Raw genomic sequence first — 59,712 nt, 5'->3', positions numbered from 1 at the left:
AGGCTGCCGTGGCCGGGAGCGGCCACTGTACTCCAGTCTGGGTGACAGAGTGAGACTCCAACTCAAAAAATAAAAATAAATAAAAAATAAATAATAATTAGAAAAAAAGAAAGAATAAGTGTTACTACCATTTGGTAGGAGGCCCACAGATTTGTTTTTATTAAGTATCTGTGTTATATATTAGTGCCCAGCATAAACCTGCAAGAGAAAGCCCAGAGGAAAAATTAAGACAAATAAATCACAGCTGAAAAAGGCAAAAGGATTTTTTTTACATAGTAAGAATCATCCCAGGTGAGTACTGGTCAGTATCACTGTTCCAGGTCACTCAACAAACCCACTGCCTGACTAAGGTGAGATACAAAAGTAATTGAAATTCTTCAGAATTCCACTGCAGAGGTCACACATGTTCACACAATTTTAGTAGTTGAGACCTGTAATTCACATATGGGATCTGATAAGGTGTACAGTAACATTCCTGAGGGGTGGGGGTAGTTCCAAGTTCTCACCTATGGGATCTAATAAGAATTTACATTCTTGAAGGCAGGGCAGAGTACACCGGAGAGTGTCCAGTTTCCATGACCAGGTTTTTCAGTTCTTTTGATAGTATCCCACATTCAGGAATTAGAAATGGAACCTACTGAAACGTAAAATATATACAAGGTCTTATTTTCATGCAGATTAACACCCATGTTTTTAGGGACAAATAACATCAAGAAAGCTATTAATTATTCCTCCATAGGTTGCAAGGAAACTTAAAACTTTTTTTTTGAGTTGGAGTCTCACTCCATTGCCCAGGCTGGAGTGCAGCGGCACACTCACGGTGAAGTAGGGTCCGAGCGATTAAATAACGGCACACCGACTCAATTTTAACAAAGGAGAAGTTTATTAGTCAAGGCTCTGCCAGCTGGCAACCGCTTGCAGGAAGAAAATTTCAAGCAAATCGGCCCCGAGCCGCCACTTAGAGCTTCCTTAAGTAGTCCTAGCTTACATCTTAGTTAGCTAAAGTTAGAGTTGGATATTTTCCAGAGCTCTTATCGCAATATTCTGCTGACATCAGCAAGCTAGCGAGTTTACAGAAGCAGATGTGCTAATTAGGCAAGTGTGGCAGGTAAGGATACAATTAATCTTGCAATGTTTACAAAGGAAAAAAATTCAAAAAGTCTTCAGGAAGGGAGTAAAGTTTGTTTCAAGGCTGAAGTCATTTCTTTGATCCCCCCTTGTAATTCCAGGGGCAGAGGCTGCTTCTTTTCCCTTTCACAACGGTCACTCCAGTGTCAACTTGCTGGGCTCCAGTGATCCTTCTGCTTCATCCTTCCAAGTAGCTACCACAGGTGCGTGCTACCAAGCCAGCTACTTTTTTATTTATTGTAGAGATGAGATCTCACCAAGTTGCCCAGGCTGGTCTCGAACCTGTGGGCTCAGGCAATTCACTTGCCTTAGCCTCCCAAAGTGCTGGGATTACAGGCTAAGCCACCTCACCTGGTCAAACATTTAAAACTTTTAAGTTAATTTACCAATATAAGAAAGATAATAATTTGTTGATTCAAGTTTTTCATCTCTGCATTCAAACTTACAGTGTAGGAAAGAGAATGAGCAAAACAGTTTCAACAGAAAGGGCCTGCTTGTATTTTGGTACTGTCCCTTTCACTACTCTAATTAATTTTTTTTTTTTTTTTGAGTTGGAGTCTTACTCTGTCGCCCAGACTGGAGTGCAGTGGCCGCTCCCGCAGCCTCGACCTGCTGGGCTCCGGCGATCCTTCCACCTCAGTCTTCCGAGTAGCCAGAATTACAGGCATGCGCTACCGTGCCCGGTTGATTTTTTGATTTATTGTAGAGATGAGGTCTAGTTGCTCAGGCGGGTCTCGAACCTGCGGGCTCAGGCAATCCACTCACCTCAGCCTCCCAAAGGCGCAGGATTACAGGCTGAGCCACCGAGCCCGGCTACTCTAATTAATTTGAATGAAATACTGTATAATGAAATATTCTTAGATTGGTAATCCAGGTGACACCTAAGAATCAAAGATACTGTCCATGAGGGCATAGGCAATTTAGGGACATCCATTTTTAAAATTAAAAATAGAAGCACAAGTGTGCCTGAGTGTTTTCACTGAGTACTATGCAAGCTGTAAACTTGCCATATATGGCCTTTATTATGCTGTGGTATGTTCCTTCTATACATAATTTGTTGAGAGTTTTTATCATGAAAAAATATTAAATTTTGTCAAATTCCTTTCCTCCATCTATTGAGATGAGCATATGATTTTTTCCTCATTCTGTTAATATGCAGTATCATACTTTTTTCTGTATATTGAACCACCCTTGCACACCCTGAGTAAATTCCATTTGATTATGGAGTATGACTTTTTAAATATACTGCTAAAATTGGATTGTTATTATTTTCTTTAAGACTTCTGCAACTGATTTGGAAACTCACTATCGTCTGTTTATATTGCTACAACCCTTAAAGAATAGTATAATGAGCACAGAAATTTATCCTCATTTAAAAATAAATTCTGAGGCCAGGTGTGGTGGCTCAAGCCTTTAATCCCAGCACTTCAGGAGGCTGAGGCGAGAGGAATGCTTGAGTCCAGGGGTTCGAGACCATCCTGGGCAACTTGGTGAGACTTCGTCTCCACAATAAATAAAAAAATTAGCTGGGCATGGTGGTGTGCACCTGTAGTTCCAACTACTTGGAAGTCTGAGGCAGAAGGATCGCCTGAGCCCAGCAGGTCGAGGCTGCGGTGGCCATAAGCGTGCCACTGCACTCCAGCCTGGGTGACAGAGTGAGATTCTGACTCAAAACAAACAAACAAACAAATCCACTATCATCTGTTTATATTGCCACAACACATATAGAAAAGCATAGCAAGCATTTGAGCTGGCCAGCATACACCTACATTCCTGAGAATAAGCAAAGAAAAGCATTTTCCCTTATCTCCTATATATTCCCTGTAAGTAACTTCAAGGAATCCTCAACTCCCCTGAAGACTGTGCTTATTCAACTGAGAGAAATGAATCCTTATTCCTTTTGTCAGTAGTCATAGATCTGAAAAGTATATGGGGGGGCACATAACATCAATAAGGGTAACTGATCTTAAACCAGGCAAAGTAGGGAACAAAGGGAGGCCCAAATTTTGCCTGTATGATGTCCTAATCCTGAATTGTACCCCACATCATTAAAATAAAATATATAAAAACTTTAAGAAAAAATAAATAAATTGCATCTCACTGAAAAAAAGAAAAAGATATTGTACCTATGTAACCATAAGTCTTGTAATTTATATAACTTTTTGCATGTTATAACTACTAATTAACAATATGTAGTAGTGAATAATGTTTTGCTTTGTGATAGGCTCTGTTGATTCCCTTGCTCTATGGTAGGCTTGATCAACTCCTCTGTTTGGACTGATAAGAGAAACTGTGGGCTAGCCTTGGTAACTAGCACCAGAAAATGTGGACCATAAATGTCACTACTGACAAAATGCAGCTGTAACTTAAGTTCTATACAATGCTCTGCCAGTCGTGTAGTCAATTTATAAATACCAACAACCCTAAACTAATAAAAACGTACAGTGAAACATAAGAGGAGAGCAGACTAATTCCAGAAATGCCAGGAGTCAGGTTCTGTCTACCTAAATTCTGATTCAGAAATAAATTTTTTTCTGCCAGTTCTCTGTCTCTCAATTTATTGGTGTCGAGAGATAACAGCCAAGCATTTACTCGGACTGGAGCTTTGGTAAGCACAAAGGTATCTGGGTCGATGGGATCTTTTGACAGAGATGCCCTTAGCAGCTATTGAAGCTGCTTTGTACTCTGGGGACTCTCCAGGGAGGAGTTCTGCCAACCAGAAGAGGTCTCACTGGGTGCCCAGACTTGTAAAGTGGATGCATTTTTTGGTAAGCCATCTGGAACGTATGCTGGGCATGGGGGAAGGTTTCTCACTTGGGCTCCCTGAAACCACATTGTAGATGCCAGAGAAACACTGAACAGACCTGTGAGTGCTTTTGGTGGGATATCCTTTTGTTTGCATTTTAATCTGCTAAGAAAACAGGCTGGTTTGTTATATTTTGCTTAATGGGACATGTCAAAATGTTAAAACTTGATGGGCACCATTCCTTTTATGTCATTGTATGTTTTCCTGAATGTTGCTATCTTCCTTTGTGTAGCATTTATGTAGGCAGCAAAAATCCCCAGAATAGGATGCTCCACCCTCACAAACCCAGACTCCAATCTGAGTCAAAGATAAGAGGTGCCCCTCCTTTCTGTCTGTGTTAACAGACTTCCTTATGTGACTTATCACGACATGTAAGGGCCTCATAAGGAACACTCTGTTCTAGTTATAAAGGACTCTGAGGGTCCTGGAAGACCCTGGGCTTGATCAGATGCTCAGCGGACCCAAATCCATGCCAGATTCTGAAAATAGTGATTGCAGAGCTGGAAAGGGTCCAAGAGGCAGATTGTCCAGAGGCGAAATAGAGATCTTACTGCTCCTGAAGGATGTCCTGTGGGGGAGGCAGGGCACACATGAGGGCTGATCACCTGGAGCCCCTTGGATGTTCTCAGTGACCCAAGGGAAAACCGAGCTATGTAAGAGGCAGCGAGATGACTGGCAGTGACACGGCTGAGAGCAGCTCTCTCCACAAGCAGCACATTTTTTATCTAGAACACCTAGTGCTGTCCAAAGGTAGGGAGTGCTTGCCAATTCCATCTCATGTCTATACCATTCTCAAACATAAGCTGCTTTGTCTGGTTTCCTATGTCTTGTTTTTCCTGAGCTGTCTACATTGTTAAAAACCCCCATCTTAGGCCGGGCACGGTGGCTCAAGTCTGTAATCCTAGCACTTTGGGAGGCCAAGGCAAGAGGATTACCTGAGTCCAGGGGCTCAAGACCAGCCTAAGCAACTTGGTGAGACCTCGTCTCTACAATAAATAAAAAAATTAGCCAGGCATGGTGGTGCGTGCTTGTAGTTCCAGGTACTTGGAAGGCTGAGGCAGAAGGATCATCTAAGCCCAGCAGGTTGAGCCTGCAGGGGCCATGAACATGCCACTGCACTGCAGCCTGGGTGACAGAGTGAAACTCCAACACAAAAACAAAACAAAACAAAAACCTCCATCTTTCTATTGTCAGAAACATGCAAAATACACCTGCTGTGTATGTGAAATGCTATCAGTTATCCCGAATTCTTTCCCTAATCCCCTCCTCTCCCTTCTATAGCCTGTGTTCTCCTCCATGAATTTCAAGGGAGAGTCCATTCTAATCAACCTGTAGAGGAATATATAGACATCTCACTTATGTTACTTTGCTTTTTGTTAACCTGGTGCAATGTGAAGCTAACTTTGGAAAATAAAATTTTACCGTCATATGTAAGAAAGGTAATTGTCCTATGGCAGCTAGGGGACTTAATAGACTCGAAATTATACGAGGGAATATCTCATTTAACCTGTAGGGTGGCTCTTCTAAGTAGCAAGAAGTGAATGGGAATGGGGCATCAGCTACATCCTCCCACATGGCCCTGTTATTTCATTTCTTCTGCTATAGAGCTTATCAGGTTCCAGAGCATACTCTTATTTCTATGCAAGACATAATTACAGTTATTTACACAGTAACGCTTGTTTAACCTGGTCTAAAACGTATCCTTAGTGGTCTACAATTAAACATAGGAATGCCATCTCTGCAGACCCTAGCCTTAAAAATACTTATAGAATTCTTCATTCATCTTGTGTTCACCTCTACCCCTTGCCATTCGCAGGGTGAGACGTGTGTTGTTCCTTTCCAGGATTGGACTCTGGAAAACCTTGGTCTCTATACTTGTGGAAAACAGTTAAAGGACTTCCCGCTGACAGTCTGAGGCCATCATTGCTTGTAACCTCTGTTAATGTTACTATGGGAAACACTAGTTCCATCCCAGCAGGCAGTCCACTGGGTTGTATCCTGGCTAATTGAAAACAATATGAGCCAGGCTCAGTGGTTCAGCCTGTAATCCCAGCGCTTTGGGAGGCTGAGGTGAATGGATTGCCTGAGCCTGCGGTTCGAGACCTGCCTGGGCAACCTGGTGAGTCCTCATCTCTACAATAAATCAAAAATTAGCCAGGTGTGGTAGCGCACACCTATAGTTCCAGCTACTTGGAAGACTGAGGTGGAAGGATTGCTGGAGCCCAGCAGGTCGAGGCTGCAGTGGCCAGGAGCATGCCACTGTACTCCAGTCTGGGTGACAGAGTGAGACTCCAACTCAAAAAGAAAACAATATGGTTATTCCCCCCAATCAAGTAGTGTATGCATTTCTGTGCAACACCGTTTGGCCTCTGTATCCACTGGCATAGGGCGAGACATGAGTGGTTAATGGAAGCCTCCACTACCATACTCATACTACAATTAAAACAGTATTGCCAGAGGTTGGAGAAATGTGAGGAAATACCTTACATACAAGCCTTTATATTATTGTATGAAAAGGGTTCAAGGAAAGAGGGAATAAGCTCATAATGCAGAGGTCCTTGAAGGTATTCTCTGACTCACAGAATGCAGACAAGAGTAAGGCAGAAACTACATACTTGTTAACCTTTCTAAATCCACCCTTTTCAAAACAAATGGGGGCCACAGGTAGCCCCAATCTGCAAGGAGACGAGACCTCTATATGGGACCCCCATATGGAAACACCTCCTGTAGCCACCAAACTCCCAACTAGTCAATCTAACCTTGTTCCTGCATCACCATCTAAATATAGTGAGGAAAAAGGACTGCTGTCATCCCCATCTTGAACGAGACAGGGGACTTCTTTTGATGAAGACTGTGGGACAACCCAGGGCAGGACAATACCTTCTAAGGCCAATCCCCTAGAAGTTAAACCAAGCAGGGGCTCCAGTAGGGTATTACTGGGCCTACAATCCCTTAACTTGCCTGCTACTCAAAGAGGCTGAGAAACTCACCCTCAAACAAAATATTATTATGTATGTACAATACAAGGTGCTGATCTCCTGGAGCAAAAGGAGACTACTGGCTCACTACAGGATGTCTGGGAAGGTACCAAGCTATGCTGCTGGATAACCCAGCAGTAGTACTAAAGACCACTTCAGCCCTAAACCCAGCTATTGTAGGTTTAATCTTTGTGGATACCTTTTCCAGATGGTTTGAAGCTTCCTGCCTATTGTGGAAAAGGTCCCTCTGGAGCACAACTGTCTAGAAGTCATTGATCAAGTTTATGCCAGCCAACAAGATCTGCAAGATACAGCTCTGGAAAACCCAGACTGAGACCTATTCATGGATGTTAGCAGTCTAATAGCTCAAATACAATGAGAAGCATGTGCAGTGGTAACCCAAATGGACATTATAGAGGTCCACTCCCTTTCTTCTGGGACCTCAGCACAAAAACAAAATTGGTGGCTTTAACCAGGGCCCTAATACTTTCTGAAGGTAAGAAAATAAACACATATACTGAGTTTAAGAATGCCTTTATGATCACTCACGTGCATAGGATAATATGAAAAGAAAGGGGCTTGTTTAAGGCAGACAATAGAAACATAAAATATTCGGAGCAAATTTTGGAAGTGCTAGAATATATATATAAACCTTCTGCAGTGGCAGTAATCCACTGTCCTGGGCATCAGCCTGTAGGCTGAGAAATTGCAAGGGGAAACACCTTCGCTGACAGAATAGCAAGGCAAACTGCCTTAGGCCCAGTGAACATGATAGTCCCTTTACTGCCACAGGTACACCTAATCCACTTTACCCCTCAACATAGTCCAAAAAAATAAATATGAAAAAAGAAAGGGAGAATTAACTAAAATACAAGAAGACTGGAGAACAAACAAAGACTAGTTTGGATTCCAGAAAAGCTAGTCTGTCCCATCCTACAGTATCTCTACACGAGACTCACTTTAGACAAGAGGCCTCCTCAGCCTTCATTAAGCAGTATCTATGAAACCTAATGCTCATGGATACCTTTTCCGGATGGATTGGAGCTTTCCCGTGTCACACAGAAAAGGCATCCAAAGTAACTCGTTGTTTACTTTTAAAAATGATTCCCAGATTTGGCCTACCAGAGGACATCAAAAGTAACAATGGGCCAGCCTTCATCTCAGACATCACAAGCAAATTATTAAGGCCTTAGGAAATGACTGGAAGCTACATGCTGTGCAACATACCAAATCTTCTGGTAAAACAAAAAGAATGAATAAAACTCTAAAGATAATAATTGTCAAACTCTGTCGGAAGGCACAATTAAACTGAACACAGGTATTGGGTATTGCATTGCTCATGGTTTGAATCAGTCCCTGAAGCAGGATTAATTTAAATTTCTTTGAAATTGTTCATGGCAGGCCTTTTTCCTACACCTATGAAGGAAATAGAGCCACAGACACAGACCATGTTGTACTCACAGTGTTATCCTTCTAGGACAGATTTTTAACCACAGTTCATAAGCTTGCTTCCCTGAGAAACATCCTAAACGAAGGAGAATCTAGCCATCCCTTCCACCTAGGGAAGCAAGTGCTGTTAAAAGACTGGAGAGAGGGAGGACCCAACCAATAGCTGCAAGAAAAATGGAAGGCACTCTGCAACGTCCTACACATCACTCTACTGCATTAAAGCTCACCTGGCATCAAGCTTTGAGTACACCACTCCCAAGTTTAAAAAAAAGTATATACGTAAACACACACAAAAACACCTCTTCCTGGAACAGCACCCACCACCTCAGTGAACTGTAGAGCTGGTGCAAGACTTAAAGCTGTTATTTAAGCTAACAAGATGATTCTTACTATTAAAAGTCCCTAATTAATTTTCTAACATGTTTTCTTGGTTCCCAACAGGGCTAAAAAAAAAACTTCCTTTCAGGCATAAAAAAGTTCTCTTTAATCATGCTTTTAATAGCAATATTAATATATTTAGCCTCCACACTTTGTACCCAATATACTATTGGAATTCCTGTGTTCATAACTAAGCATATAAAGCATAAAAGCCAGCAAAGGAAAAGAACAATACACATATTGATGATAAAACAGCATAACATAACTAATCCCATCATGGATCTCATGGCTTCAACTGACAGTGGGGAAAGGATAAACCCACAACCCTTAAAGAAAGGCATAAAGAACATTCAAGTGGGCCTGCACATACCTACATTCCTGAGAATTAGTAAAGAAAAGCATTTTCCCTTATCTCCTATACATTCCACATAAGTCACTTCAAGAAATCTTTAACTCCCCTGCAATCTGTGCTCATTCAACTGAGAGGAATGAATCCTTATTCCTTTTATCGGTAATCATAGATCTGAGAAATATAGTACCTATGTAACCATAAATCTTGTAACTTGTATAACTTTTTGCATGTTATAACTGCAATTAGCAATATGTTGTAGTGAATAATGTTTTGCTTTGTGATGTGCTCTGTTGACTCTCTTGCTCTATGGCAGGCTTGATCAACTCCTCTGTTTGGTGTTACTGATAAGGGAAACTGTGGGTTAGACTGGCGCCAGGAATTACAGACCATAAATGTCACTATTGACAAAATGTGTCTGTGACTAAAGTTCTATATAATGCGCTGTTAATCACGTAAGCAATCTATAAATAACAACAACCCTAAACTTATAAAAATGGACTGTGAGCAGACCAGTTCCAGAAATGCCAAGAGACAGATTCTGCCTCCTAAATTCTGAATTCAGAAATAAACTTCTTTCCATCGGTTCTCTGCCTCTCAATTTATTGGCATCGAGAGCAGCAGAGCATTTACTAAGACCATAGCACAACTAGGTAATTTTCCTTTTACCATTGTTTCATGGCTTTAGTATCAGGCTAATTTTGGCCTTGAAAAATAAGTTTGGGGCAAGTGAGGTAGCTCACTTCTGTAATCCCAGCACTTTGGGAGGCCAGGGTGGGATAGCTGCTTGAGTCTAGGATTCAAGACCGGTCTGGGCAACATAGCGAGACCTTGTCTCTAAAATAAAAATAAAAATTAACTGGGCGTGGTGGTGTGCACTTGTAGTCCCAGCTATTTGGGAGGCTGAGGTGGGAGGATAGAGTTGGGGTTAGAGCCCAGGAGGTTGAAGCTGTGATGAGCCATGATTGTGCCACTGCACTCCAGCCTGGGTAACAGAGTGAGACCCCAACTGAAAGAGAAAAAAAACAGTGTGAAAGAGTTGCTTCCTCATCCATTTTTTTGAAGAGGTTGAGAAATATTGTTGTTAACTCTTCTTTTTTTTTAACCTTTCAAAATTTTTTTATTTTAAAATTGTGGGGTACATTTCAGGGTTAGGTATACAAATATTCTCTGTGCAGGTACCCTTGTTGATGAGGTGTGCCCCCTCTTTCTCAGGCAGATTTCCACTATTGTCAATCCTAATCCTAACCCTGACCCTAACCCTATCCCTAACTCTTCTTTAAATGATTGGTAGAATTCACCAGTGAAGACATTTTGTCTTGAATTTTTCTTTGTTGGGAGATTTCTCGTTAGTTCTGAGTTATTTTATGTTCAGATTTTTTTTATTTCTTCATGATTCATTCTTGGTAATTTGAGTGTTTCTGGGAATTCATCCCATATCTTCTAGGTTCTCCCATTTGTTGACATATATTTATTCATAATATTCTCTTAAAATCCTTTTTAGCCAGGCTTGGTGGCTCAGCCTGTAATCCCGTGCCTTTGGGAGGCTGAGGTGAGTGGATTGCCTGAGCCCGCGGGTCCGAGACCCGCCTGGGCAGCAAGACCTCATCTCTACAATAAATCAAAAAATTAGCTGGGGGTGGTAGCGCGTGCCTGTAATTCTGGCTACTCGGAAGGCTGAGGCGGAAGGATCACTGGAGCCCAGCAGGTCGAGGCTGCGGTGGCCGGGAGCGGCCACTGCACTCCAGTCTGGGTGACCGAGTGAGACTCCAACTCAAAAAAAAAAAAAAAAAGGATTTTTTTTTTTTCTCACTCAGTCACCCAGGATGGAGTGCAGTGGCATGTTTCTAGTCTCTCTTTATTTCTACTCTGATAATTCCCTATACTTTAAGCTTGTTCTGCTTTTTTCTTTTGTTCCTAGTTTCTTGATGTGTAAAGAGAGGTTATTTGAGAGATTTTTTCTTAATGTAGATGTTCATTGCTATAAACATTCCTTCTGAAGCTACTTTTTCCTGTATCTCAGAAGTTTTGGTATGTTGTGTTTCCACCTTTGGTTCACCTAAGATATTTTTTTATTTCCTCTCTGATTTTTTTGACCTATTAATACTTCAGGAGTGTTTTGTTTAGTTTCTTTATATTTGTGTATTCTCCAGTTTTTGACCTGTTGATTTGTAGTTTCTTACACTGTAGTCAGAAAAGATACTTGAGATAATTTTTCTTACACTTATTGTACAGTAGAATGTGGGCCTCAGTTGCTGTTAATCTCTGTGGGAATGCTGTAGGTTGCACACAGCTGCTCTAGTCCCTTTTTGATGGTCTTCTGGGTTTTTCGAATTATAATGAATTGAAGGTTAACTAAACATAATCAAAGATTATGGGCACTGATCTAGATGTGCATGATCTGGTCTGAACTAGTGGAAGGGGCTGGCTGACTCAAGGAAGGGTATGCAAGAAAACTCACTATGCATAGCTGCCAGATGTGGTCAGCAGAACATTTCGCCCATGGCCTCAGCATAACCTCCATACCCAGGATGGAGCCAGAGGGGAAGGGAATATCCTCCCCAGGCTCCAGCCCCCCACTTGCAGACATATCCAGGGTGTGTTCATGTTGACACAGAGTGCACCCTACACTCCACCCCTGCATATTCTTAGATGGCCCTTGCATTTTTTTCTTTTTTAAATTTGAGTTGAAGTCTCACTCCGTCACCCAGGCTGGAGTGCAGTGGCACACTCATGGCCACCACAGCCTCGGCCTACTGTGCTCAGGTGATCCTCCTGTCTCAGTCTTCCAAGTAGCTGGAACTACAGGCATGTGCCACCACTCCCAGCTAATTTTTTTATTTATTGTAGAGATGAGGCCTCGCCAAGTTGCCCAGGCTGGTCTCGAACCCATGGACTCAGGCAATCCTCTCACCTCAGCCTCTCAAAGTGCCAGGATTATAGGTGTGAGTCACCGCACCCAGCCTAATTTTGTTTATTGTAGAGACAAGGTCTTACGAAGTTGCCCATACTGGTCTCGAACCCCTTGGCTCAGGCAATCCTCTTGCCTTGGCCTCCCAAAGTGCTGGGATTACAGGCGTGAGCCACCATGCCCAGTCAAGTCCTCACATTTTTGATGCTCCATTCTTCTATAAATTCTCTGGAGCCAGATATGGAAGGTGCATTGCAACCAAATGCCACAATAAAAATATAGCCCACAGCAACAAAACAGGAGGATAAGCCGAATAGCTATCATACTACATATGAAGGTTTTCCATGTACTGGGGAGCACATCTTATCATTCATGAAGGAGTTCTGAGAAAGAGTGTCTCTGTAGCTGAAATGTGGAATATTTAATGCTTGAATAGCCTGAGTTATATTATGGGCATAATCCGGGGTATACACACAGCATTCTGTCTTAATTAATGCACAAGTGCCACCCTGAGCAGCAGTCAAAATATCTAGGGCTATGTGTTTTTGCAAGACCACTTGCCTAATCTGTGAGGTTTCTTGAGTGAGAAGGGTGATAGCATGGCCAGTATCATTAAAGGAAGCAGCTGTGTGCTTAGCCAGGGTTTTGACATGTAACGCTACATCTCTGGTAGCCACTTAAGGGGTGAAAATGGCTAAGGGGTAAAATGCCAGTCCAGTTATGGGGCAAGCAAGGCCAGTTGTTGGGTCGCAGGCCCACAGCCACCCCAAGGGAGAGGGGTAGGCTCCAACACAGAATTGTTTTGCCATCCTGGCTACATAGCATTAGTCAGCTGGATGAACTGGTTACACACGTGGAGTGGCCACTCCATGTTTCAGTTCATAGCATGGGGCATGCTACTATTGTGCATCTCAATGCACAAGGGTGCAAGAACTGCCATCTGTATTTATACTCTGTTAGCCACCCCAAACCATCATGTACAGCATATCCCACCATGGGGGTTGTGTTCACCTGGTCCTGTACTAAGTGGAAGATGTGCTTTCTTGTCTCAGGATGCAGGAGATTGTGTCATTAGGGCAAAGACCCACCCATGGTAGCGGTTTAATACCAAATGGATTGTTCCCCCTCAACGACACCTAGTAAGACAGTGGGGTTACTGTAATGTTCCACAAGGACAATATGATCACCTCCTTGGATATAGGGGGACGGATGTCTTAGATGTATGAGAGGGAACAGGATGAAAAACAGGTGTAGTCTGTATATCCTATTCTAAGCCCTTCTCCCATGGAGCAGAAATCCAAACCTACGGGGCTGATTGGCCATTTCCAGGACCACATAGTGATATGATCCCTGGCAGGTCCTGCGGCAAGGGAAATAGCAAGATACCTGAGTCTTAGGTTGGGGAAAAGATCTATTGTCCCATACACTGTCTACCTGGACTGTGAGGGTGGAATCATGTGCTCACTCAGGGGGCAAATGGCTGCTGGTAGGTGGTGTGACCATAAAGCTAGAGAGTGTGTCTCCTGCTGGAGGTGTTGCTTTCACAGTCCATTCATCTGCTCAGTCAACCTTGCCGCCGTAGGGATTGACAGCAGATAGAAATGGATATCCAGGGCCCCTGTCCATTCTTACACTTGGTGTCCAGTAAAGTGTAAACCGTGATCGCTGTGTCAGTAGGGAAGCAGTAAGCTGCACACAGCTGCCCTATTCCCTTTATGGTGCTTTTCTGGGTGGCACATTTGCTAGGATATGCCTGCATTAGTACTGTGCAGGTGTCTGCACACATCAAGGTGTGGCAGCAGCCATTTGATTGGGGCAGAGGTCCTATGTAGTCTACCTGCCACCTGCACTGGGCTCCAGCCTAGTGGGACACTGGGTTGTCTGATGTCATGTGGCGTCTGGGCCATTCTTGTGCACAGGAAGCACACTGCTGAGAGACAGGCACTATGTCCCTATATCAGAGTGGCAAGCTCTAATTCTTTGCAATGGCTCAGAGAGTATAGTGTCCCTAATGTCCAGTCTTCTTGGGTAGCCAGTGGGCGACATCCTCCATGAGACCTTCTTTGAGGAGGCAAATACAGGCTAGCTCATCTGCCTATTGGTTTTCAGATGGTGTAGAGACAGTGTGGGTGTCCACATGTAGGCTGTTATGTGCATTCCCAGGACACGATGGAGAATGCCTTCCCACATGTCCACACCCCCAAAAGGGTTACCTGATACAGTCTACTCTTGTGCTTCCTACTGTAGTAACTATATTGTAAGTTCCTTGAAGACAGCCCAGGTGTCAGTGCACAGGGATGTTGGATCTGGCTCATAGAGGACCATCCAGGCTGCTCATAATTCAGTCCACTGACTGGCTGCTACACCCCTCCTCGGTATCCATCCAGATGCTATCAGTAGAAGTCTGGGTGGCCATGGCTATCCAGGTGCAAGGATTGCCTCGTGTTGAGACATCAGTGTACCAAGACTCAGAAGTGGGCCCTGTCCCTCCTGTATGAAGGAGGGGATTTGTAGAGGCTCAGGTCTCAGTCAAGGTCTGTCCCTCAGAAGCCACATAGGTGACAGTGCCTGGCACCAAATGGAGCTCTGTACTCTAGGGGGCTGAATGTGCTCCTTTGTTGCGCGAATGCATGCCATTACGCCAGTCTGGGTCTAGGCATTTCCAGACTTGGGCTTCTGAAACTGTCCTTTAGCCACTCTGCTAATGGGGTACTGGGGATGTACTAGTATCAGGACCCCCTCAATAATAGCCTCCACTTGTTGTTAAGGCATGATATATAGCACAGAGCAGTTGTTCTATGACACTATATCATGCTCCAGTTCCCTTCCATGGTAGGGACCAGAATCCTAAAAGCACAGGTCCATGTCCTTGCCTGTGCCATAGGGACCTCCTGAGTCTCCCTCAGGGTAACTAGATACATCCAATTCACAGGGCTGTCCCTGCACTAAAATTCCCGAAGACCTTATCTGTTTCACAGCGACCTTACTGTTCAAAAGCCTCATTCTTTTTCATGGACTAGTCCCAGTGAGCCCTCTTCTTGACTAAACAGTATAGGGGCCTAAGTGGGGGAATGAAAAGATGCCAATAACCTAGAAGTTCTAAAAGTTTTGTTAACTGTCTTGGTGTAGTAGTATGTGGGTAAGTCAGTACTTTATCTATGACAGTGGATAGAACGATTTTAGTCTTACCCGACCAGACGACACCTAAGTATTTGCCTTTGTCTGGTTTGTGTACCAGGGTAATGCTGGCATCATAAAATGAACTTTAAAAATTCTTTTGTAATTTTGGGGGAAGATTTTGAGGCAGATTGGCATAAACTCTTCTTTAAACGTTTGGTAGGCTGGGTGCGGTGGCTCAAGCCTATAATCCCAACACTTTGGGAGGCCGAGGCGAGAGGATTGCCTGAGCCTGCGGGTTTGAGACCAGCTTGGGCAACATGGTGAGACCTTGTCTCTACAATAAATCAATAAATTAGGTGGGCATGGTACTGCACACCTGTAGTTCTGGCTACTTGGAAGGTTGAGGCGGAAGGATAGCCAGCAGGTTGAGGCTATGGTGGCTGGGGCCACTGCACTCCAGCCTGGACGACAGAGTGAGACTCCAACTCAAATTAATTAATTAATTAATTAAATGTTTGGTAAAGTTCACCTGTGAAGTTACCTGTTCTGGGTTTGTCTTTGTTGGAAGGTTTTTGATTATTCAATCTCCTACCTAGTTGTAGAGGCTGTTCAAATGTTCTATTCATTCATAATTTAGTCTTACAAGGTTTTGTGTTATACATTTGGTCCATCTTATCTATATTTTCCAGTTTGTTGATATATTCTGAAGCTGAAATTATGGTTGTTGAAGCAAAAACAACTTGATGAAGGTTTACTGGAAGCCCAACGTGAATACAATGAAGTTGGGAGTATTCTGGAGTCTGATACAAATTGGAAGGCTTTCTGGGAAAGCTTATATGAAGGGAGGAGGACTGCGCATACCAGAGTTGATGCTTTCATTTGAGGATTACAATACATTAGTTATACTGGCTATAGATTACATAATACAGGCTAAAATATCCACATGCAAGACAATCAGAAAAACCTAAGGATTCAGAAATAATCAGTGTCTTTTTTAGTATCAGTGAGTTATACATTAATCAGTACATAGACAATTTGAGGAACTCATGATATAATTTATTCAGGGACATTCATGTTGCCATGAATTACAGGATGCCCCCGAGTGGGTTAATCTGGGAGCTGGTTTACTTTTAAACTGCCAATTGTGAGCTGCAGTTTACCACCCTAAAGACTTCTTTAAGGTTTAAGGCATACAAACCTTTTTTGTTTTTTTGGTTTTTTTGAGTTGGAGTCTCATTCCGTAACCCAGGCTGGGGTGCAGTGGCATGCTCACGGCCACCCCAGCATCATGCCACTGAGCTCAGGCAATCCTTCTGCCTCAGCCTTCCAAGTAGCTGGAACTACAGGCCTGTGCTACCATGCCCAGCTAACTTTTTGATTTATTGTAGAAATGAGGTCTTGCCAACTTGCCCAGGCTGATCTCGAACCTATGGACTCAGGCAATCACCTCACCTCTGCTTCCCAAAGTGCTGGGATTACAGGCATGCAATTTTTTAAAAGGTAGTCTCCTATTATTATAGAGAAGCCCCACAAATGTGTTTGTTAAGAGTTGAGGGAGAAACAGAACTCTGCAGCCCTAGGATTTGGCCTCATTTTTTGAGTCTTAACTAAGAATTGAGCCCCCCAATTCTTAGATAAGACAGGAGTAGAGAAGGTTGGAGTTTCCTTTGCCCCAGGTCAACTAGGCTTTATTTGGTGGGATAGTTTCTTTGGAGGACAGATCGTGTTGAGAAGTACAGAATGCTTTGGAAATGCTTTAAAACAGCTACTTTCTTTTTTTTTTTTTTTTGAGTTGGAGTCTCACTCTGTCACCCAGACTGGAGTGCAGTGGCCGCTCCCGGCCACCACAGCCTTGACCTGCTGGGCTCCGGTGATCCTTACACCTCAGCCTTCCAAGTAGCCGGAATTACAGGCATGCGCTACCACGCCCGGCTGATTTTTTGATTTATTGTAGAGATGAGGTCTTCGCTGCCCAGGCGGGTCTCGAACTGGTGGGCTCAGGCAATCCACTCACCTCAGCCTCTCAAGGCGTGGGATTACAGGCTGAGCTACGGAGCCCGGCTTAAAACGGCTACTTTTCAACAAGTGTATTTGTCCTCCCCATGACAGAAGCACAAAGGAGACTTTTTCCCTGTTTTTTTTCCCTTGTTCAGATGTTGCAGCACAAATGTAGTAAAAGTATGTTATTTTCAAATTTAGTATTTTCAATATATTGAAAGTGAAAATACATCTTTTCAAAATTTCTGCAACGTAGTGAAAGCACTGTTTTAAAAAATTTATAGCATTGAATACAAATATTAGAAACAAAGATGCCAGGTGTGGTGACTCATACCTGTAATCCCAGCACTGATTACAGGGAGGCTGAGGGTGAAGCACTGCTTGAGACCAGGAGTTCAATATAGCCTAGGCAACACAGAAAGACCCTCTCTCTACAAAATATAATAATAATAATAAAATAAAGAAATAATTAGCTGGTGTGGTGGCACTCATCTGTAGTCCCAGCTACTCATGAGACTGAGGTTAAAGAATCTCATAAGCCCAGGAGGTCAAGGCTGGGGTGAGCCATGATTGTGACACTGCACTCCAGCCTGGGGTAGAGCAAGACTCTAAAAAAAAAAAAAGAAAAAGAAAAATATAAAACAAATGATATCATCTTTCAATTTGAGACACTAAAAAAGAGCAATAATAGCCTAAATCAGTAAAAATAAAAATAAAAACAATTAGACCACAAATCGATAAAATTAAAATAGGAAATCAATAGGAAAAAAAATCAATGAAACAAAACGCATTGAAAGGATAAAAGTACTTTGAACAACCCCATGCACACAAATTTGATAACCTAGATCAACTGGACCAACTCCTTGAAAGACAGACTATTAGAACCAATGAAAGAATTTGAATAGACAGGTAGTTTGAGTACTGAATCTATTAATCAAATGGAATCAATACCTACCTAATAAATTTCCAAAAAAACTTATGTTCAACCATGTTAACTTATTTTAACTAGTGGAGTCCAGGAGTTCTCATTTTACCAAGAATATTTGGAAGTGGCAAACACTTTTTTATTACTCATTGGGTCAGGGAATTCATGCCCACTATGGGATATTTTAGCACAATGGGTGCCACAATTATGGAGAATCTAATCAAAACAACACTTGTTTCAATGATTAAAGAATATCATGCCTGTTTTATATATAGTAACTCCCCCTAAGATTTTAGGGGGCACCATGGTTAAATTTTGTGGTATCTCCTAATTCTTATTTATCATCTGTATTGATTAAAGACATGGATTTCACAACTGATGCAATTCTACAGATGTTGAAGTAGAAGCATAAAACCCAATCAGCATCTATTTAACCATTTTATGCTATTTTAGTAAACTTCATATTTCCAGTTGGATCAAACTGTATAACTTTTTTAAGGGTGGGGACCCCTTTTAGGGCAGCAAGGGAACACATGTGTACCCTAATCGTATTTATAAATTTCTTCCTCCAGAGTCTCAGTTCAATATCATCATTGTTACAGGCCTCCCACATGGCAATTGTTGGCTGCAGGGTTTAATGACTATAAGCTTTGCTGTGGGACATGGCACAGGTATTTCTCCCCATTGTGAGGCAGGTTCACTAAGTATGATAGAACAGTCACACATATAATACATAACTGGATTTACTACTCACAGACAGGTGTTAAATGACAACATAAACCTGGGATTCCATGTGATCTGGTCCTTCAAGGCTCAGAAAAGCTGCCTAAGGAGGATGGAATCTTTATCACACGAGCTCCCCTCACAACACAGCCAAGAGAGTTCAGGAAGCAGCACAGCCTGGGTTCTACTTTACCGTCCAAAAGTGTTGGACATCCTGTTTCTAATGGAGATGAAGAGATCCTGAGCTGTGTGGATCATTCCCTCCTGGTCTCAGGATGCTGCATTATCGGCACACTTGAAGGTTACTATTGAGAACTACAAGTGAGAAAGAGAAAAGAACTGGGCCAGTTCAAGACTACCAGGAGGACTGTCCTGCACGCTTAACACTGAGGAATCAGGATATTTGTAGTGACAGAAACAGAGGTAGTGGTGGTAGTGGATGAATTTAAGTGTCCTTGTGAGTCATCTGCTATTAGGGCTCTGGACCAGAGCATGACACATGACTGATTTTCTCTTATTTCCTATAAAAACTGTCTGGATATTTTGGATATCTACTGATGTAAAGTTGCAGCATCTGACCATCAGTAGTGCAGACCACCTGCATGCTCAAGGGGAAGAGTCCAGGAGTCCATCAGCCCACAATGGAGACTACCTAAGTCTCCATTGAGTGCTACTCAATCTTGCTAAGATTTATGATAACATGAATATGCAGTTAGATCATTTTGACTAAAGCCACTTAGCCTTGTGAGTGCAAGGTTAGGCCTTTGGCATGGTAATAAGCAGCAGTGCTAAGGAAAGTCTACACGCTACCTACAGATTCTGCAATTCAAAAATGTGTAACCTCTTGGCATGCCATGAAAGGGGCTAATACCAACTGTTCCTTCACCTTTCCTTTACTCCTCAGTGCCTAGTCCCTGAGACCCTATGGATATGCAACTCACCAGGAGAGTTCATATGAAAGCAGCAACATAAGAAACAGACAAGGCCACTACTCTTGGACAATAACTCCTGTTAGACAATTAACACGCCTAATTCTCCTCAGGTGAGGGTATCTACCCCAGGTCTGTCCCAGGAGTATACAATAACAAACATTCACATGGCTACTCCAATCATACAGTGAGAGTAACCAGACCAGATGCACCGTTCACAGAGCTATAGTCTGACTCTTGGTAATCAGGACAAAGGACCCCCTGGTTGACATGCTGGTTTTTTTGCTGCCTTGATACGAGGGTACTTTAAAAACTGCGTGCCAAATACAGACGAAATGGAAACACACATCATGCTGGGGCTTGTCAAGTAAACATTCATGTCTAGAGGATGAGAGTGTTTTAGTGTGGGAAGTGATGGCAACATCTGACAAAGGACACAAACCGTGGTGTAGACCATGGGCTCTCAACCCCTGGGCCATGAACTGGTATCGGTCCGTGGCCTGTTAGGAACCAGACCAACAGCAGGTGGTGAGTGGAGCTCTGCCACCTGTCAGATCAGTAGCATTAGACTCTCACAGGAATGTGAACCCTACTGTGAATTACACGTGCAAGGGATCTAGGATGCATGCTCCTTATGAGAATTAAATGCCTGATGACTCGCACACACACCCTCCCAGTCTATGGAAAAATTGTCTCCCATGAAACCAGTCCTAGGAACGTTGAGTACGACTGGTGTAGACCAAAGCAAAAGCCCATCATCAGTGGTTCTAACTAAGGTGACTTTTGATATATCAAGGAACTAGTTAGCCAAAAGCAATTAAGGTTGAGCAGATATCCTCAGGCAAGGCTGGTCCATTCTGTTTGTGTTGCCAACAGTTTCAATAGCCTCCTATTAACCCCGTGGTGAGGGAGAGATTAGCACCCTAGAGACAAACACATGACACATCCACCACTGGACAGATGATTGATGGTAGTTATTAAACATACTCACAGACAAGAGGCAGGGTACTATAAGTTACGCAGGTCCACACAGGAATTGTACTTCAAAATAGACTGAACAGAGGGTGGTGGGGGAAAGCATTGCAGTGTCAAGAAGGTGATGAGAATATGTGACTGATTTGTTTGAATGAATCTGTGCAACAGTGGGAAACTGACATGTGTTATACTACAAACTAATCAGACAAAAATATTAAGTTATAATACTAATAATATACAATCTACTATAATACTTATGTTTAATTACATATTAGCTAGTTATGCATAATACATACTTGTGTACAAACTATACTATATACTACATACTGTGTATGTGCTTACACACAAAAACACATGTAGACATGTTACATGTACTAGATAATGTCATACTATAGAGTATATTAGAATACATAAATTTCTTTGAAAACAAATGCTAAAAGCACCAACAATATACTGGAAAATTGAATCTACCAATAAAAGTTAAGTATCCCTTATTTAAAATACTTAGGACCAGAAGTTTTTCAGATTTCAGATGTTTTTAGATTTGGAATATTTGTAGAAAACTTAGTGGTTGATCACCCCTAATCCAAAAAATATAAATTAGAAAATGCCCAACGAGCATTTCCTTTTATCATAATGCCAACACTCAAAAAGTTTTGGTCTTTTGGAGCATTTTGAACTAGAAAGTAGAGACGTTTAACCAGTATATAAAAAGATGTACACCTGTGATGAAGAGAAATTTCAACCCCAAACCAATTATATATTTATATCTGAAAGTCAATGAATGTAATATACTGTATTAATAAAATGTCAAAAACTACGGGATTATCCCCCAAAATGCAGGAAAAAAATATTTGAAAAAGCTCAACACCCCTTGACCAACACAATAAATAACAAAATAAAACTTCCTCAATCTGCTTCCAAACATTTATGAGAAACTGGCAACTAACATCATACATGATGAGACTGAATGCTTTTGCCTTCCAATTAGACAAGAGTATACTGTCCTGTATCAGTTTAACTCAAAGTGACCTATGGGTCAAGTGTGGGGGGGGTCACACCTATAATCTCAATGCTTTGGGAGCCTGAGGTGGGAGGACCACTAAAGGCCAGGAATTTTAGATCATACTAGACAACATAATGAGATCCCATCCTTAAAAATAAAATTAGCTAGGCATGGTGGTGTCTACCTGTAGTCCTAGCTACTCAGAAGGCCAGACAAGGAATATGGCTTGAACCTTGAGTTTAAGACTGCAGTGAGCTAGGTTTGCACCACTGCACTCCAACCTAGACCAAGACTCCAAGCTAGACCAAGACCATGTCCTTAAAAGTTAAATAAAGCTGGCATAGTAGCTCATGCCTGTAACCCCAGCACCTTGGAAGGTCAAGGTGAGAAGAGTGCTGGAGCCCAGGAGTTTGAGGCCAGCCTAGGCAACATAGCAAGACCTCACCTCTACAGAAAAAAAAAAAAATCCGGGCAAGGTAGTGCATGCCTGTAGTCCCAGCTACTCAGGAGGCTGAGCAGGAAGATCACCTGAGCCCAGGAGGTCAAGGCTGCAGTGAGCCATATCGTGCCACTGCACTCCAGCTTGGGTGACAGAGAACCCAACTCAAACAAATATGTAAATAAAGAAATATAATAAATAATTAAATTAAAACAAATTTAATGTCAAAAAACAACAGATGCACAGGTATGGAGAAAAGGGTATGCTTCTACATTGTTGGTGGGAATGCAAACTACTTCAACTTCTATGGAAAACAGTGTACAGATTTCTAAAAGAACTAAAAATTGATTTTTCCCATACAAACCAGCAATCCCTCTCCCTGGGAATATACCATAGCTTACAGTTTGGTGACATAAGTCACTCTACAAAAAAGACGCCTGCACGTACATGTTTACTGCCTCACTATTCACAATAGCAAAAACATGGAACCAACCCTGCCATCCACTAAAAGTGGACTGGATAAAGAAAATGTAAATATACATGATGGAGTATTACCCAGTCATAAAGAACAAGAAAATCAAGGACTCTGCAGCAAATTGGATGGAGTTGAAGACCATCACACTAAGAAAACTATCACAGAAACAAATACTGAATACTGAATACTGCATGTTCTCACTCGTGAGTGGGCCCTGCAACCTAGTCACATTAGCATAGGGGAGGGACTGGCAGTTGCTGGGTACTGCTAAGAAAGGAAGGGAGGGAGGAGGATGGGGGGGGCATACGACAACACAAAGGGTACCTGGTCCACTAGCAGAGGGAGTGGAAAAAAAAGAAATCCGGGCAAGGTAGTGTGAGCCTCAAACTTCACTCAAATGCAGTTTACCGATGTAGTTAATCCAAACATGTACCTCACATCTCTATAATAAATAAACAAACAAATGAGTAAATAAAAATGAAATAACAGCCAGGAATAATGAAAAAGAAGAAAAAAATAATAATTCACTGAGACCATATGACAAAATTTACACACTTTCAAATTGATAACTTTTTATTAGCAAAAAAAAAATAAAGATCTTTATACCAAAAAAGAGTCGTTTTTCCCATAAAAAAGTTAGAATATATATATAAAATGGGTGAAGTGTAACCAATACTTGCCATGTGAGGCCAGTTAAAAAAGCCCAACAATTAGTAAAAACTTATTTTTCAGTGGCCCATTGATCACAGAACAATTAGACAACTTAAAAAATTAAAATTACCTACATTCTAGAAACACATTTCAGTCAGTTCATCTAGAGAGTCAACACTTTTTTTTTTTCTTCTCCCTTAAAACATTTTTTTTTTTTTTGAGTCAGAGTCTTACTCTGTCAACCAGGCTGGAGCGCAGTGGCATGCTCATGGACATCCCAGTGTTGATCCGTTGGGCTCAGGCAATCCTTCTGCCTCAGCCTTCCAAGTAGCCAGAACTACAGGCATGTGCTACCATGCCCGGCTAATTTTTTGACATAGTGTAGAGACAAGGTCTCACCAAGTTGCCCAGGCTGGTCTCAAACCCTGGGCTCAGGCAATCCTCTGGCCTTGGCCTCCCAAAGTGCTGGGATTATAGGCTTAAGTCACCGTGGCTGGCCTCCTTTAACACATTCAAGTGAATAGAGAAAAATTTCTATTAAAGTGACTTAAAAAAACAAAACAAAACACTACCTATTAGACTCATATACTATGGCTTAAAGAATGTCTAAGAATTCTTGCCTCAATGATTCCTTGCAAAACAAGTGAAAATCAAAAGTACAGAGACTCTCTTTAATGATGAACCACTGATAAAAATTATATTTGTAATAACATTTCAATTAAGTGCATTTACTGAGAATGCAAGCTCTAATAAATTTTTATCAGGCTTTCCAATTTACCTGTATTTATAGAATTCAATTCCATTGGCAGTTTTCACATGATTTTTGAAGTAGCTATTGAAATAAAAAACTTTCTTGTATTTTCCAAACTACTGAGGTTTTACATCACTGTGCTTTCTTATATAAAGTCCTTCAGTGTGTGTCATATTTCTTTGAAGAAACAGAGAAATGAAGGCATTCCCACACGCATAATACATTCATAGGGTTTTTCTGAGCAATGAAGGGTTGTCTTCAAATGGAACAGAACAACTAAAGGTCTACCAATTGTTTACACTCACATGTCTTTTCTATACTGAATCCTCCCATGATTTTAAAGAAACACACAAACAGAAAGCTTTACTACATTTCTTACAATTACAGAGTTTTTTTCCCCATTGTGAATCCATTCATGTATTTCAAAGCAACTGGAAAATAGAATCCTACATGTTGTTTTTCACATTCATGAGGTTTTTTGGTTTTTTCTTTTTTTTGCCACAATGAGTTCTTCTAAGTGTACAAAGTAAACTGGAAAAATTGCATGTATTCCTATATTTGTTATATTTGTAAGGTTTCTCTCTAAAGGAAGTTTTTTTTTTTTAAGAATTTTTTTTTTTTGAGTTGGAGTCTCACTCTGTCACTCTGTCACCCAGACTGGAGTGCAGTGGCCGCTCCTGGCCACCGCAGCCTCGCCTTGTTGGGCTCCGGCGATCCTTCCGCCTCAGCCTTCCAAGTAGCCGGAATTACAGGCATGCGCTACCACGCCCGGCTGATTTTTTTTTTATTGTAGAGATGAGGTCTCACTGCCCAGGTGGGTCTCGAACCCGCGGGCTCAGGCAATCCACTCATCTCAGCCTCCCAAAGGCGTGGGATTACAGGCTGAGCCACCGAGCCCAGCGGTGAAAGTTTTTTTTTTTTTTAATGTGATCTAATGGAACTAGAACATCTAAGGGTTTTACCACATTTCTTTTTTTTTGAGTCGGAGTCTCACTCTGTTGCCCAGACTGGAGTGCAGTGGCTGCTCCCGGCCACCGCAGCCTCAACCTGCTAGGCTCTGGCGATCCTTTCGCCTCAGCCTCCCAAGTAGCCGGAACTACAGGCGCGCGATACCACGCCCGGCTAATTTTTTGATTTATTGTAGAGATGAGGTCTCGCCAAGTTGCCCAGGCGGGTCTCGAACCCGCGGGCTCAGGCAATTCACTCACCTTGGCCTCCCAAGGTGCGGGATTACAGGCTGAGCCACCAAGCCCAGCCACCACATTTCTTACATTCATGACGTTTTTCACCACATGTAAGATTTCTCATGTTTTCTAAGGGAACTGGAAAAACTGAAGGCTTTACCACATTTCTTACATTCATAGGGTTTCTCTCCAGTATGTGTTCTTTCATGACTTCGAAGAGCACTAGAAGTAGTAAATGATTTATTACATTCCTTACATCCATAGGGTTTCTCTCCAGTATGAGTTCTTTCATGTTCACAAAGGTTACTGGAATATTTGAAGGCTTTCCCACATTGCTTACACTCATAGGGCTTTTCTCCACTGTGAGTCCTTTCATGTACTCGAAGAACTTTGGAATATCTGAAGACTTTGCTACATTTTGTACATTCATAGGGTTTTTCTGCAGTATGAGTTCTTTCGTGGCTTCTAAGGGCACTAGAAGAAGTAAATAATTTCCCACATTCCTTACATTCACAGGGTTTCTCTCCAGTATGAGTTCTTTCATGTTGTCGAAGGGAACTGGGAAAAGTGAATGATTTTCCACATTCCTTACATGCATAGGGTTTCTCTCCAGTATGAGTTCTTTCATGTTCACGAAGGTAACTGGAATAATTGAAGGTTTTCCCACAGTGTTTACATTTATATGGTTTCTCTTCAATGTGAGCGCTCCGAAACATTTGAAATAAATGGGGAAAATTAAAGGCTTTCCCATATACTGCAGATAGATAAGGTTCATTGGCAGTGTGTGTTACCATGTGTCTTTCAACACTTGTGAAAGAGATGAAAGCTTTCCCACATCGCTTACATTCATACAGCTTCTCTGGACATTCTTCACACTCAAATAGTTTATGTTCAGGGTGAGACAGGATGTGTCTATGAAGGGCTGAATGACATATGAAGACTTTTCCACACACATTGCATTCACACGGTTTTACTTGAGTAGAGATATTCTTATCCAGATTAAGATTTGGATTCTGGTTGAAGGTTTCTCCATACTGACTACCTTCTTTACTTTCACACAATCTCTCTACCACATGACTTCTGTAAAAAATGACAAACACATTATGAATGGTTGGTTTGTTAGTAATTTTCAATTTATTAATATATCTTAGACTTAACATTGCTACCAGTAACAGAAAAGAAAAAGTACAAGTCTTCTGCCATATCTAAATTGTTTGAGATAAACAAAATGATTACTCTAAGACACAGGTCCCCCATTGCTATTATCATAACAATGATATTCAAATATGTAGTTCCGGTAGAAGTATTTCCAAGTAAAATATTTTGGCAACACCAAATATCTGTTACATTAAAGTATAGCTTTTTGGTGAAAAATTTCTAAACATAAATTTCCAGTGGTGCTTGCTTTATTTGCTTATTTTCAAAAAGTTATGACATGTTAAGATTACTTCAAGGGACTCTGTTTACTCTTTTTAGTGCAAATTACCTTAGGTTTCTCCCAGCATGTTTGAAATGATCTTCAATAATCTGGTCTTCCTGTTTGTTTCCTAAAATATACACCCATGAAATTATTATGAATTATTGGATATTGTAGAAAAATTACAAGAATCAAGGTTCATTGTATACTACAACCATGCCTGATTTATTCACCAAGGTATTCTTTCTCCACAGCCCAAATCATGGAACAGCATTGTTGACCATGAATCATTTGTTTTCTAATTCACTGAGTGAAAAAAAATGTTATTTTTACCTATAGAAGCCAGGTTTCTGAAAGTCTCCTGCATCACATCTCTGTAGAGATTCTTTTGAAAAGGATCCAGCAAAGTCCACTCCTCCTCAGTGAAGGTCACAGCCACATCCTCAAAAGTCACAGAGTCCTAGAATATCCCACGTATGTGGAGAAGAGGATGGGTGAGACTGACAGTACTGGGAATTTGTACTCAATTCATAAGATTGTAGCATTGCTCTGTGGACTTCAAACATTTCTTTCAGGATTTGGTTGTCAGAACTTTTACTCTTTGCACTTATTTCCTCTCCCACTCACCAATTCTCATGCTAAAACTCAAACAATATGGAAAGTCAACAGCAGAGTAGGAATACCTTTCTCACTGGTGAGTACAGGGAGTAACACATGCTGTAAGAAATTAAGTCACTCCTAATTTCTCTGTGTAGATTATATCTCTAGAGCCTCTTATAACGAAATCCTACTATTTTTTGTACATAAGAGTTAGTATTAACAGATCTAAGACTATTAATCCTTAGAAATGTCTGCTCACAAAGTTTGATCTTTGCTGATATCAGGGAACTTAGATTTTTCAAGGAATTCCATTACCCTAAAGTGATAAAAGCAGCTCACAATACTTAAACAACTTTATGCAAACAATATATTACATGCTAAAATGCCAGTTTTCCTTCCAAAAATCTTATTTCATTCCATTGTTACAGCAGTGGTAGATAATATTCTACACATGTCATCACAATTATCTGAGGAATTGAAGCTATCCATGTGATTACACCAGGAGAGAATATTTGGAAACGCAAAAGTGATTTACTCCAGACAAAATTAAATCAAGTTTTAAATAAGACCAAGAGTTCAATATTGGATGATCCAAACAAAGCAAATTTAAAACTTCTACTGGGTAATATCAAAGTAGAAGGAAAATAATGAAAAGATGACCCATGTTCTTAGAAAAAATGTAATGTCATCAAGATGTCACCTCTTCCAAATAATATCCTTAGATAATTCCATAAATTATTTTAGTACTCAACAAAAAGTACTTTTCTAAACCTAATACAAATAACAATGTCAGCCAGGCTCGGTGGCTCAGCTTGTAATCCCAGCACTTTGGGAGGCTGAGGCGAGTGGATTGCCTGAGCCTGTGGGTTTGAGACCCACCCTGGCAACTTGGTGAGACCTCGTTTCTTCAATAAATCAAAAACTAGCCAGGAGTGGTAGCACGTGCCTATAGTTCCGGCTACTTGGAAGGCTGAGGCACAAGGATTGCCAGAGCCCAGCAGGTTGAGGCTACGGTGGCTGGGAGCGGCCACTGCACTCCAGTCTGGGCAACAGAGTGAGACTCCAACTCAAAAAACAAAACAAAACAAATGTCTAACAACTGTAAAAGTCTACTGAACAACAGAGTGATGGCTTGCTGAAGATATATCCAGAATTTTCAAACTATAATATTCAGGACAGCACAGTATGAATAAAGAGGCAAATATATTAGAGAGAGAATATATTTATATTTTGCGCTGAAATTTATATGTAAAGTTAGTTAATGAAGCAGGCATTCTAAAATACTGGAAAACATTTTTTTTTTAAAGCACTTAAAAATGGGGTGGAGCAAATTGGTACCTAATTTTCAAAAATGTGTTGCATTCCTAGCTATTCCGTAAACAATAATCAATTTATTTACTTTCAAGTGTGAAAGATAAAAGGATACTTTCAGATAAATATATTTTTTGACAGAAAAACACACACATTGTTTGTACAATAAAAAGTTTAGCAATAAAGGAATTGACACATTCAAATATACTAAAATTAAGAATATTAAAAGACAAAAAACAGCAAACAAAAATCTGTAATACATTCAACATAAAAGTATTAGTGTGAAAGGTACACGTGAAATGAACATGATTTAAAAACAGGGAAATAAGCAACACATATTTTTAAAAGATGAAAGACCACATATGAAAAAAAAAGTCCATGTCTGGTTATGAGAAAATAGTCAAATAAAATGTCAGGGAGATGCCATTTGACATTGATTAAAAGAAAAAAAGTTAGTCAATTAGAGAATTCCATGTGCTGATAGCCACAGAAAACAAAGTTATGCATGAATGAAGGAGTTAATTGATACAACCCATTCTACTTCTTGTAATTTGAACTTTACCACAATTTACAGCACAGTAATTTTTCATAAATGTCCAGAAAAATCAGCATATCTGCACTTTGAGGCTTGACAAAAAATAACAGTGTTATTTTTCCAAGAGCAAAAAATAAACTTAAGAAAGCCCAAATGCCATAACCACTAGAATGGATGACTGAATTGGATGCTCCAAGCACTAGTATGTGTGAAATATACTGAGGCAAGGAAATCAACAAACTTTTTCATTTAGTTCCATAAATACTCATTTACAGATTAAAAAGAGGCAAAATTAAAAGAGCATTGGGAACTGAGTAACAGATGGTAAACATACAAAAGATAGCTAAAGAATCAGAACCAAGAGGCAAGACTGAGGAGACCATCAGCAAACTCAATGACTGCCCTAGGTTCAGTTGCAAATCTTGGTAGTTCCAAAGCTGTTTCAACTATTGTTACTAAAACTTACAGTAAATATTTTATTCATTTCATTTTTTTGGTGACTATACTTCATCATTAAAATTCTTTAAAAAGTAATTAAAGTTGAAAATAACATAATTCATAGCTTTCTCTCTCCTGTAATGTGGTGAGTTTTAATTTACATATTTGGCCGAAAGAGAGGAAAGAGAGCAGCATGGCTCAAAGGACTAGCTCCTCAGCAGCAGCAGGTCAAAGTGCATGTCAGATAACAGGAAGCAGAGCATGCTAGCACATCAGAGCAAGGGAAGACAGATCACAGGGTAATGGGAACTGTCCACAACAACTGCTCAAAGGGCTGCTATGGTCACCTTCAGAAATATGTTTTGAAAAGGTTGGAAATTATTCTGTCAATGGCATTTGTAAGTATTGTAGGGAGGCCTCTCTAGGTGGTCTGACATGGCCTGAGTGAGCAAGAAAAGGAGCCTGGTCTGGGTTTTCTACCGAGGGTAGGTAGAAAACTAGGGTGAGAATTCACTTCCATGAGCAAGGGTCTGCTGCCAGTATCAAAAGAGGGAGTACCCAGGTTTTTTCTCACCATACTCATTTGAAGCCACAAATGATAGAAAGGGAATTTATGATGAAAAATGACAGCAATCAACCACCAAAAATGGGGGAGACATACTTCTGATTTCTATTTGGCAATTAAGAACATGGAAGGCACCATTTACATCCACAAAAGTAAAAAGCAAACACACTGAAATCAACATTTCTCAGATACATCTGAGAGTTAAGTTCACAGGACAAACCACCACTCCACATTGAAGAAACAGAAAGGTATATCCAGGGAATCATCACTTAGAAAGTTATAAGAAATTTCTGTGAGAAGCAGTACAGGTATAAGAAAACCTTAACTTCCCACAGGCAAGTTGCTGAAGTGTGAGAGTGTTCAATTATATGGGTCCCCACAAATTTCCAAGTTTTACTTTCAGCATCTCTCAGTGAAGATCACAGAAAAATTGCTTCTGGCTTCCAGTAAGTGGAAGGGAAACATAGCCATTTTCAAGTGTGCCCAAATAATTATGCTCTTACCATTGTTGTCTTCAAAAGAAACAATTTCTCAAAAGCCTAACTGAAATTTTACCAGAGCTAAACCTTCTGTGTTAAGGGAAATACCTAATTCCATTCTCATTTTACCTTCCTCACTCAACTAAAGAGGATTAAGGACTGAGAAGAACTTATGAAAGTCATAGGGAAACACAGGCTTCCTAAAAATGAGGCTAAAGCACAGGTCAAATTGCTTCCACCCACCCCACATCTTACTATCACGTGAATAGCAGAGAACACACAAAATAACAGCAGAACCAATGCAAAAAAGTATATGCTTCTGACCTTATTAAAAGAGTATGATAACAAACTGGATAACATTGATGAGGTGAACATCTCTAGTAGCACACAACAAGCTGGGCATGGTGGCTCATTCCTGTAATCCCAGCATTTTGGGAGGCGAAGGCAAGAGGATTGCCTGAGCTCAGGTGTTCAAGACCAGCCTAAGCAACACATTGAGGCCTCGTGTCCACAATAAATCAAAACATTAGCCAGATGTGGTGGCGTGCACCTGTAGTTCCAGCTACTTGGAAAGCTGAGGCAGGATTGCTGGGGTCCCAGCAGGATGAGGTTGTGGTGCCCATAAGCATGCCACTGCACTCCAGTCTGGACAACAGAGTGAGACTTTGACTCCAAAAAAAAGGAGAAACACACAACACACAGAGAATGACTCATCAAGTAATAGAAAATATAAACAGACCTACAGTTGTAAAAGACTGAGGAAGAAATCACCCTCCCTCCCCCACTAAAGAATAAAAACCCAAGACCAAACAGTTACACTACTGAAACCTACCACACATTTAAATAATTAGTACTACTCCTCAAACTTGTTAAAAATACTGAAAAGAAGCTGGGCTCAGTGGCTCAGCCTGTAATCCCACGTCTTTGGGAGGCTGAGGTGAGTGGATTGCCTGACCCTGCGGGTTCGAGACCTGCCTGGGCAGTGAGGCCTCATCTCTACAATAAATCAAAAAATCAGCTGGGCGTGGTAGCACATGCCTGCAATTCCGGCTACTCGGAAGGCTGAGGCGGAAGGATCACCGGAGCCCAGCAGGCGAGGCTGCGGTGGCTGGGAGTGGCCACTGCACTCCAGTCTGGGCGACTGAATGAGACTCCAACTCAAAAAAAAAAAATACTGAAAAGGAAGGGGCACTTCTAAATTCATCCTATGATGTCAAAATCAACTGATACCTAGAACAAAGACAACCAGAAAAATAAACTGCAGACAAATGTCCTTTATAAATGCTGGAAGAAAAATCCTCAAATAAATATTAGTAAACCATATAAGAAAGACTATGCACCATGACCAAGTGAGATTTACCACCAACATGCAAGGATGGCTCAATACACAAAAATCAATTAATACAATCCCCAACATTAAAAATATGACTAAATACCACAACCACCACAATTTATACCAAAAAAGCATCTGATAAAATACAAGACTCATTCATGACAAGTACACACAACAAACCAGGACTAGACAAAAACTTTATTATTCATATAATAAAGATAATATAATAAAAGTCCATAAGAACCTGATCACAATGGTGAAATATAAAAAAGTTTTCACTAAGATCAGGAACAAGGCAAGATATCTGCTTTCTCCACTTCCATTCAACATAGTACTGTAAATACTAGTCACAGCAATTACATGGAAAAAAAGGAAGAAAGGCAGGCAGGTAGGCATGCAACGTCAGAAAAGAAGTAAGAGATGCAAACATAGAAAAAAAAAAAAAGAAAAGCCATAGGATACAAACAACATAAGATAATCAGTTGCCTTTATATACACTAATCTGAAAAGAAAATTAAGAATACAAAACCATTAGCAACAGCATTGAAAAAAATAAAATGCTCAGGAGTTAACCAAGAAGACAAAAGATTTGTATACTAAAAACTACAAAATGTTGCTTTGAAAAATTAGAGAAGGTACAAATAGAAAGACATCGTCTGTTTATGTGGTAGAAGGCTTAATATCGTCAACATCTCAAAATTACCAAAAGTGATCTACAAATTTAATTAAATCCTTATCAAAATCTCTATGACTATTTTTTTTTTAACAGAAATAGTACCATACTAAATTCATATGACCTCTCAAGGAATTCCAAATAACCAAAATATCTGAAAAAGAACAAAGTTGAAAGCCTTAATCTCCCTGATTTCAAAACTTACTCAAAGTTATAGTAATCAAAGTAGTGTGGTACTGGCATGAAGAAGAGACACACATACCAATTAAACAGAAAAAAAAATCCAGAAAGATACCCTTACATATATAACATGATTTTCAACAAGGTGCCAGGATCACTCAGGGGGAAAAAGGGTGTTGTGAAAACTCAATATTCAAATATAGAAATATGTAGTTGACCCTTGCCTTACATTAAATATAAAAATGGATCAAAGATCTAAAAGTAAGAGATAAAACTAAACAAATCTTAGAAGAAAATATAGGGCAAATGTTTCACAACACTGGGTTTTATGATGGCTTTTGCATATAAAACCACAAGCTTGATCAACAAGAGAAAAAAAAAGACATCTGACTTCAAGTAAACTAAAAACGCTGGCCCTTTGGAGACATCATAAATAGTGAAAAGATAACACATATTATAGAAAACATCTGCAAATCACTTATCTAGAAATGTATTAATAATATTCAGAACATATATAAACTAAAAGCATGTGACAAATTTTAATGTCCCTTCAAGGTGAAAACACTCAACAAGCTAGGAATAGGTCTTTCTCAGTATACTACAAGGCATCTATGAAAACCCCACAGCTAAAAGCACGTGACATTAAAAGACGGACAAACAAGTGTCTGCTCTTGCCATTTCTACCCAACACAGGAAGGGAGGTGCTGACAAGGAAATTAGGCAAGAAAATGAAGTAGAAGTATTACAGATTTTAAAGCGCACACACAGAGGCCACAGACATGATACAAAATCAGACTTTGTCACTGCATATACAGGTGGGGACACCCAGATACAGACATACAAGCTCACTAACCCTCAGAGATAATGGCCCAAAGATACCAATAGATTCTCAGAGAGGCACACCAAGCTCAGGTCTTTGATTTCTCTACCACCCTTCCTTGCCTGTTTCCTAGAATGTCAGCTTCAAGCAGACATACATATTTAGTCACTTTTATTCACTGTAGTACTTACTAGGAGGTTACATAGAAAGAGATTAATTATTTACTGTGTATCTGACAAAGGCCTAACATCTAAGATCACAAGGAACTCAAACATGTTGAAAAGAAAAAAAAAACACCCCATTACAAAGTGGGCAAAAGACATGAATAGACACTTCTCAAAAGAAGACACACAAGCAGCCAACAGATACATGAAAAAATGCTCAGTCTCACTAGTCATCACAGAAATGCAAATTAAAACCACACTGAGATACCACCTAGCTCCAGTCAGGATGGCCATCTTCAATAACCCAAAAAACAGCAGATGCTGGAGAGGATGCAGGGGAAAAGGAATACTTCCACACTGTTGGTGGGAGTGTAAACTAGTACAGCTTCTGTGGAAAACAGTTTAGTGATTCCTAAAAGGTCTAAAAATCGACCTTCCATATAACCTTGCAATCCCCCCACTGGTAATATACCCAGAGGAATGCAAATAACTCTATGAAAAAGATACCTGCACATGCATGTTGATTGTAGCATTGTTTACAATAGTAAAAACATGGAACCAATCATGCTGCCCACTGAAAGAGGACTGGGTTAAAAGAAAATGTGGCACATATACACTATGGAATCTTATGCAGCCATAAAGAAGAACAAAATTATGAACTTTGCGGCAACTTGGATGGACTCAGAGTCTATCATACTGAGTGATCTAGCACAGAAACAAAGAACTGAATATCACATGTTCTCACTCATAAGTGGACCCTGAACAATTATAATACTATAAGATAAGGATTGTCAGGAGTGAGAAATTGGGGGGGGGGCGCATATTGGCCGTAGTGGGATTCTGCGGGGGTGGGGCACACATCAACAAGGGTACCTTCATAATGAAGATTTGTATACTGAACCTGAATTGTACCCCACATCTCTAAAAGAGAAAAAAAGAAAATTTTAAAAATATAATCAACATGTAGATAACTTATTTTAGCTTAATTTCTCCAATGATTCTCTATAAGATTGCAGTAATTATGCTTATTTCTATAAGACTCAAATAAATCCATCTAAAATAAAAATAAAATTTTTAAATGTATTTTAAAAAAAAGAGATTAATACTTGATAAAAGCCTGTAATCCAAGCACTTAGGGAAGGCGAGGCAGGATTACTTGAGCCCAGGATTTCGTGTTCAAGACCAGCCTATGTAATATAGCGAGACCATGTCCTTATTAAAAATAAATAAATAAATAAATAAATAAATAAGAAATACCTGACAAATCACTGGGCTCAAACACACATACACTTACTGATTTTATACAAATGTCATCATAAGCCCAAATCTACTTGATTTTCAGAGAGCCACATCCCATGTGGTAGCAGGACATCGCCTTAACCTCAAATCAATTCCAAAAGGCTAGTTTACCCAAATGAGTTGAAAATGTAGGTCCACATAAAAACCTGTATAAGGATATTCATAGCAGCATTGCTCATAATTTTCAAGACGTAGCAGCAATCAAAATGAGGATGTGTTCACCAGGGTTGAAGATACAAAAATAAATACATAAAAATAAACTATATTTCTATACACTTGAAATATGTGAAAATGGAGGAAAAAAATCAATTTACAATAGCACCCAAACAATAAATATGTAGGAATAAATTTAACAAAACACACTGAAAACTACAAACCTTGCTGAAATTAAAGATCTAAATAAATGGTAGATCATACCATGTTCATGGATTAGTAGGCTTAACAGTATTATTATTATTATTTTAGTTGGAGTCTCACTCTGTCGCCCAGGCTGGAGTGCAGTGGCACACTCACAGTCACTGCAGTCTCAACCTACTGGGCTCAAGTAATCTTTCAGCCCCAGCTTTCCAAGTAGCTGAAACTACAGGCATGCACCATCACACCCAGCTAATTTTTTGATTTATTGTAGAGATGAGGTCTCACCAAGTTGCCTAGGCTGGTCTCGAATCCGTGGGCTCAGGCAATTCTCTCACCATGGCCTCCCAAAGTGCTGAGATTATGGGTATTAGCCACCGTGCCTGGCCCCTAACATTATTAAGGTGGTAATACTCCTTGAAGCAATCTACAGGTTTAATATAATTCCTATCAGAATTTCAGATGACTACCTTGTAAAAATTGAAAAGCTAATGCTGAAATTCATATAGAATTACAAGGGACCCTGAATATTACAACCTTGCAAAAGAGAAAAGCAGGAGGACTTACATTTTACAATTTCAAAACTTACTTCAAAGCAACAGTAAGATTTAATGTTGTTATGACACAAAGAAAGTAATTTAGATCAATGAAATACAAGACAGCTCAGGAAGAATGATGGCAGCAACATGGTAGTGTGAGCCAGTCCAAACATTCTTTCCTTCACAGACACATGAAAAACAAGCAGAACTGTCAGGAACAACTTTGTCAAAATCTGGAAAACCAGCAAACGTGAATACAGAATCAAGAACAATAAAAAACTTTAGAAGAGCCTTTTAAAGTTTTTACTTTTCCTTGTCCCAACTTCTTCCCAAGTTGATGCCAGTATTGAAAACAGAATCCCAAGTTTCCTAATGTGAGACCTCAGTCACTAGTCCCACAGGGAGAAGAGTATATGGAATTTGTAAACTATTACATTTTTATGATGCAATCTGTTTGGGAGCTACCCAAAGGTCTGAAACAATGCTCTCTTCTCTGTTCTAAGACAAAAATAATCACTGTGGAAAATTGGCAGGAATTGTTTGAGAATGTTGTTAAGTACACAAAAAGCCTGCAGCTGGCTGGAACAGTAGATTATGGTTCACAAAACCTACAGTAAAAATCTGAGACAGTATTTACAAGCAGCAGGCATACTGGGGAACTGAGAAAGCTGTGTGCATGTCCAGAAATACACACCCACCTACTCCACACCTCCCTCCCGCCCCCACATACACATTCACAGAAAAGACTTAGCATACCTTCACTTTCAGCACTGGTTGGCCTTCAAGCTAGTTCAGTAGGAAATGAAGGCTAAAGCGGAATTTTAAACAGTCTGACTACAAATTAAAGGAATGCCCCATCACAGAGCCATATATAAAAACTGGAAGAGGTGAGAGGTTTTGTTTGTTTCTTCTTTTTCTTTTTGTTGGTTTCTCTTGCCCATGCCAGTTCTGGCATGTTTCCCTTTCTTTCCTCTCTTCTTTTTGTAATAACTTTTGTTTTAAAACTTTAAAAAGTTCGGGCGCGGTGGCTCGAGCCTGTAATTCCAGCACTTTGGGAGGCTGAGGTGAGAGGACTGCCTGAGCACTAGGGGTTTGAGACCAGCCTGGACAACATGGTGAGATTTCGTCTCTACAATAAATCAAAAAATTAGCTGGGTGTGGTAGCACACACCTGTAGTTCCAGTTACTTGGAAGGCTGGGATGGAAGGATCACCAGAGCCCAGCAGGTGGATGCTGGGGTGGCCGTGAGTGTGTCACTGCACTCCAGCCTGGGTGATGGAGTGAGACGCCAACTCAAAAAAAATAAAATAAAATAAAGGAAAAAAGAAAATTTCTGCTAAATCATTGGCTGTATAAAATCTAAAGGAACAATAACTTCAATGACTACATAAAAAAGTAATAGTGTCTCTTCAAAAATACTTTGGCAAAGTATTTTCTAAACTATGAAAAACTGCAGCCTTTAACAACAGTGACAAACAGAGAGCAAGGGGGAGAAACTGATTTCTAGAGTTGTAATATTTAAATACCAACTTTTTTCCTACATCAAAAAATTACAAAAGAATACAAACAGGAAAATGTGGCTCATCAAAGAAAAAAAATTACTTTAGCTAAACTGTATGAGAACTCAAGATAATAGACTTAATAGACAACAACTTTAAATCAACTGTCTTAAGTTCTTAATAGGTATGTGCCTAAAACAGAAGGTCAAATAATATGAGGTAGGGACTGGACATGTGGCTCACACCTCTAATTCCAGCACTTTAAGAGGCCAAGGTGGACATATTCCTGGAATCCAGGAGTTTGAGACCAGCCTATGCAACCAGCCTATGCAACATAGTGAAATCTCATCTCTACAAAATATAAATAAATTAGCCAGGTGTGGTGGTGTATGCCTGTAGTTCCAGCTACCCAGGATGCTGTGGTGGCAGGATCACCTGAGTCCAAAGGGCTGAGGTTGCCATGAGCCATGATTGTCATATTCATGCCACTGCACTCCAGCCTGGGTGACAGAGTAAGGCCCCAACTCAAAAAAAAAACAAAAAACAAAAAAAAATTATCACATATATATATATACATATAAAGCATGAGGCAATAACTTTCAAAACTACAAGGAAAAACAGAGAAATCCACAATTATACTGGGAGGTATCAACACACCTCTATCAGTAACTGACAGATCAAGTAGGCAGAAACTCAGTAAAATTTACATCAGTAGCAATATCAATCAAGTACATTTAATTGATATTTATAGAATAATTCAACTAACAACTGCTAAGCACACATTTTTCTCAAGAATATATGGTATATTCACCAAGATAAGTTATTTCTGTGATATAAAACAGAACTCAGCAAATTTTTTTTTTTAAACTAGTAAACATACAAACAACAAATGGGACTTAAATTGGAAGTCAGTAACTGAAACCTACTTTGAAAACACCCAAGCCAGGCTCGGTGACTCAGCCTGTAATCCCGCGCCTTTGGGAGGCTGAGGTGAGTGGATTGCCTGAGCCCGCGGGTTCGAGACCCGCCTGTGCAGCAAGACCTCATCTCTACAATAAATCAAAAAATCAGCCTGGGCGTGGTAGCGCATGCCTGTAATTCCAGCTACTTGGAAGCCTGAGGCGGAAGGATCACCAGAGCCCAGCAAGCGAGGCTGCGGTGGCCGGGAGCCCCCACTGCACTCCAGTCTGGGCGACCGAGTGAGACTCCAACTCAAAAAAAAAAGAAAAGAAAACACCCAAATGTTGGAGATTTACCTTCAAAGTTCCAAAATAACACACAGGTCAAAGAGAAGTCTCAAAAGAAATTATTTCAAAGGGAATTAAAGTACAGCTTATACATATTTGTGGAATGCAGCCCAAGCAGTGCTTTGGGAAATTTATAGCATTGAAAGCATGCACCAGGGGGGAAAAAAAAAGATCTAAAATCAACATCCTAAGCTTTCACTTTAACAAACTCAAGAAAAGAAAGGAGGGTAAACCTAGATCAAGCATAGAGAAATAACAGTTACAGAAGACATCAGTGAAGCTGCAAACAAGAAATTAATAGAGAAAATCAATAGCACAAGCTGGTTCTTCATAAAAATCAATAAAATGGATAAGTCTATAGCCAGACTTTAAAAAAAAACACAAAAATTACTAACCAGACATATGAAAGAAGGGGCATCACTGCTAGTCCTCTGGATGTAAAAAGAAAGAACGATTATTATGAACTTTTCCATGACCACTAATTTGATCACTTAGATGAAATGGACCAAATCTTTGAAGAAACAATTTCCAAAAATTTACACAAAGAGAGATAAAAAACATGAATAGGTCTATATATATTAAAGAAATTGGATCAATAAAATAATAACTGACCAAAAAGGAAGGGTAGACCCAGATGGTTGCACTGATGAATTCTGTCAAACACATATTCTCTTCAATATCTTCTAGAAAATAGGAGTGAACACTTCCTAATTTATGTTATGAGAACATTACTCTATGACTGGGATACATTACACTCCCCCCAAAATGACAGTCCAGTAAGTCTCATAATTATAATTATAGATGTAAAAATGGTCAGTCTAAAAACAGAAACAAAAAAGTACACACCTCCAACCACCTGGGAATTACAGTCTGAAGTTTCTGCTTCCCAGTAAAGGCTATTCACTTAGTTTTAAGAGAAAAAAATACTTAGTATTTGAAGAGTCCAGAAAAATGATTCAAACGTGTATTTATGTTTATAGGACAGAAGGAAATTATAAGGTATTTCTATTTTATACTTCAACAGAGAAAGTAAAAGTATCTATCTGTTCCAAACATTAATCATGCTGTTTATTAGACGTCACAGACATGGGGTTGTCCAGTGTGTGCCCAGACGCCGGAGGAGTCCGTACCTCAGGAGAGCTGTCCGCATTTGACCCTCTTCACGGTACCGTGTCGCACACAACTTGCTCCAAATGGGCAACTTACTCAGTAAATTCTGTCCCTGCGCCCACTGCCTGCCTCTGCTGGGCCGCTGTGAGCCAGCTGCTTCACTGGCGATTCTGACCCGTCGGGCCTGGACCACACCGCTGACGCCACCCTGCCGCCACGCCAGGGCTCCCTGCACCACCCGTGTCTACCGTGGACTGTTCAATGGGCGCAGGGGCCGTACACTACCACCAGCCGGCTTTTACATCGCCCCTGGGATGTGGGTCCACTCCCACAGGACACGGGCGCCTCTGGCCTGTGTTCTGGGAGCAGCCCCCAAAGAAGCACGTGCTGTTCGCTTGGAACACCGTGACTTTCGGACACTCGAGGATCCCTTCTCCCGGCCGCAAGTGCACCCTCCTGCAGTCACCACCACCGAAGCAGGTCGGGGCTGTGAAGCCCTTAGCATCCTGTCTCCCGAAGGAGAATGGACTCGTGAAGGAAGAAGATCTTGTGGAGGCCAAAGGGCAGGATGGGAAGAGAAAGGCCCCTCCCAACAACTCTAAGGGGTCAGACTTGCCTAAGCTCCTGGAGGCTCAGGGAAGCCCGCTTCCTTCCGCTGCCTTCTAACGTCCCTGGAAGGAACACACCATCTTAAATACTCCAAAGACAACCGGAGGGAGGAGACCCGGGTGTCTCTGACCGGACTCCTCCTCCAAAGACTTTATCGTCTCCATCTCGCACAGCCCTGCTGGTGGTGACCTGCCTTTGGGGAAACCTGATCCAGAGCCAAGAATGCTCACAGACTCAACCTCAGAGTGATCCCTGTTGCCGGAGGAGTGGGCCAAGGATGTGCTGGATGAAGGCGATCCACTCAACTCTCCGGGCATGCTGATGTTGGACAAAGAAATGTGGGGCAAAACGCCTGCAGATACGCCCCGTCAAGGAGCTCTACTCCACTCACAGATGCCGATCATAGGCCGTACAAAAGGAAAATGTCGATTCCACTGCTATTGCCACTGCCACTGCTGCTGACACCTCCACTGCAACTGGTGCGGGAGAGACGTGAGCTGCCCCCATGTCAGCTTCCCTACGTAGCAATGGAGGAAGACCTAGGCACTTTGGAGAAGAGTACTGCATGTAGAGGGAACAGAAAAGTCTTGGGAGATAAGAGAGGAGCTTTGGAGGATAAACTGACAGAGGCCACGGCAAACTACAATGCCGGCCAGGCTGCCCCTTTTTTCTCCCCACAACTGATGTGAGATAGAGGTGAACTGCCCCCACCTCCTCAGTTTCCCTTATAGCTATGAAGGAAGACCTAGGGACCTTGGAGAAGAGCATCGGGAGTAAAAGGAACAGACGAATGTTAGTCTACAAGAGGGACACTTTGGAGGACACAAGAGAGGCCATAGCAAACTGCAGTGCCAATCAGCCTGCCCCTTCTTCCTCCCTACCTGCCACTTATACTTCTTTGCAGTTCTTTCAGTTCTTCCTACCACATCTGACTTGGCCCATGTGGATGCTGGGTCTCTTATGGCTATCTCTTCACCTCCTAGCCCTGCTCCCTTCTCGGTCAAGCCTCCCTTCTGCAGAGTGGAGTCTGTATCACCTATGTGTTTAGATGCCCCTTCTCTTTCCTTTCCCACTCCTCTTCCAGTCCATTCCACCAGGACCCCTATTAACCCTGGCAAACAAATCAATTCCACAGCAATCATTTCTACCATGTCAGCCAACGCATTTAGCCGCTTGACCTTGAAGTCTACTTTAGACCCTGGGGTCACTGACATGGACACTACTCCCCCTTGTAAAGCTGTTACTTTCACATCTTCCCCAAATGCCAAGATAAGCTCTTCCCCATTTCCCCAAATCCTGCACAATGCAAGCACACCTGCCTATATCCACCCATCCACATTTATTTTCCGCAGTCCCACCCAAAGTTTAAGCCATCTGTTTGGCCAAAATACCACTCCTATGCACAAATTTGGGACCCTTGATAAACATCAGCAGAGACATTCTCTCTGCGATGTCTCTGTTTTTATGCGCTGTCCCACCATGGCTTCTCCTGTGGTTTCCACGTTCATGAGCAGTGTGTCTGCAGCATCCAAGCCTGCCTTTAGCCCCAGTGCTATGGATACCACTCCTCCTTCACAGGCTCTTATCTTCCGATCTTCCCCTGTGTTCAGGAAAAACAACATTCCATTTTATATGAGGCTTCCTTATTCTGGGAACACGCTACCCAGTGGCAGTATACCCTCAGCCCAAGTCTCTACCAGTTGGCCTATGCAGTCAGTAGGGGGACCAACTGTAACTTCTAGCCATTCATTTAATCCAAGAGATCCCTCTCAGCCCACATTTGGAACCCTTGATGGGCAGCGACAGACTAGCAGAGCCTTCGTTCTGAGGAAACCAGCAAAAGCTAAAGGCTTAATGTCTGCAGCCCAGCTACCCCGTGGCAACAGAGCCTGAGCCCAAATCTCCACCAGTGTGCTTGCAAAATAAGTCAGGGGACCAACTGCAGCTTCTAACCATCTTTTTAATCCAGGCGCTCCCTCTAAGCCTACATTTTGAGCCCCTGATAGGCAGCAGCAGTCTAACAGCTCTTCCATTTTGAGAAACCCAGCAACCCCAGTGGGAGCTAAAGTCCCAACATCTACAGCCCAGCCACTGGTGGGCTGTAGATGATGCAATCAGGTTTTGCAGCTTTGACATTATATTCAGGATTTACCCAGTCAGCCTTTGGTAACAACTCACGCGATTTCCACATTGGCAAGGCCAAGACTTCTTGCTTTAGAGTTGCCACCAGGATGCCTGGCTCTGGGGAAAGTACCTCACCGGTTGCCAACACTACAGGTCCACTGGCGATAATGGGATCTGGAGCCCCTACAGATGGTGGGAGCACTGGGGTTGGCCTGTCTGCCCCAGGCCCCAGTTCCACATCAAAGGCACTCGATCTTGGAGCAGGACTGAGGGCAACACCCAGTACTACTGTTCCTCCATTAGGTGCAGTAGTCTGGGGCCTGAATGACCATAGTATGACTGCTGCAGCAGGAGACACCAGCAACATCTCTGCGTTTGTATATGCTTTCAGTACCACTTGCATTCATGGCACTGGGAACCCATCTGCCAAGAAAACAGGTGGTACCATGGGAGGAGATGGCACCAAACCCACGGTTGAAGGCCCCTGTGCTCCTGCTTTTCATCACTACACAATGTCTGTTTCGCAGTTCCAGCACAGCAACTGGGGCTCACCTGGACAAAGTTCAGGTAATACATCTGATGTGCATATCACTACGCCTTTGATGGGAGGCCCTCGTGTGCCCACCTACCAGCATAGCACTTGGTGCCCACCTACGCAACATACAGATGGCGCGATGGGCAACGGCAGTGTTCCTGCTATAACTGGATATACTCGTGGTCCCCCATCCTCAAAGAGCACCTGAGACCCACCTGGCTAAGCACAGATGGTGCAACAGGGAACAGCATCACACGTTTGTAGGGAGATCTCTAGTCTCCCTTTCACTAAAAACACCAGAAATTCACCCAGCTGGGGTGTTTCTTTTGACTTTAGAGTATCTAGCATTGTTAATGAAATACTTGTTTAGAGACTTCTGGTCAGTGCAGCTGTGCACTGGAAAGAATGCAGCCACTGAGGCACCCTCACACCTGCCAAGAAGGGCTTGATAGGAGCCACCATCCCATTTCTCACTCCAAACATGGATCTCTGCAAAAAAGGAGCCAGACTTCATCCACATATGGTCTCTATGAAGGGACATTGCTCCACGAGGAAGAGGCTTAGTCTCTTCAAGTTCAACTCAACCTGTGTTAATGAGCATGGGGCAGACAAGCCCAGTCACTGTATTTGAGATGCTCCACTGTAAAGCATAAAAGAGACCTGCATGTACCATCAGCTGTGCCCTCCTTGGCTTGACTTTTAACCTGACTGACCAAAGTTCTGAGTTAATTCTGTTGTCTCAAAACTGGCAGGATGCCCCCTGCTATTTACAAGTACTGTTTTTCCCCATTGCCTTAATGGGCCCTTACCTTTCTCACATTATTTAGATAAAAATGTTGTTGTGAATCTGCCAACAAACAAACAAACAAACAAGAAATCATTTAGTAAACAATCATATGTGAAAATTTACAGGAATTGCCAAGCCCTATCTCATAAAATTTAGCATTAAACTACAATGTTCAGATAACAGTATTCAGAACAACATTATCTATGGTCAAAAATCTCCACCCTGCAAGAAAAGAATTCCTCTACAGCGAATCTGTGTCATTCACCAATTTATCTACCATACTTTTGGTAGAAGTGAATTCATTTTTTCCAACAATAATGGAAGAAATATATATATTTTTTTCCTACTTTTTTGCCCTGGGAGCATTCCCAAAGCTAAGTCCTGGATCAATCCTCCTAGAAGAATAGAACTAAGAAACTTACTACACCACTCTGGGGAAGAAAAATATTAATAATAATTTCTTACAAATGGAATATATTGCTAGATATCCGTTTGTTTTGAAATCCACCCCTTGTCTCTTTGGAAATATTTTATCTTTCAAGTTCTATGGATAAAATATATTTTACATTTAATAAAAATCTAAGCTAAAATAAGTAAACAAATCCTTTCTGGATGACAAACTCAGGAAAACATAGGGATGAACACTGACACGTCTGACTCAAGTGTCAAGTCAGGCAATCCTATCACATTAGTCATCCTCCCCATTCCTGCTCAATGAAATGCTCAATAATCACACTCCCAGGAGACACTGTTCTGTGAACACTGTATGCCTGAAGTGCATTTTGCTTTGCAGATTCCTGTGCCACCTCACTGGGGTGGGTCTTCCTTGTCCTTTTGAAATAGTTTTTCTCCATTCACAAGTCTCAGAAAATCCAGAAAGAAGGAATCATTTCTGTCTTTTCTTCTCAATACCAGCACAAAACCAGATGACCATGAAGGCATCTCCAGGGAATGAAAACAGGGGCTGAGGGAAGAAAATCTTAATACGTCAATGATTTGTTTTTCAGATGATGGGTATACTAGGAGACTCCCTTTAGCCCCAGAGTATCCAGCTGCTCTCCTGACAGGCTCCACTCCATACCTCAGGCTGTCCTATGGTAAGAGATGACCCAGGGCTGATATTCACTAGACACTCCAAGAGACAAGGCCACTGTGGGCATCTTGGGTCATCCCCAGACAATTGTGAAACTCAGGACTAGGAAGACAGGAGTGTGGCCGAGGACACAACACCCTGTGAAGTTTGCAAAAGGGAACCTCAACCCAAAGACATTCTGGTAAGGGGTGTGCCTAAGGAAGATACAAGGAGGAAAGACACAGAGATTTCTTACGGTGGAGTGCCAGGGGATAATTCTCTGCTTTCCTCTCAAGTGCAATGTTCAGAAACAGAAAATAAACCGTTAGGAACCACTTACTGCTCCGTGAAGAAAAAAGATAAAACAATTAAAATACTGTGTCTGTTTGAAATGTACAATAAAGAACAAATGTTAATAATGCTTTCAACTGTAGAGGAGAAGCTGGTGTTGAGAACATGGAGAAGGAAATGGAAATTTAGGATTTTACTTCAAGCTCTAGAACTTAGGCTGGGGGAACAGGGCTTTGGATTACAGACTTTGCTTGCCATACATGAGGAAAATGCAAGGAAAACCAGTCCCCCTGTGGAGTGAGTGTTAAAATGATTAAACACAGGTACTCGGGAGGCTGAGGGGGGAGCACAGTTGGGAGTGCTTGAGCCCAGGAGTTGGAGATCCCATATCCAAAATAAATAAATATTTCTTTAAAATAACTAAATAGAAGACATTAGACCGAAGAAGCAGTAGTAACACCTTGATTCCGACCTAAGAAAACCCAAACGAACTCATACATTTCTTGTAAATTAATAAAGGTTAATAAAACGTAGCCTTTACCAACCACAAAGGACCAATTAATCTTTGGTTACATAACCAGGAAATTTCCATCTGGATAGACCAGATAAGGCGACTACATAACTGTCACCAATTACTGAATGTGTTTTGCTTCTTCCTGCGCCTTTTAAAAACCTTTCCTTCAAGTCCCTTCCGTGGACTCCAAACCACAATCCAGGGCTGGGGGCTTTAAGATCCAGAAATCTCCGTTTGCCTAATTAAATAAACTCTTTAACATTTTACTAGTGCCTCAGTTTAATTTTTAAAGGACAAAAGGAGGGACTGGGGACCCACGGACCACAGCTCTTCCCATGAACGAACCCCGCACACGAGCGGGATCCTCCCCGGGACCCTCCCGCCTTCCCCGCACACAAGTGGCATCCTCCAAGGGACGCTCCTGCTGTCCCCGCACACGAGCGGGGATCCTCCCCGGGACTCTTCTACAGTCCCCGCACACGAGTGGGATCCCTCCCGGGACCCTTCCGTCGTCCGGCACAAATCTGAGGGACAAGGGGCTGCGGGTTCAGAGGATTTTGGGAGGGAGGAGTCGCGCAGGGACAAGACAGGACGCTGGGGTCCCGGCTGCCGGCCCAGCCACACCCGAAGTCGGAAGGGACAGAGGGTCGAGCTGCCAGCGAAGAAGCGGGTTCAGACCCCGGGGCTGCCGGAGAGGCCTGGGTCCCGCCAGGCCATTTTCGCTAACCCTCCCTCCTCGGGTCGCCTGCTCCGCACTCACCATTTCCCGCTTCCGGGTGTCCCGGGCCCTCCTTAGGGTCTCCAGAACCTGCAGGTCACAGGGCGACAGATGCCAGGGAAGAGATAACTGGGCCTCCCAGAGTGAAAGAGAGCACGCAAAACAAGTAACCGACCAGGCTGACCAGCAAGGCCAAAGACAAAGGCCCCGCCAGATCCCGGAAGCCGCCCCCTCTTTTCCGGTTGTGCGCCTGGTCATACAAGTACCACCTCAGCGTTCCTGATTGGATGGAACCTCGGGCTCCGCCTTCCTAATGTCTGAGTGACAGGAAAAGCGATCAGACAAGGGACTGAAAGAGGTCAGAATGACAGATTTCTTTCCAATAGGGCTTCTTCCCTGTGCTGAGACCTGGAACCGCTTGGGGGTTATTTGCATTTAACCTTGTATATAAGTTTATATCCACTTATATATATAATATTTAAAATGAAAAGCAATATAATGACAATTATTTTAAAGTTTTAGATTTTATAACCTCCTAGCTTCTGACCAGGCAGCTTGAGTTTTAAAAAGGAAGGCAATCCTTTTAGTAATAATGTGCAATAGAAATAAAATGTGAGCCTCGTTCATCACTTTAACTGTTCTAATAGCAACATAAAAATAAAACCATTATATTGAAATACTTTATTTAACCTAATATGTCCAAAATATTATCTTTTTGATATGTGATCAATATACTATTAATGAAACTTTTTTCTGTATTTTTAGCTTACAGCACATCCAAATTCAGACAGCACAACTGGATGCACATGTCTAGTTTCCCTCTTATTTATGCTAAGGTTGGTCAATGGGTCTGCTCCCTTTATATAATTGTTTAGCATTTATTGATTAGAATTTCCCAATTTTATTTACCTCACTGAGGGTTGCAAATATAGCAGTTTTCTAATTATATTGTATTCTCTGCAGGTATTCTCATTCTTCTCTCAAAAATTGCATTTTCTGGCCGTGCATGGTGGCTCAATCTGTAATCCCAAGCACTTTGGGAGGCCGAGGCGAGAGGATTGCCTGAGTCCGGGGGTTTGAGACCAGCCTGGGCAACTTGGTGAGACCTTGTCTCTACAATAAATGACAAAAATTAGCAGGGCATGGTGGCGTGAGTCTATAGTTCCAGCTACTTGGAAGGCTGAGACGGAAGTATTGCCTAAGCCCAGCAGGTCGAGGCTGCGGTAGCCATGAGCATGTCACTGCAATTCCGCTTGGACGACAGAGTGAAACTCCAACTCAAAAAAAAAAATTGCATTTTCTCATGAGCTCTTCATTATATTAAAACTAGCCTGTCAGGAAAGAAAAGATAAAAGTTTGATTCTTCCTTGTACCGATTGTCATAATAATGATAGTATGACCCCACCAAGCAAAGAAAATAAGAGAATATTTTTCCTAACATTATTTTTTGTGTATTTGGTGGAAGTCTGTGTCTATTTTTGAGCTCAAGTTGTCCCCATTTTAGGTCAGTGAGGGACCCTTCACATTGCCTTCTTTGTCTTTGTACCATGAGACCATATGTTTTGAGAGTCTTCCTATTTTCTGGAACAAACAAACATTGTGTACTTCCTTTTTTCTGTTATATAATTTGCAAATATATGCCCCATTTGGCATTTTCTTTTTTTTTTTTTTTTTTTGAGTCAGAGTCTCACTCTCTCACCCAGGCTGGAGTGCAGTGGCATGCTCATGACCACAGCAATCCCAACCTGCTGGTCTCAGGTGATCCTTCTGCCTCAGCTTTCCAAGTAGCTGGAACTACAGGCACACGTCACCATGCCTGGCTAATTTTTTGATTTATTGTAGAGATGAGGTCTTGTCAAGTTGCACATACTGGTCTCAAACCCGTGGGCTCAGGCAATCCTCTCACCACAGCCTCCCGAAGTACTGGAATTATAGGTATGAACCACCATGCTTGGTCAGCATTTTCTTTTTTACTTGACTTACGGTGCCAAGATGTACAATATTCTGGTTTTCTATTGTGACTTTATCAATATTTTATACATTAATATTTCTGGGGTTAAGTCATAGGCCAGATTTATTCTCACAGCTTGTGGAAATATTTACTAGTGTTTTCTTCCATTATTTGTATGTTTTCAAGTTTTTACCACTTAGATTTCTCCTATATTTGTTCTTTATCTTACTACAGCATGTGAATAATGAATCAGTTTTCATCTTTTTTATAGGAATATCCAGTTCCCAAATACAAAGAATTAATAAAGGTTTTCCCTCTGTAGTTTTATCGTGTAACTTCTCCTACACACTTTGGTGTATTTCTGAATTTTCTATTGTCACAGTCTGTCTATTTTTGCATCAACACCACACTGCTTTAGAAGATTTAACAGTGTTTTAGTTTCTTGTAGAACCAGACACTTTCATTGTGTTTCTTCTCAGGTGATTTGGCTATTCTTATATGTATGTTTTTCCATGTGTACTTTGCAAAATCATGACTAGCTATTAAAAAAAAAACTGACAGAATCTATTATGAGATCAAACACTACATTGAAGTTAACTTAAGGATAAATAATCTTTAGTATGTTTTTCATGAGTATAAAAAAGACTGTTTTGTTAAGTTTGCAAACATCTGTCAATTCCTAATTTTGATGGTTTTAAATTAATAGTAATGCATGTTAAATTCTGCTAAATTGACATTTTCAAATGAAATGTATAGAGTTGCAATCAGACATTCAACTGAAAGAAAAATTTGACCATGTCTCTTTATTGAACTTTTATAAGACCTATCTTCCTAGAGAAGAATATCCCTTGCTTCACAATCACACCTTATTCATGACATTGCTTTTTGGCAGCACATACATTTGTGAGCAGCTGATGTCAATTATGAAGCACAAGAAGAGCAAAACTGGAACAACCATGTCTGATGAGCACTTTGAGAACCCACTAAGAAATGCAACCACTCTCATCAAACCAGACATTGATAGATAAGTTTTGCAAAAACAAGATCAAAATCAAATTTTCCATTAGTTTTATATTGTTCTCATTTTTCTAAACTTTATTATAAAAAATAAAAAAGTCTTATTATGTGTGTACACTAACTATATCATATAATGTATATATGGCCCAAGAGGATTTCTCTTTACTTGATGTGGTCTAGGGAAGCCAAAAGGTTGGACATCCTTGACTTAATCCATAGTGATGGCAGTTAATGTTTTCCCATGGTAAATTTATGATTTACATGAGATTTACAATCTCTGTGGTTGTCATTCTAAAATTAATTTCCTCTCCTTGAATCACAGACACCATTTTTAGGAAAATAAAAATATTGGTATAAAACTTCTAAGCATGTGATGATTAAATGATAATACAATGGTCAACTTGTGTACAGAAACCTTGTTTAAGTGGTAGTGAGTAGAATATGTATTTTCCCTAATGTTGGGTTTATGATGTGCTTAATAATGACAGTACTTGTTTTGACAGAAAACCTCTGTAGTCTGTTGATTATGCTGAGACTATTTTCCTTGTTCAAATAATGGAACATTTACAGAAAAAGCTATAAAGCAATTGCAGGTTTCAGATAATAGGGGAAAAAAAACCCCACAACTCAAGGTTTTCAACACTTTCTGCTTAAAAACTTGAGACAATCTGTTATTAAAAAACAAAATTTCAACAAATTTAAGGATATAATTGACTTTTTTTTTTTTTTTTTTGAGTTGGAGTCTCACTCTGTCGCCCAGACTGAAGTGCAGTGACCGCTCCCGTCACCGCAGCCTCGACCTGCTGGGCTCCGGCGATCCTTCCACCTCAGCCTTCCAAGTAGCTGGAACTACAGGCGTGCACTACCACGCACGGTTAATTTTTGATTTATTGTAGAGATGAGGTCTCGCCAAGTTGCCCAGGCAGGTCTCGAACCCACGGGCTCAGGCAATCCACTCACCTCAGCCTCCCAAAGGCACGGGATTACAGGCTGAGCCACCGAGCCTGGCTTATAATTGACTTTCATTAGTGATTTTTGAATTAGCAGCATTTCATCCAGCCTGTGGTTCTGTGATGACTTCATACAACTAAATGGAGGTGTTGGCCTCTGGGGAACTAGTTTCCTCCAGCAAGGCCAATCAGGTCCAGGAATTATACGGACCACCTTGCTAAGAGGTGTCTCAAATTCCCAAGAGGGGAGCGGCCAGGTGGGCAGAGTGATTTCTGTCCTGGACAGTCCCTGTCTAGAAGGTCTTTTTCTTTGTTCTGTGACACCGACACAGTGGGAGGCACACTATGGGAGGGTCCCCCTCGAAGCCCACTGTCTTAGACTGTATGATCAAAAACTCTGGGAAAGGTTATTCAGGAGATTATGATGTCAAGATGTCTCCAGGAAAGCTGAAGGTACTCCGTACAATAGAATAGCCGATGTTGAATAAGGAGTGGCCTCCAGAGGAAACTCTGGATGTGATCTAGATGAAGACCATGTACCAGGTGGTAATCGGGGAGTCAGGCCACCCAGATCAGTTTCCATATATAAATTCACAGCACAAATCGCATTAGCTCAGCCCCCTTGGATAAGGTTCCTAGCCAAGACTCCATCTCAACTGAGAAACTGAGACCAGGACCCTACCAAGGCTCCACTGATCTTCCAGGAAGACCCAGATGATGAGCCCCTGCTGATGCCACCTCCCTATGCCATACCTCTGGTATTGGAGGCCTGCCCTCTGCCAGACACTCCACTACTAACCGTGTCTCCACCACTGCCTGCAGAGCCAGATCAGATGGGAAGATGCCTCCACTCAGCCCAGAGTCAATGGCCTGCACTCCAGATGCCCTGCGTGAGACTAGAGGCCCTCAACACATGGCACAAGATGGCAGCATCCAGGGTGGACAATCTATCTTCTATTACCAGCCATTTGCCACCATGGATTTGCTTAATTGGAAGCATTATACTCCCTTCTACTCAGCAAAACCACAGGCTATAATAGACCTTGTAGAGTCCATCTGTCAGACTCATCTTCCCAGTCAGGGAGACTGCTGCCAGTTCCTCCTGACTCTTCTTAATACCGAGGAATGGTGACGAGTAATGACTGAGGACCAAAAGTGAATGATGGGGCATTCCCCAGGGGGGACTGCTGAATCCTGAGACCTGGGTCAGGGCTGCTCTGCCAGAAGAAGACCCCCATTGAGACCCAAACTCAGAGGGTAGAAAGGGCCAACCTGGAAAGATACTAACAGGCCCTCCTACAAGGATTAAATACAGGAGTTATAAAGCCCACCAATATGTCCAAAACCACTGAGGTCCTCCAGAAGCCAGATGAAAGTCCATCGGACTTTTATGAAATGAGAGGACAAAAATAGACTTAGGTTAAGAGCATGCTATTGAGAGACCCAAGAAACCAGGAAACTTAAAAAGCCATACTTGCTATAAAAGTAGTGTTTAGTTCACTATATTTCATATATCCCTACCTCATGTTTACTATATATTTTGTGTATTCCTACCTCATGTATTTTATGAAATCTTAGTACTTTAAATCCTACCTTAGACCCAGTAGAATTAGGCATATGTCGGTTCCGGGTAATAACCAATTGTATAATGGCTTAAGTAGTGTTTGTATTTAGAACTCTTGAGTTAAGCATTGTCAGCCCCAATTACCAGGCTAACTTCTGCTTTTACAACGGGATGTAAATGATAAAGCGATAAGCCCCTTTCAGACATTCCTACAAGATCGAAGCAGACTCTGAGGTGCCAACTGCTATATCACCGGTTTTCATCCCAGCGTTAATTTACCCGCAGTGGCTATGTAAACTTGAGGGAATCAGAGACCTTTACAAAAACCACCTTGCTATAAGACGTTTGTGATATTTTATAAATTCCCAGAATTAGTATATGAATTTCTACCCCACATTCACTGTATGTGTTTGCAGCATTCATATTTAAAACTTTGTTAAGTTTGGCTTTTGTTGTCCCATAATGACCATGTTATGTTATATAAATGTTAAGCAAATAAGCTTTCCTAAGCTTACCTTGGGGTGGATTAGTAAACTTAAAGGGCCAATGTAACCCTTTACCTGCCGGCTCAGGTTACTATATATGCAGTGACTGTATGGATCTAACTGAACCTTCCACTCTGCCCATTAAGTGGGTTTCTGTCAATCGCGGGCAACCCACGAAAGGCACAAACCAATACCAAGTGTGCCCATACCCATTAGGAGAAATTACCCAATCATGTAAAATCAAGTTTAAAGTTCTTTCCCCTCCCTCTGTAATTGTGCATAAAAACTGCTTGCCATTGTGAATCGGGGTTCTGGTTCATGAAGCCTCTACGGGCTTCATGCGTGAGCCCAGACTCGAGCCTGAATAAAGACCCTTGTGTGTTTGCATCGGAGCTGGCTCTTTGTGGTCTCTCTCTCTCATTAGTGTCTCGGGTTTTACAGAAAGACTTTGTGAGGTGTTCTGGTTATACACCCCCTTTGACCCTGAGACCCCTGAGAATCAGCACATGGTGAATACTGCCTTCATGGGCCAGGCACAGAGTGATATCCTAAGAGAGCTACAAAAACTTGAGAGGTTTGCCAGGATGAACAGCATCCAACTACTGGAGGTAGCCAACAAAAGTCTTCATAAATCAAGAAAAGACTGCAAAGAAAGAAGCTGATGAGAAGATGAAACAAAAGGTAGCCCTCCTCTCTGCAGCCCTGAGTTGGCCAGCCACATCTGAGTCAGAATCAAGGAAAGCAAGGACGAAGCCCAGGTCCCGTACCCCTTTACAAAAGGATAAGTGTACTTACTGCAAAAAAAAAAAAAAAATGGGCACTGGAAAAATTTGAGGGGCCAGCTCCCAAAAAGAGATTTAGGAGGTCTCTTGGAAGGTGTGATGGCGTTGGTGTTTCTATAGGGATAGATATTAAAAGAAAGAAAGATGGAGGGATAGATATAAAGAGAAAGAAAGAGAAAGAAAGAAAGTGGACATCTGTTCAACGGATTGAGCAGAAGCTATTTATTGAAACTTACAGCGGGTATTTATCCCAAATTTTACACAGGCAGTCTTTACAAGTCTTCCACGTGAACACAAGCCAGGTGCAGGAGGGGCACCCCCTCACCACCAGGTGTTTCCTCAGGCATGAGGAAGAACAATCTCAATTAAATCACAAAACTTTTACATGAACACAAAGCCAGGTGAATAAGGGGCATCCCTCAACCACCAGGTGTTTCCTGGAGTAAGAGGAAGGACAATCCCAATTAAATCACAAGACATTTACATGAACATAGAGCCAGGTGGATGAGGGGCGTCCACCAGGTGTTTCCCCAAGCATGCGGAATGAGGATCCCAAAACTATCTCACTGTTCCTCATGCTTGGTTAATATTTCTTAAAAGCAATACAACAATTCTAATATCATAATATTCTAATAATCAATAACTTTTAAAGCCTATGCATACACAACACCTAATAAACAACCTAAATCCCAGTTCCTCTCTATTTTATGCTAATTCTACCTACACTATAGAAACTCTTAATTATAGCCCAAACCAATTCCTTAGGAATGTGGCCCAGCCCAAAGCTCATGCTGGGCCGTTTCTAGTAGCTCTAGATATTTATGTGTATTATTAAGGTTGAAACAGCACTTTGTATGTATATACTAATTCTACAAATATACTATTAAATCTTTTTTTTTTTTTTTGAGTTGGAGTCTCACTCTGTCACCCAGACTGGAGTGCAGTGGCCGCTCCTGGCCACCGCAGCCTCGACCCACTGGGCTCCGGCGATCCTTCCGCCTCAGCCTTCCAAGTAGCCAGAATTACAGGCATGCGCTACCATGCCCGGCTGATTTTTTGATTTGTTGTAGAGATGAGGTCTCGCTGCCCAGGCGGGTCTCGAACCCACGGGATCGGGCAATCCACTCACCTCAGCCTCCCAAAGGCGTGGGATTACAGGCTGAGCCACCGAGCCCGACTACTATTAAATCTTTAAAGAAGCTTGTACCGTATTAAAGGCTCCCAAACATGACCTGAGTTTGAATTATGTTAAGTTTAAAGTCGAAACCGCAGTCTGTGAGAAACAGGAACAATGGACTCCTAAAATAAGCCATGTCTGTCGTACTCTCAGAACTTCATGCTTAGATCATCAAAGTCCCTGCTAGTGGGACATGCTAAAACAGCAAAGAAGGGAAGAGGGAATGGGCCTTCAGCTCCTGAACTTAACCTAGTAGTCTCAGGGTCCGTAACCTGCCTGGATCTCTAATGCTCAGGCGGGCCTCCACGGCCGGTTCCCAACAGAAAAAGGCCTGCCCTGATAGGCCTAATGGAGAAAAGCAAAAAGACCAGAGATCAAAACCAGACTACGCTCCATACGAGGCAGAACCCTCCACTACCAGCTTCATAGAGCTAGCAGGAATTGACTCAGAATGAGACATACAGGGCTCAATCAACTTAGGCTCCCATAAGCCCATGGTAAAATGGAAGTCGGGGGCCAATTAATGGACTTTATGGTGGGCACTGGCATAGAGTATCTAGTGTTACCAAACTGGTGGGACCCATGTCGAAGAAAAAGGTGAGAATCATGGGAGTTACCAGAGCCCCAAACAAGAGCTCTTTCTTTGAAACCCACAGTTGTATCATGGGGGGACACTGGATAAAACAAGACTTCCTGTATATTCCAGAATGTCCAGTACCATTGCTGGGAAGAGACTTGTCCAAATTGGGGACCCAGATCACCTTCTCAGCTTATGACCCCACCCACCTCAAACTTCTGGGACCCCCAAAGAGCACCTCCTTGATCTTGTCCGTCATGATTCCCTGGAAGGAAGAATGGACACTCCATTCCCAGCCCGCCATAAACATCAACCTGGCCCTGGAATCATGGAGTTCCTGCTTCCCCGGAGTCTGGGCTGAGGAAAACCCACCCAGGCTAGCTGTCAACTATCCACCGGTAATAGTCAACTTGCTGCCTGGCACCCACCCAGTAAGGTTCAACAATATTGATCGGGAAGCCAAGATCGGCATTTAAGTTCACCTCCAAAGACTACTATTAAAGTTCAGGCTCCTCCAAAAGTACCAATCTTTATGGAATACTCCTCTGTTACCTGTGAAGAAACCAGGAACCAATGACTATTGACTTCTCCAGGACCTGTGGACCACCAACCAAGCCACAACAACCATCCATCTGGTGGTCCCTAACCTTTACACCCTCCTAGGCCTCAAGCCTGCAGAGGCCCAATTGTTCACCTGTCTGGATCTGAAGGATGCCTTCTTCTGCTTTCGCCTGGCACCTGTAAGTCAACCCTTGTTACCTTTGAATGGGAAGACCCCGCCACTGGCTGGAAAGAGCAATTAACTTGGATCTGGTTGCCCCAGGGGTTCAAGAACTCCCCCACAATATTTGAAAGGCCCTGGCAGAGAATCTGGCATACTTCCCAAGTATGGAAGATAAGTGAACACTCCTGAATATGTAGACAATCTGCTCTTGGCAAGCACAACCTTGAAGGGCTGCACTAAGGGAACAAAGACACTGCTAGATTTGCTCCAGAAAGCTGAATACAGGGTGTCCCTTAAAAAGGCCCAGATTTGACAAAAAAAGGTCAAGTACTAGGGCATCGGGCCTGGGGGCCCAAACGGAAAAAAGGCAATTTGGACCCTTCCAACCCCAAAGACCTGAAGGCCAATTAGAAAATTTCTGGGAGCTGCTGTTTTCTGTTGATCTCGAACTACTCATTAATATTCAAACCCCTCTATGAAACCACAAAGGGAGGAGAGAAGGAGTCATACCACTGGGGGAAATAGCCACAGGAAGGCTTTCTTCCTCTTAAGAAAGCTCTACTGGAAGCCTTGCCTTGGAACTCCCTGATGTGACTCAAGAACTTAATCTGTTCATTCATGAGAAATAGGGACTGGCCCTTTTTCTTCAGTGCTAACCCAAAACATAGGGCCCTGGTAATGACCTGTGACTTATCTGTCCAAACAGATAGACACAGTGGCAGCTGGATGGCCACCCTGCCTGTGGTCCTTGACTGCCACCACTCTCTTGGCTGAAGAGGTTGACAAACTTACGATGGGACAAATCCTGAACATCAAGTTCCCTCATGCAGTTATGACCCTAATGGACCACTGACTCACCAATCCACTCTGAGCCGCTACCAAAGTCTTCTGTGCGAGAACCCCTGGGTGCACCTAGAGACTGTCAAAACCTTAAATCCAGCTGCTGAGCCAGGACCTCCAGACTGTGACTGTATTGAAACAACAGACGAGATCTACTCGAGTCACCCAGCTCTCACAGATCAGCCTCTGCCTTCCTGTACCCTCTACATTGATGAGAGCAGCTTCCTGTCAGATGGGAAGTGTTTGGCAGGATGTATGGTCATAACAGAAACAGAAGTAATAGAATCAAGGGCCCTCCCAATGGGATGGTCAGCCCAACTGGCAGAGCTAATGGCTTTAATCAGGGCCCTAGAATTAAGCTAAGGACAGAAGGTAAATATCTACATGGACTCAAGGTATGCCTTTGCCACCCTCCATATACATGGGGCCCTCTATAAAGAAAGAGGACTCCTCAACTCAGGAGGAAAAGCTATCAAAAATCAAACTGAAATCCTATGCCTCTTAGAAGCAGTCTAGGATCCTGCAGTTGCAGTCATCTACTGGTGAGAACACAAAAGGGAAAGAGTCCCTTAATCCAAGGAAACCAAAGGTGGATATGAAAACCAAATGGGCAGCCATGACAGCAACCCCTCAGGCCCCTCCTGGCAAAATTTTAATGATCTCAGCCCTACCCAAACACCCAAACTATGCCCAGGAAGAAGACTGGATAAAAAGGGAAAAGGGTAGCAAGGGCTCAAACAGATGGTGGCTTCTCCCCGACAGATGTTCCTTTGTCCCAGACCACCTGGCCCCTGGTTCATCAACTTCATATGGGAAAAATGGCATTCAAAACCTTGGTAAACCGGTATTACTATATGGCCAGACTCCCCACACTTTGCGGAAATGTAACTCGGAGATGTAAGACTTGTGCCCACTGTAATGCTAAACGAGGGCCTTCCCAGGCAACGGGAATACAAAGAACTGGACAAAAAACTGAACTACCACCTAGCAAAGGATATAGATACCTATTACTCATTGTATGCACATATTCAGGTTGGGTTGAAGCATATCCCACCAGAACTGAGAAAGCCAGAGAAGTAATGAAGATCCTACTAACTGAAATCTTACCCAGGTGTGGAATGCCTACATTTATCCATCAGATAATGGACCTACCTTTGTGGCTGAAATTACACAAGGACTAGCAAGGGCCCTACAGATCAAATGGAACTTGCACCCAGCTTATCAGCTTCAGAGTTCAGGAAAAGTTAAGTGCATGAACTGAAACCTAAAGCAAGCCTTACGTAAGTTTTTTTTTGTCAGAAAACCCAACTACCCTGGACCTCTGTACTGCCAATGACTCTCCTTCAGGTGACATGCTCTCCCTGAGCAGGAGTCAAGCTCTCCCCCTATAAAATGCTGTTCAGCAGACCTCCTCCCCTTATAAAAGTCCCCAGTGACAGAAAAGAAATGGGAAATTTAGATATCCATTTTCAGCTACAGCTTTTAGCTACCACCATATCCCAGTTACACTACTGGGTGCTGGAAAGACTTCCTCTGCCTGTAAGCAGCGTGGTGCATTCCTAAAAATCAGGAGATTTTGTCTGGGCAAAAGACTGGCACAAGGCACCCCTAAAACCACACGGAAGTGTCCCTACTCTGTACTTTTAACAACTCCCACAGCTTTAAAATTTGCAGGTATAGACACCTGGATCCATCACTCCTGAATAAAAGCTGCTGCTTCACCAGAATGCTCAACCAACTGGACGACAATCAGAGACCCTAAGAATCCCCTTAAAATCACCTTCTGAGCCCAGCATCCTGCTTCAACCACACCACAGACTGACCAACTGAAGCACAACTAAAGCACTAGGACACCACCACCCAAAGAAAAATAGACTGTTTTACTGGTTTTTAATTCCCTAAATGTATTGCTATCACCCCTCAACCCTCACCCTTTCATCACGATTGCCTTAGTTCTAGGCATAGGCCCAATTGCCATAGTCCCCACAGACTGAAAACGAAGTGAGAAGTCTTTGCTAATGCTTCTCCAAAGCTATGAACAGCTTGCTTTAGAGGATATAAAAAGCAGATGATGCCCCTTAGAAAAGCTTTAAAGGGCATCAAAGGGGGGAATGAGACAGAAAAACAAGAGTTAATCAAGAAGCCAGATGAGCAGCTGCCCTAACTGCCACTTCTGCTTCTGTAAGCATGCTTTGTCGCATCCTATGTAAACATGTTTGCTGTGGAAGTTCCCACTCATGGTCCCCAGTTTAAAATTATAAGACCATCAGTAACAAAAACCCAGGACTGATGATGCGCCCTGTTACACCCAAAAGTCCTCAATAAGGTCCGCTGAATGTGTATAAAAACAACCTGTAACTGAGGATGAGGGCTCAGGTTTTTGGAGACCACACCGCTTGAGACTTCCGGAATAAAGGCTTCCAATTCTCCCCTCGTCTCTGGTGCCTGTTCTGAGCGTGGCGACACTCCGTTGGTTCCTGCTCCCGGTGAGCTGCAACACTTGCTGCAACACTCTTATATACAAGGTTAAACACAAATGTCCCCAGGCATGACCAGGTTCTGCTAGAAAATGAGTGCTGGCGAAAACCTGTCAGTCTTTTTTTTTTTTTTTTTTTTTTTTTGAGTTGGAGTCTCACTCTGTCGCCCAGACTGGAGTGCAGTGGCCGCTCCCAGACACCGCAGCCTCGACCTGCTGGGCTCCGGGATCCTTCCGCCTCAGCTTTCCGAGTAGCCGGAATTACAGGCACGTGCTACCACGCCCGGCTGATTTTTTGATTTATTGTAGAGATGAGGTCTCGCTGCCCAGGCGGGTCTCAGGCAAACCACTCACCTCCGCCTCCCAAAGGCGCGGGATTACAGGCTGAGCCACCGAGCCGGTTTGTCAATCTTCTTCAGCTCAGCATCTGATCCCAAGTCCTGTCACTGGGGGCCTGATGGGGCGGGGCCCAGAGTCTTATCCAATCCGCAGCGCTAGCGTGAAAACTCCAATCACGCACGCAGCCGGAATGAGGCGGCAGCTTTCAGGATCAGGCGTCGCTTCTGTTCCGGGCGCCTGCGCACCTAGCGTGGGTCCTGTCTCTACTGTCCCGAGTCTCCCACTCCAGAGGGCCCAAGTGACTCCGCTGTGACCTCTGTCGCCCTGTGACCTGCAGGTCCTCGAGACCCTAGGGAGGACCTGAGACACCCTGAAGGAAGATGAAAGCCATCTCCGGAACCGGGAAATGATAAGTGCGGGGCTGGCGACCGAAGGGGAGGAG

At 42.1% G+C, this 59,712-nt stretch overlaps 1 protein-coding gene across 2 annotated transcripts; it reads right to left on the bottom strand.

Moving 5' to 3' along the window:
- Positions 1 to 25,224: 25,224 nt before the first annotated feature.
- LOC103263579 (zinc finger protein 670-like) lies at positions 25,225 to 46,546 on the bottom strand. 2 transcript variants are annotated; one of them, XM_008061247.2, is made up of 4 exons: positions 46,431 to 46,546; positions 26,926 to 27,052; positions 26,662 to 26,722; positions 25,225 to 26,255 (listed from the first exon to the last, which is right to left on the bottom strand). In XM_008061247.2, exons 1-4 carry the CDS (start codon positions 46,431 to 46,433, stop codon positions 25,277 to 25,279), a joined length of 1,170 nt encoding a protein of 389 aa, XP_008059438.1. In that variant the 5' UTR covers positions 46,434 to 46,546; the 3' UTR covers positions 25,225 to 25,276. The 2 variants fall into 2 exon arrangements, with proteins under 2 accessions (XP_008059438.1, XP_021569699.1); XM_021714024.1 differs by having other exon boundaries at positions 25,225 to 26,252.
- Between the last annotated feature and the right edge of the window lie 13,166 nt (positions 46,547 to 59,712).

This window comes from Carlito syrichta, unplaced genomic scaffold, assembly GCF_000164805.1.
Source record: "Carlito syrichta isolate Samal-C Ts95f unplaced genomic scaffold, Tarsius_syrichta-2.0.1 Scaffold305164, whole genome shotgun sequence".
Lineage (NCBI taxonomy): Eukaryota > Metazoa > Chordata > Mammalia > Primates > Tarsiidae > Carlito > Carlito syrichta.
The sequence above is the reverse complement of the archived record's forward strand: the minus strand, read 5'-3'. Positions and strand labels throughout refer to the sequence as shown.

What these genes read in the sequence shown, in the direction of transcription:
- LOC103263579 (XM_008061247.2), bottom strand. An exon ending in CAGAAACCTGGCTTCTATAG is followed by an intron (nt 26,723 to 26,925) that starts GTAAAAATAACA and finishes TGTATATTTTAG; the next exon opens with GAAACAAACAGGAAGACCAG. An exon ending in CATGCTGGGAGAAACCTAAG is followed by an intron (nt 26,256 to 26,661) that starts GTAATTTGCACT and finishes CATTTTTTACAG; the next exon opens with AAGTCATGTGGTAGAGAGAT.